At 38.9% G+C, this 71707-nt stretch overlaps 4 protein-coding genes and 1 long non-coding RNA gene across 16 annotated transcripts; 2 read left to right on the forward strand and 3 right to left on the reverse strand.

Annotated features, from left to right (window-relative positions):
- The first annotated feature begins 4078 nt into the window (after positions 1 to 4078).
- Positions 4079 to 7271, forward strand: LOC113345585. Of its 4 annotated transcripts, none has more exons than XR_003358203.1 (9): positions 4079 to 4208; positions 4619 to 4918; positions 5113 to 5415; positions 5575 to 5618; positions 5732 to 5780; positions 6027 to 6097; positions 6296 to 6373; positions 6529 to 6669; positions 6978 to 7271. It is a non-coding gene; the product is annotated as an uncharacterized LOC113345585 (long non-coding RNA). The 4 variants fall into 4 exon arrangements; XR_003358204.1 differs by having other exon boundaries at positions 6039 to 6097; XR_003358201.1 differs by having other exon boundaries at positions 5732 to 6097.
- Positions 7272 to 10870: 3599 nt separating this feature from the next.
- On the forward strand, positions 10871 to 15462 carry LOC113345425. Of its 5 annotated transcripts, none has more exons than XM_026589199.1 (6): positions 12964 to 13208; positions 13496 to 13671; positions 13924 to 14177; positions 14282 to 14493; positions 14667 to 14931; positions 15042 to 15462. In XM_026589199.1, the coding sequence occupies exons 2-6, from the start codon at positions 13590 to 13592 to the stop codon at positions 15339 to 15341; spliced, it is 1113 nt and encodes a 370-aa protein (XP_026444984.1). In that variant the 5' UTR covers positions 12964 to 13208; positions 13496 to 13589; the 3' UTR covers positions 15342 to 15462. The 5 variants fall into 5 exon arrangements, 4 of the variants coding, with proteins under 4 accessions (XP_026444984.1, XP_026444986.1, XP_026444983.1 ...); XM_026589201.1 differs by having other exon boundaries at positions 13505 to 13671; XM_026589198.1 differs by having other exon boundaries at positions 13551 to 13671.
- A 10295-nt stretch (positions 15463 to 25757) lies between these two features.
- On the reverse strand, positions 25758 to 29058 carry LOC113345589. Of its 2 annotated transcripts, none has more exons than XM_026589362.1 (3): positions 28937 to 29058; positions 26517 to 28462; positions 25758 to 26394 (listed from the first exon to the last, which is right to left on the reverse strand). In XM_026589362.1, the coding sequence occupies exons 2-3, from the start codon at positions 28414 to 28416 to the stop codon at positions 26078 to 26080; spliced, it is 2217 nt and encodes a 738-aa protein (XP_026445147.1). In that variant the 5' UTR covers positions 28417 to 28462; positions 28937 to 29058; the 3' UTR covers positions 25758 to 26077. The 2 variants fall into 2 exon arrangements, with proteins under 2 accessions (XP_026445147.1, XP_026445148.1); XM_026589363.1 differs by having other exon boundaries at positions 28878 to 29012.
- A 321-nt stretch (positions 29059 to 29379) lies between these two features.
- Positions 29380 to 33876, reverse strand: LOC113345312. 4 transcript variants are annotated; one of them, XM_026589100.1, is made up of 6 exons: positions 33772 to 33876; positions 31362 to 33313; positions 30905 to 31239; positions 30043 to 30368; positions 29845 to 29944; positions 29380 to 29742 (listed from the first exon to the last, which is right to left on the reverse strand). In XM_026589100.1, the coding sequence occupies exons 2-3, from the start codon at positions 33265 to 33267 to the stop codon at positions 30923 to 30925; spliced, it is 2223 nt and encodes a 740-aa protein (XP_026444885.1). In that variant the 5' UTR covers positions 33268 to 33313; positions 33772 to 33876; the 3' UTR covers positions 29380 to 29742; positions 29845 to 29944; positions 30043 to 30368; positions 30905 to 30922. The 4 variants fall into 4 exon arrangements, with proteins under 4 accessions (XP_026444885.1, XP_026444886.1, XP_026444883.1 ...); XM_026589101.1 differs by lacking the exon at positions 29845 to 29944; XM_026589098.1 differs by having other exon boundaries at positions 29380 to 29944.
- A 493-nt stretch (positions 33877 to 34369) lies between these two features.
- Positions 34370 to 38327, reverse strand: LOC113345130 (DEAD-box ATP-dependent RNA helicase 57-like). The gene is made up of 10 exons (XM_026588964.1): positions 37920 to 38327; positions 37730 to 37821; positions 37493 to 37589; positions 37232 to 37312; positions 36870 to 37102; positions 36302 to 36496; positions 35785 to 35875; positions 35529 to 35651; positions 35253 to 35403; positions 34370 to 34949 (listed from the first exon to the last, which is right to left on the reverse strand). Exons 1-10 carry the CDS (start codon positions 38247 to 38249, stop codon positions 34378 to 34380), a joined length of 1965 nt encoding a protein of 654 aa, XP_026444749.1. The 5' UTR covers positions 38250 to 38327; the 3' UTR covers positions 34370 to 34377.
- Positions 38328 to 71707: the final 33380 nt, after the last annotated feature.

Here is a 71707-nt window from a genome sequence, read left to right on the forward strand (position 1 = left end):
TTAAACGACTGCTTCTGCGGCTGTTCTGGATGGCTAAATTTTCTTTGTGTTCTTGAGTAACAACAACAGCAAAATTTTTCTTGGCAACTTAGAATTTATTCGATTCTAGCTCTATGTTTTTCCCTAATATCTCTATGTCCCCTTTACAACTCCCCAAAACCTCTTTTATACCCGACATGCACATGAAATCTCGGTAATAAGATCTCTTCAATCATATTTCCTTATTTTGCAGGTCACGAGAAATAATTCCTTGATTTAGCCCCTTCACACGTCAGTTTGCTTTATACACACTCCAACACGTTGTTTTCATGAAACAGATTGTGTATAACTCTTGCAAGGAAGACATCTTCTCTATTTTCTCGACAAACTTTCCACAAATAAACTCGAGAATATCTAGTCACTTTAATATGTATCCTTAATTTAATTTAGGGAGTTATGTAACGAGGATCGTGATTCTAAACACGGAGAGTAATGGGGCCATCAGTTAAATAATCAACCAATCAGTAGAATATGTGAAATATACACTCGTTAGAGGAGTGTGAACAAATTTGGACTCGTTTTCGTTCAGTCCACGATTCCAGCCAATTCTAATCGAATAAAACGCCCTTACCAGCCTTCTTTAGCCCAATTGAACATACCCAATCAATTTCAGAGATTTAGTCTTACTAAACACTTCGAACTCAAACCCTATTTATTTCCTTTAAAATTGATTTTCCCGCCAAATTTCCATTTGAATGGAGAAGAAGATAGGTGTCCTCCTATCCAATATGGGGTCCCTTTAGCAAGTAGAGTGTATTTAGTAATTTTGGGGTGTAAATAGAAAAATTCACGGGGGTTACTTTATCAACTCATGTGTATGCCTTTAACGCTTATCCGGGGTGCCTTTAACACTTTTTTGTGGTGCCTTTAGTAATTTTCCCTAGGGGTACAAATATCACTTTTTAATCAACTTTTTCTGCAAGAGTTTAATTCTCCCAAAACACCTACATACACATAAAACACCATAATAAGTACAGAACACTAACAATATATAGAATTAAGACAAATCAGACACAAAAATTTGTCTATCATAGCTCAGCACGTTAATGGCCATGTGTTTATCCTGGATTCATGAGTTTTTTTAGAGAACAGTCTTTTTCTCTTTGGAAATGACCTGATTTCCATATTTTTCATATTGGTATAAGTCTTTAAGATGTTTCTGCGATACACCTATAAACGATATGATTGACTCATTAAGGATTAATATCCATCCTTTTTTCTTACAAAATCACAACACTAAACAAAAATGAGAAGTTTTTACTTAGTGCGTCATAATCCTTTCCATAACTTGTTGGTACCACGTTGAACCCTGTTTATCTTTTTCAAAATATAGGTTGGGTTTCTTCTATAGGTGATCAACCTTCATTCACAGACTTTAGCCCCATTTTTTTTATACTTCATTGAAATCATTTTTTCTTCCCTATTTCAATTGTTAAATGCAATTACTCCTTTCTTGAGTAATTGTCTTACCGTTCAACGTCTAAGACTTGTATGTCTTGACTTTTCGTTATAAGTCTTGTTAGAGACATTATACATCATAACATGATTCATAATTAATCAAGACCGCTTGAGACGTTATCCATTTAACACACACACATTTCTTTATAAATTTTATATAATAAAGTTTCCTTTTTGGAGCAAAGGACCTTATCACAACACCTTTCACCTCATAAAATGAAGTCGTAGGCTCTTTAATTGTACATAATATCTCACAAATGCTAAGGCTAAGAAAAAAGTATATATATATATATATATATATATATATATATATATATATATATATATATATATATATATATATTAACAAGAATCAAATTTTCATTGAATGAACAAGAAAAGATGTCGAATGGTGAAATTATTACCAGTTTGATTCTAGAATCCACAGGATGTAATATGAGATGAAAAATACTAACAAATTGGATTGGAAGTAGATTTGAAAATCTTTTCAGCTATATCTCCTTTATACATCCATATATTACTTGTTTTATCACCATTATTATCATTCACTGAACAACAAAGTTCAAATTTCCTTCTTCTAGTACTACTACTTCATTAAGGGTTTTATTTATCTTCTATGAGTACTGAGTTTTAAGGATTGAGTTTGAGTCAATTGATACAAACCCATGTTTTTATTTTAAGAAGATTAAGTTTTTATTAATTGAATATGGGGATATAATAAGAAAGGTCTGAACTTTGATGACATTCATGAATGAATTGGGTTCTTCGCAAAAATGTGGAATAAGGGATTTTTGTAGAGAAGCTTTTGTCACGTGTACTTCACACGCTTATGTTCATTGGTTATCCTCAGGCTCAGACTATTTTTTTTTTTACCAAATCTACCAATTATATACACCCTCAATCTCAATTTCAAGTTTGCACGATTCTTAGGGCGGTTAAGAGAAAAGAAATTTTTTAGGTATTTCCCCCCCTATGAATAACTAATAGTAAAATTTGGAAAAGACATATCTCTCAAACTATGTAATGGATATTTGTAAACTTAATACCTTTGAAAAGCATTGTAAAACACGTAAGTAACGAATATAAATATATAATAAGATTTACAAATACAACCTTGTTTAATGATATGGGTCTTTGAAGGGACAAAAGTTTAAAATGACAACGTCATATTTGCCTGACATTGATAAGCACGAAAGTGCGACACATTTTCACCCATAAATACATTAGCTGGGACTCTTTTTATCACTAATAAACTTGTTTTAGTTGTTTTTCGAAGAATAAGCTCTTGTGGAGAGTTGGCTCAAAAAAAATGTTATTTGCACCCCGGAGGACACATGTTATTCAGGCTCTCAATGTTGGTTAAGGGACATCTCAATTACTAAGGGGCACCTCAATGAATAAGGGGCACCTTCTTACTATTTACACCTCATAAGGAAAGTGCTAAAGGGACACTCGTATAGGATTAGGGGGAGGTCATCTTTTCCATTTGAATTATATTTTTGGCGGGAAAATGTAGCAGCAACTATCCAGATTAGGGTTTGTGATTTGGACGAGATTTAATGAGATTCAATCGCTGATTCTCATGGATTAGACCTGTTATGGGTATACAATGCTGATATGGGTACTTGATTGGGCTGTATTTGCTTAGAATTTCGGTTTAAGCAAAACAGGGAAGGATGGTTTCTCCCGGGTTTTTAGTTTGAAACAGGGAATGATTTGAGAGAGATTTTATCGGTTTCTTTCGATGATTTAGATTAGTATGGTCCTGTTACAAAAAACAGGACGAGTATATGGGTTAGAATCGATCAACAAGGGCCGAATCATTGCTTTTGGATAAAACAGAGTAACACGAGTAACCCGAGCTTTCTATGTGTGATTAAGAGGTTTGCATGTGCCTGCTGCGAGTTTAACCACTTCCGGGATGATGAAATGAACGTGTTTGGAGTGTTTTGACATGAGAAAACAGCGTGAGAAGATAAATCAGGAACAAAAATATCTCGAGAATATTTTCATTTACTGCCGAGTAATGGAAGAATTTTTGGAGTGATTGAGCGAGATTTCTTGGTGTTGTTAGCTATATAAAGGCTTCTGGTGTATAATAGAGGGGTATCGAGTGATAGGGGAGAAGAATAGAGAGTTGCAGAGCAACTTCTATGCTGCTGCAGAGAAGAAGAAGACGAAGAACACAGACGACTCAGTAGGTTTGTCTTTTTAGAACCGTCGCCTTTTCTGTGCTTACACTCCACCAAATTCCCAGAATCGTAAAAGCAATTCGTAACGACTTATGGGTCGTACGAATTTCCCCTTACAAATGCCCGTTACAAAATTTCGTAACAGGTCGTAGCCGTTACTATTTTTTTTGAAACTCGTAACAGGGTTAAGCCGTTACGAATTTTTTATAGGCGTGCCGGTCACACGCTTGGTCATACTTGGGTCGTCACACCTAGAGTTTGTGTGTGTGCCATTCACACGCATATTATTGTGTTTCCACCCAAAATGAGTAACACTAGAGGATATTTCCTCCCACACGTAAGGGTTATCTCATACCTTAGTGAATCGAGATGTTTCATTTTTCATGTTTTTTTCTCTCTCTTTTCCGCTCCTGCCTCTCTTCTCTTCTCTTTTTTTTTCAATAGATTAGCCGAGAAACCATCACAGAAACCTCTCTTGTTTTCTCCATCATCTTCAATAATCTTTAATCATCGATCTATGTAAGTGTTCATCGTCATAGGCTTTTCGATTTTTAGGGTTCCATCTGTTTTTTTTTAGGGTCTCATTTTTTTTTTTTCTAATACGGTTTGCAATCTGTGAATATGTTAATATGATACGATTAGTTTCATATGTGAATCGATTTTAGTCATTCTTCTTCAATTAGATATAATTTGATTTGTTTTTATTCTTGCCAACTTAGAAGGTATATGTTTCAAAATATAAACTGATTTATATTAATTTCTATTTTAGTGTTTTTTGTTGGGTATTTGTTTCATGATTTTAGGATTTGATTTGATTTTAGAAACATTAAATCTGTATACTGTATTATCCATAAAATTGATTTGATTTTAGATAGCTTTCAATTTGTGATCTCATATAGAATTAACATATGTTCTTGATGGGGTTGAAGGTAAACTTGATTCTGACATGGAATTATGGATTGAGTTTGTCGCAATATTGGAATTAGAAGGCTACAGGAAGAAGAAGAAGAAAATGGAGGAGATGGTTAAGAACAAGAAGCTTCCGAGGAAGTCTGTTGTTTGCTGTGATGGTAGAAGGAAGGTAGCTGAAATGGGTGCTTGTTTGAGTATTTGCATCTGAGTTAGATGGTGAAATTGCAGAGATGGTTGCAGAGATGCAAGAGTTATATGTGGATGAAAAGACTGCGCGTTCAAGAGGTTTTGGGTTTGTTAACTTAAGGAACCAGCAGGTCAGTATGTTGTTATCTCTATTTGTTGATCTTCTAAATTGGGGTTCCATATTTAGTTATAGTATGATACAAAGTATCATATCAACAGGTAAGTAACGTTATTTCTTCCATATTATCTCTTAGATTTCTCTTGTGCTGAATCATTGAACAAGTATGTGCTTAGTAATTGACTGTGAAAGCTTTTATGTTTGCAGAGTTCACTCCTTGAATATGAATTCAGAGTCACAGAGCTATTTTAAAATCTACAAGACTCACAAAAGAGGAGAGAAGACTACTAAAGACCCCTTCTCCCTTGTTCTCTCCGCCTCTACCTTTTTGTTTCTCAAACTTGAAGATTTATTTGTTTCTCATCTTTCTTTCTCTGCTGATACTCTCTCTTGTTTTTGTTGTCTTTGGTGTTCAGGGTTCAGGTAAAATAGAGATGGTTACTGCTTGATGATGATGGTGCTGGAGTTATCAGTTTAACATTTGCTTTCTTAATACTGTTTTTCTTTCAGGTTATTCAGTCAAAATCTTCCTTCATTTACTACTCCATCCTTTCGTTTTTGATTTTATGACCGGTTTTTTATAATTAACTTAGTTTGTTTTAATTATTTATTTGCACTACTCTTTTGAATGAAACTAACTTTAGATCTCATATCTCTTTCTGAATCTAGGAGCAACAACTGGTTTTAGTTTCTCATCAAGGATTTTTGAAAAGGTAATTACTAATTTTAGCCCTCAACACTTCGAAAGAAACAAATTCTTGTCTTAGTTACCTCCAGTTTCTTCTGATATTCTTTCTTGTTTTTGTTGGTGTGTTGTTTCATGTAGTTTTGAATGATGCTAGACAGACACCAGGATTTTGCTTACTACACCGGAGGTCGGTTTCCAAGTCATTCACAAAAAATGTTTTCAATTACTCAACTATTCAGTCGGGTTCTTTTATGATTTTACGGGTTTTTATAAGTTCTTTTACTCAATATCAGCTCTCAACTCTTTTCATTTAATAGTTTCATGATTATTTGTGAAACCCTGCAACAAAACGGAATTCTTGTTACTCTTATGGAATTCATTCCACATTAAGTGTTTTTTATCCCTGAGTTACAATACTTTCTCTGTTTGTAAGCATTGTTTGCAGCAGCAAAGACCGTTGATCATTTAAAACTTGTTCGTAGTTGCACAATTACTTCCTGCTAGGTAGGATCAAAACAGTTGGTTGCATTCCTATTTATTACCCTATTTTATCTCTTTATGTTTGTTGAACTTTAAATTTTCTGAAACTTCCTTTATGTCACGAATCTACTTGAGCTTACATGGTTCTTTTTCAGTACGAGCCATTGCTACTGGCATCCATTTCACTGACCTCTTCTCTTCTCCACTGTTTTACATTTTCAGTTTGTAATGGTGTTTATCAACAATAGAACTACAATCTGGAGTCTAAAAACCTGTGTTTTCGTGTATGTGCAGGTTCAGGTTGGCATACATATTTCTGTTTAGCTTTTATTCCCGTCTTTTTAAGCTTTCGTACTGCCTTACTCATCCAAATGTCTTATATTATCAGCTGTCTTAACCTTGTTTTCCATTTTCACTATTTTACTTAAAGTCTTCATCTCTTCCTTTTTGTTCAGACCTTGAACAAGGCGTCATCTATAAAAGTAATTGTTGATTGATGATATCACGAGCCTTGGGGACCTGCCATCTCATAGAGGTAGATAATGCTAACAAGAAAATTCTCAGTGGAACCACTGGCTTCAAGCACTTCAATATAGGTAAATGGATCTTTATGTATTGTTGTAGGAGTTCAAGTTTTTCGACCTTACGTGTTGCCTAAAACTTGCAGTTTTTATTAAAGAAACCTACTGAAATAACTTTTAGGTTCAGTTAGTTTTAAGTGAAATAGCTTCTTTAGAATATCTGAAAACAGACATTTAGGATTTAAATTGCCATAGGAGCATTGTGTTGTTATCATGTCTTCAATTCACTTCAGTGCCTAGTATTCCAAGGGTTTTTTCCTTCCATTATATGCATGTTTGCACTTCTTTGATGACTTTCTGATACAAGTTATCGTTGTTTGCAGGAAGTAATTAGGTGTGGAGATGTTTTCGCGTGAAATTGTAGCTGCAATTAGGTATACAATTTCATAATTACAGATTATGTTCATAATCTTTGTAATAAACAGAATTTGTATTTCCTCATAGGAATTCATCTAGTCTTTCAACTAAATTGACTTAGGAATTCTCTAAAGTTTCAAAACAGATTGTATTCCTTAAAAATTTAGGTCAAAATTTCAGTTCTTTTGTTATATAAATCTGAGATGAATTGAATGAATGTGATATAAATAGATAGAAGAAATAGTTGTTGGGTGTGGTTATGAATGTATTGAAAGGTGTATGCAGGGCATTGAATTTTGAATTCTGGCTTATTTCCGGCAGAAAATGAACTGTCGATCAGCCTTGACCTGGTCAAATTTGGTCAATATTGACCAGGTCAATGTTGACTGGCAGTAGTTTTTTTGTTGTTACGAAAAACTTCGTAAAAGCTGTAAGCTGTTTCAAACTGCCACGTAATAATGGCTCTGGCGTGTTACTAATTTGCCACGTACTAACGGCTACGGCATGTTACGATCTCGTTGTTACAAAACAATCGTAATGGCCCTCAGCTGTTACCACGTGTCAACTAGTAAAGGCTGACACCTGTTACTAAGGCCGTTACAACAAAAATTCGTAACGGCTCCGCTGCCGTTAAAACAAATTGTAACACCCACTTTTGCAACAGGGAGAAGCCGTTACAACCCGTTTTAGTAATGATTCATTTCTGTTACTAATCTGAAAATTATCGACAGCTTTCTACGACAGTTTCCAAATATAGTTATGTGTAACAAGGGCATAAGTTGTAACGGTCATAAACCGTTCCAAATTCCCGGTTTATAGTATTTTCTCTTCTTTTCTTCATTGTAAGCACCATTTGATCTATAAAAAATATTTTGAGAGTATCTACATCATGAGTAGCTAGACCCCTACACTGGGTCGACGGAGGAATCCGCATTTTATACATGGGTGTTGATGGTGGTTTTTAGCTTAGGGTTAAAATCGTAAAACCTTGCATCTGATGTGACGTCACTCTGAAAGGAAGCGGAGCCATGAGTGTCAACTTCTTCACAAGCATATTTATTAAGCCGTTCAATATCTTTACATGAAATTTATCCAGACTGACGCATGTAGCAACAATACCAGATGCTCTGTAAATTTCGGCGCGTTGCTTATATTACTTATTAATATAAGACTCACTAGGTACCTTTCCTGTGCTATGTTCCTCGGCAAAACCCTTAATATCGGTATGGCATGACGAATTTGTGTTCGCTCGCAGCAGAGTAGCACGGATCTCCAAGTACCAAAGTTAAGGCCCTTGCACAAAATACTCGGTCAGAAAGCACACTGCACTCTGTAAATAAGGAATTTTGTGCCAGCACATAGAATTCAATCAATTTGGTGATAACTCACAAAACTCATGAACCTGACTAATTTAAAAAGTTAGGGTTTTTGCTCCCTGCGCAGTATAATAGACCCTGTCGGTCGAAATTATGCTTAAACTACTAAGCAATTAATCCGTCGTGGATTAGTAGGAGCAAGGTCCTACTCAAAATCGGAATACAAAGAATAACAGAGCCACGGGGTAGGAGCAACAATAAAAGGGAGTGTGGCCACGCCATAGGCTAGCCAGCGCCGCTTGGCCACGCCCCATGCTACTCAACCGGCCCTTATTCCTTTATCGACCAATCAGGTCGCATTAAACCGGCCACGCGCACCAAAAGGGTAGCCACGCCCATGCTTGGTCGGCCCCTACTTTCAGTGACCAATCAGGTTGCTCTAAACCTGCCACGGCCTAAAAAGAGGTGGAAATTGTGTCAAGAGGTCGCCATACTAAGTTGGCTTTCCAAAACCGTGCCAACATTCCAACGACATGCCAAAACAAGCATGCCAGGCGCACATGCCAAACGGCATGCCAAACGCACATGCCAAACCCGCCACTTACCGCGACAGCATGAACTTGCCAACCCACTCTCCGTGCGTGACCATCTTCACAACGGACTTCAATTTGTGAATTTGTCTCAAGTTAAAATTTCTGGTGTCTGTGTTATTTCTTTTCCGCATTATATTTTCTATATAACTAAAATATCACAGGTTATGCGTAAGTCTTATCAATTGTAAATCCAACCTTTGGTTGTTGATTGAATTGATTGACACTTGGATATTGGTTTTTGATACCGTCCAAGTTGTTTCTTATAATAATCAGGCTCACAGATTTCTATCTGTTTGATATACTAATTACATTAAGAAACAGAGATATAACTCTTGGATATATTTCTTAATTGAGCTCACTTTATTAGTTGGTGCTCTCAGAATTATGTTAGATTTAGTCCATACTGATTGCCTAAACGAAATACCGGGTATGGTTGTCAGACCCCCGCTTTTTCACTTCGTAGTCTAATTCCTTAATACTATGATCATACTATTATGATCATGTCACACCACTAGTGTATAATATACAATATATACAGTTCATAAAGCTTCGCAGTTATGTTTTCGATATAGCACGACTTGAAAGATACGTTAGGAATGAAACAATTCAAGTCAGTATTATTAACCTCAAGTGGAAAGATGATGTCGTCGTTGTAGTTCGTTACTTCTACACATTCTTTAGGTCTTCGGAGTAATACTTGTATGTCTCAACATTCCTAGACTTTCTAGTCTAACCTAAACGAATTTGACTCTAGTATTTAATCAAGCGACTCTAGATGAGTTTTGATACTAAAATATGACAACCAAACTTGACATACCAACACTTAGTGAGTTCAACCGAGCTATGCTCTAACAAACTGTACTAGTTTAGGGTGAAGAATCTACCTCTACATAGCTACAACTCAAACTGCAGTAAGCGCAATGTTTGTTAAAGTAAAGGAGAACAAAGAGAAGCCCATTTATTTCATCAACAAGAATCTAACAACACTTGAATCCAGATATGCTCAGTTTGAGAAAGTCATCTTTGCCATCTGTTTCTTATGTCGAGCTGAGACCTTATTTAATATCATCCTAAGCATCCAGTTGAGATTGTCCTCTCAAAAGAGAAAAAAATTGGGAGAATAACTAGGTGAAGAGTTCATTCGAATCAGTTTGATATAAGATACATACCTAGAAAAGCAATCAAAGCTCAAGCTGTAGCAAATTTCTTAGTTGCATTCCCAGTTGAGGATCCAAATTTCGATCTGAAATCCTGTGAAGACCAACTTGAAATATTACCTGAACCTGAAATATTACCCATTTGCGATGACTCATCATTAAGTACACCTTCACAAATATAGAAGAAAAAAAAAGAAAGGAAGAAAGAAAGAAAGAAAGAAAGAAAGAAAAAAGCAAATTAAATATAACAGAGGTCAGGCTAAGCACTATGGTGAGCGATTTCGCTTCGCTATAGCTTAATTGTAGCGAAATCCAACTATTATGGTCATCCGTGTAGCTTAAATGTAGAGCCCTTAGATACATTTCAAAATTGACAACATCTGATGAGCTTTGCAGCTTAGAGAAATCAGATGGAGACTGAGTATCCGTTTGCTTTTTCACTTTATGGACACTGAGTTACCGTGTAATATTCAACAGACTATACGTTTCTGGTTTTCATTATTTTACGCTAATATTTTTCTTTTCCACTTTCTTTTTCTTTTTTACTTTTACCCCTCTTTTTTCACTACACATAATATGGCCAGGAATAACAGGTTGGCTTTAGACCCATTTCCCTTAACTCTAAAATTTTAAATAAGCAGGAAAATCCCTCGCCATGATGCTCGTGGTATCAAAAAGTGCCGATTTTTTTCCTTTCTTTGCCCAGATACCCGGGCCTAGATGCTGGAATATGAAAGGTTTAATAATAAAAAAAAAGGATTATGCAAATATTCAGTGGCTGTCATTGCTTTAGCTTCTGTGGCGTCTGGAACCATGCTTGCCAAATTGATGGCAAACTTGCAAAGATATCACTCTATAAACTATAATGCTTCTGCAGCTAACACAAGAGCTTAAATTAGATTTTATTCTGTATCCATGACAACAATTACAACATCAGTTCCTATACAATTCTCAAGTACTACTACTGCAACTCTTTCACTGTTAGAGAAATGCAAAAGCATGCCAGTTCTGCATCAAATTCACGCATCCGTCATCAAATCTGGCCTTACTTCTCATACATTTCTTATGAGTAAACTCATTTCCATCTGTTCGAATTCCCGCTCTCCCAGTGACATGAATTACGCATTGTCGATCTTCAACAGCGTTGAGGAACCCAACTTCTTCATCTTTTTCACCTTAATAAGGGCTTTTGCTGACACTCCAAATTCATTACAGTCTATTCTGTTTTACTCCAAAATGTTGACTACTCTGGAGGAATTCCATGGTCTGGAGTTCTCAATCCCGTCTGTTCTGAAAGCTTGTGGTAGGTCTTGTGCTTTTGAAGAAGGCAGGCAAATTCATGGCCAAATTATGAAAACTGACTTTCAATGTGACCCATTTGTGTCAAATTCAATGCTTCGCATGTATTTTGATCTCAAAGATATTCGTTCAGCTAGACGGTTGTTTGACACAATGCCTCACAGAGATGTGTATTCATGGAATTCAATGATTGCTGGTTATTTGAAAGCTGGAGAAATTGGTTTAGCTAGTGAGATGTTCAGGGAAATGCCGGAAAGGGACTTGGTTTCCTGGAATTCAATGATTGATGGGCTTGTTAAACATGGGAAATGCCAGCTTGCTCGAGAAATTTTTGAGATGATGAAACACAAGAATGTGGTTTCTTGGACATGTATGATATCGGGTTACATGCTTAACCATCGTCCTAAGGAAGCGTTGGATCTTTTTCGGAAAATGTTGAGTTCAGGAATTGAACCTGATCCAGCTGCCATTGTTAGTGTTCTTTCTGCCATTGCAGACTTGGGTTTTGTCGAAGAAGGTAAATGGATTCACTCTTTTGTTTGTAGAAGTAAGTTTCTTAGCATAGATTCAGGTGTTATTGGATCAGCACTTATAGACATGTATTCGAAATGCGGGTACATTGACAATGCGCGGGATATCTTCAAGTCCATCTCACATAGAAGAAATATAGGGGATTGGAATTCTATGCTCTCTGGTCTAGCAATTCATGGACTTGGTAAAGAAGCTTTAGAAATCCTCCATGACATGGAAAGGATGGAAATTGAACCCGACGATATCACATTTTTAGCAGTCTTAAGAGCTTGTAGCCATGGAGGGTTAGTTCAAGAGGGTCAAATGTGTTTCAAGACCACGTGCGAAAAGTATAAAGCAGTTCCAAAAATACAGCACTACGGGTGTATGATCGACCTGTACGGAAGAGCTGGACATTTGGAGGATGCACTAAAGATATTGCAAGAAATGCCCTTTGAACCAGATGTTTTGGCATGGAAAGCTATTCTTAGTTCTTGTTTGAAGCATGGGCAAATTGAGCAAGGCAGATTTGCCGCCCTCCGCGCTATAGAGTTGGCTCCAAAAGACTCAAGTAGTTACATTCTCCTATCCAATATTTATGCCAAGATTGGTAGATGGGACGATGTTGCTAAAATCAGGTCGTTGATGAAGGAGCGAGGAATCAAAAAGGTTCCTGGTTGCAGTTCAATTCTGATGAATGGTGAAATCCATGAATTTTTTGTCGGCAAGGAGATTGATTCAGATGTTGTCAAAAAGCTAGAGGAGATGGTTTTCCGGTTAAACTGGGAAGGTTACAGACCTGATTTGAACCAAGTTCTTGTTGATGTGGAGGAGAAAGACAAGGAGAGCTTATTGAGTTTCCACAGCGAAAAAATGGCTCTAGCATTTGGTCTTATAAATGTTAGTAAAGGAGCTCCGATACATATAGTGAAAAACTTAAGGGTTTGTTCTGATTGTCATTCTTTTTTCAAACTAGTATCTAAGGTTTACAACCGTCAAATAATATTGAGAGACCAGAATCGTCTTCACCATTTTAGTGATGGTTCATGCTCTTGTAATGACTACTGGTGACTTCAGATCGTTCAGTAAAATCCCGACTTTCTTCGAAAGGTACTCTCTTTTCCATTAAAAACTTGTTTCTTGTCATATTGGTTATGCATGACCTTACAGGTGAGATTGAAGAGAGAAGTAGCTCAAAATGACAAGAAACAAGAAGCCGTTAAAGATGCTTATTCGGAGTCTGAACAAGGTTCCGAGTCTTACAAAAGTTGGATGAGCTAACATGCAACAAACAAACCCACCTGCTCCACTCCTAAATTATGGTATTAATTTTGATCTAATTCAACACTTCAACATGTTATGTTTAAATATTGAGATTTCTTATTAACTTAAAGTTTCAATTTATTTTTCTCAATGTTTAATTAGACTCTTTAGACTCTAATTAAACAATAATGTTTATATATCCTTACTGGCCCCATGATCAGTTGATTCGAATACTGAACCAACTACTACATCTCTACAGTATTATTATTATCTTGAAATTTCTGGTTAGAATGGAATAAATGCAGTTGATTCGTCTTTAAGACTTTCTCCAACCTCTCTTTTTAAGTAATCTCAGACCTACCCAGAGAGCCAAAGCGACTATAACGTCAAGTCTTTTTCAGAATTCTTGTATAAGTAGAGGTGAAGTGTGGGTTTCACAAATGGCGGGAGTAAGCAGGAAAAAAATATCTGCAAGGTCTCATACCAGAAAATCAAAGCAGCACCCATTCCAAGTTTCATCAGGTGAACTTTCGTTTTCTTTTGTATTCATCATCGTCAGTGGTTGCTTGCTTTTTTAACCATTCTGAACTTTTGATTTCTGTCCTTGCTCAATTTCTCTTGTTATTAGAATTAGTTTCAGTTATCTGTTTTTGTTTGGGTTTGAGTTTATTGTAACAAAATGCTTTCTAGTTTGTGAAAGTTCAGAGTTTGACAAAAGTTCATTTATCTACTAAAATTGATGTTTTTGGTTGGAATTTGGTATCATCTGTTCAGGAATGTTTCGGACGATATCGCTAGTTTTGTTGATGGGATTTACGGCATGGGTTTATCAAACAGTTCAGCCTCCACCACCCAAGATTGTTGGTTCTCCGGGTGGTCCACCTGTTACAGCATCAAGAGTAAAGCTCGGTGATGGAAGATATTTAGCTTACAAAGAACATGGGGTGTCGAAAGATCAAGCGAAATATAAGATTATCTACATTCATGGGTTCGATTCCTGCAGACTTGATTACATGCCCTTATCTCAAGTACTACTCTCTTCTCTTACAGCTACTTCATGGACTTGTCCATTTCTCTGTCTCTTGGATTTATATCTTCTAGTTTATGGTTAATTTAATGGTGGCTTTTACAGGAACTGGCTAAAGAACTAGGCATCTATATGGTGTCTTTTGATAGAGCTGGGTATTGCGAGAGTGATCCAAATCCAAAACGAACTGAGAAAAGTACAGCTTTGGATGTTGAACAGCTTGCTGATCAATTGGGCCTTGGTTCCAAGTTTTATGTAATTGGATTCTCTATGGGAGGTCAGGCAACTTGGGGTTGCCTTAAGTATATCCCTCATCGGTATGATCTCTCAAAGTTATAGTTTTAAGGTTGATGAACATATGGGTGTTTTCATATCTTCTTTTTATTGCCGTTTTCATTGTTTTCGACCTGTATCTGTATTAGCTACACAGTTTATGTTTCTTGGTCTAGTTGGAAACCAATCTCAATTAAGAATTTTAAATTTCTAACAGATTATCAGGAGCGGCGCTACTTGCCCCTGTTGTCAATTACTGGTGGGCAGGCTTTCCAGCTAATGTATCAAAAGAAGCCTACAATGAACAACTTGTACAGGACCGATGGGCACTTCGAGTAGTTCATTACGCCCCATTACTGACGTACTGGTGGAACACACAGAAATGGTTTCCTCCTTCTAGTGCAGTTGCCCACAATCCTGCTATTTTTTCTCGCCAGGATAAAGAACTCATGCCCAAGTTGGCGGAGTGGGTAAAACATGCGGTACTTCGCTTATTCCGTGGGCTGAAACCTCTTCATTTGTCTGGCATGCTAATTTTCTGTTATAACTTAAAAGTGCCTACAATTAATTTACTTTCCTGTTATTTCACTAGGCACAAATAAGGCAGCAAGGTGATTTTGAGTCTCTCCATCGTGATTTGATGGTCGGTTTCGGAAGTTGCGAGTTTGATCCTATGAGTGATATTGAGAACCCTTTTCAGAACAACAAGGGTAGTGTTCACGTCTGGCAAGGAGATGAAGATTTGCTTGTGCCTGCTTCCCTTCAACGATACGTTGCAGGAAAGCTTCCATGGGTTCATTACCACGAGCTTACGGGTGCAGGGCATATGTTCCCTTTTGGTGATGGTATGAGTGATGCCATCTTGAAGGCACTCTTGCTTGGAGAGAAGTAGAGCTGTTGAAATCATGGCACTTCTTATTCTGGTTTAATGTAACAAACACTCTCTCAACCTTTGGAAGAAATTTTCCAGTTTTAAATAATTTTTTCAAGTTGCAGTCTTAGTTTTTGCCCCATATCTGTGCCACTGATTTTGATTTCTTAGTTTGGTTCTGGTGCTATATGTAGAGTGAATGTAAATGCTAAAGTAAGCAGGTACACCCTGTTCAGTGAATTTCTTGATTTGCCTCCAATCCCAACTTAAACTTCCAACTGTCTACTTTTTGGACTTCAACATTCAAAGAACAAGTGCAATTGGGTTTATATAAGTTGAAAAGAGACAAATCTTCTAGAAGTTGAGAAATATCAAGAAGTAACCAACTATTATAATAGAGGGAGGATCCATGGACACTCTTAGATAGACAAGGTCAGACAAAATTTGTACCATTTTCTCCGCAAAACCTAAACGACAACAAATTTAAGTATAATTTTTGATGATATGTTCCTCTTATAAGACTCTACATTCCTACAGAAAATGAACGTATTTCGAGATATCAAACCTCACCATCTATCGATCTTAATTTCAACCGTTAACTTTGAACGGCTGATATTCAAAAGGGTAGATGGTCGTTTCATACATCTGGAATTGTGTTTATTTTTTGTATGAATGTAGAGTCTTAAGAAGAACATATCATCAAAATATTACATTTAAATTCATTGTCGTTCGGATTTAGCGGATAAAATGACACAAATCTTGTCTGACTTTGTTCATCTAAGAATGTCCATGAATTCTAGCTCATTATTATTATATACGTGTGATATGACAAATCCTTCATCTCCCCCTACCCCAACTGACAAGATAAAAGTTTAGCAATAAACAATATTATATATAACTAACTATGACAGATTCCTTCATCTTCCCCTACCTAACTGAAGTATAAAAGTCTTCGAAAAGTTTTTGCCAAATATGGGCTATGACTCTTGGAATCCGGTAAAAAATGTTGTGTTGGATGAAATGAACATTTAAAAATTTTGACAGTTATGCCCTTCATTTTTAATTTTCTTTTTTTTTTTCCTTTCATTCCTTTTTCTTTCCTATGAACCTTTTTTTTTTCAAATTAAAACGGCAATAGCTTGATGCAACCGTTAGTTAAGTTAAATACAACCCTTTATTGATGCATAATTTTTTAACCAAACTTATTGGTAATAGACACCCACCTTAATCATCATACACACCTTAAATAAGACAAACATTCATGGTGGTCCGAATTGATTACGGATTATACCATCTTTTCTCTCTACTTCTCGTATAGAAATCGGGGTATCTTTGCAACATTTTGCTCTTTTTCGCCGCAATCTACATGTAATTGGTATCTTTATTTGTATTTGAGTTTTAATTTTTTGTATTTTAATGTTCTTATCTTGTAAACAATCGTGTAATTACCTTTTTGGATTGAAAGAAATGCGATTTGATGGTTCATCAAAAAAAGTAAAAATCACAGCCCAAACTAATTTAGTTCTACTTTTTCTCTAGTCTTTTTTATTTCCTGTCTCTTTGATCACACAGTTCAAGTTTAAGCATTATCAATTCGAATACGTTTATTGCTTTGATATATATTTCTTTTGTTCTAATATCTTTGACTATGATGGACATTTGAATTTGAAGCTTTAGAATCCTGCATTTGGTGACTATGGTGTTTGATTTCCAATGGGTTTTGTAAGAATATTTCTACACATAGAAATATCCTCTTGGGCCATGTAATAACTTGGTTAATTATGAATATTGCTAAATATGTCGGTTATAATTTTGGGATCCTTTCATATTCCCTCTTCCTTGATGGACGGTCGAGATTGAATGTTAATTATAAATCCTATGAACCTTGGTCCTCCTTCTACCTATAAAAGGAACTCAGTAACCATCAGTATTGTTTCAAGAATTTTGATTATTCATTATACAAAAGGTCAAGAAGGAGAAACTAAGAGTTTCTCAAGGTATTCTGATATATGGTTGTTCTTGCCAGACATCTTGGATTCAATCAAATAGCATCTTCAGGTACCCTTCCTAACACAACTATGCTTATGATGTGATTATCATGTTTGTTCAAAAATTCTTTACGTATAAAATAAATCTTATAGTTGGCATCAAGAGCTTGGTTTAGAACTCCATGATGATTGTATGCAATTGTTGTGTTGATTTGAATCCATCACCATGTTTGTTTTGATTTTTAATAATCATATTTATGTCCATATACCATGAATCACTAACAAATAATAATATTAATAATAAAAAGAAGAAATCATGAATAAATTTGAATGTTTTGTCTTACTTGATTGGTATTTCGGATTTTCTTCCTTTTGTTGTTTATGCAAATCAATCATGCGGCTATATTTGTTAAAAGTTTAGATCCTGTTAACTATGATATGCGTTCAGCTATAATTTTTTGATATGATTCTATGCAAAAAAAAAGTTCTTTTCTTTTTGATTTATATAACATATATTAAAAGATGTATGGTTGATTTGTTTTGATTGAAAAAAACATGATCTCGCATGATTGTTACTTAACATAATATAACATGATGATGTTAGTAATAGGAGACCTAAACATAATCTTCAACAGTGAAGAAAAAGAAGGAGGTTTGCCTTTTAATAGGAAAAAAGTGGAACCTATCTTAAATCTAATCCAAAGAACAGGGTTGGAAGATTTAGGATATAAAGGAAATATATTCACTTGGAATAACAAAAGAGAAGGCTCAGCTAACATTAAGCAGAGGCTTGATAGAGGTATGGCCAATGCAGAATGGAATATTGAATTCCAGGAAGCATCCCCCCAAAATTTAGTAGCTATTGGCTCGGATCATAGACCTATTTGTCTTTCAATAAGCTCAAATCAGGTACTCCTCAGACCAACTTTCAAGTTCTATGATACTTGGCTAAAAGAAAACTCCTTCTTACAAGTCATACAAAACTTGGAAACCTGAAATAACAGTAAACCCAGCTAGAGATATCTTAAATAATATTACAGTTCTAGGAGAAAATTTGGGAAATTGGAAAAGAGATGTGTTTGGAAAGCCAAACAAAAAAATTAAGAATCTTCTAAAGATAACCTAGAAGCTAGGAACCATGAAGACTCAAACACTAGACAAATAAGCAAGAAAATGTTAAAACTGGAATCTTTGTATGACACTCAAGAGGAAATAGCTAGACAACAATCTAGAAATAACACCATTTCCCTAGGAGAAAGAAAGACAAAATTCTTTCATGTAACAACTCTGAAAAGAAGGAAGAGGAATAACATTGATTGTATCCAGGATTGTCAAAATAACGTAGTCTCTTCGAGAAATGAAATAGAAGTAGTTTTAACTTCCTATTTTTCTGAGCTCTTTAAGGAAGCTTCTTTGAACTCTGAAACTGAAATTTTTTCACACATAAAGCCTAGCATATCCATAGAAGAAAATGCTAAACTAACAGAAACACCTTCTCCAGAGGAAATTTGGAACGTAGTGAAAAAACTTAAATCCAATAAGGCGCCAGGGCCAGATGGATTTCCTGTCAGTTTTTTTAAACACAATTGGGAAAAAGTTGGTCCTCAATTAGTGGCAGTGATCCAAGATTTTTTTTTTAAAAAGAAAATAAAAACCGATTTAAACAAAACTTTCTTATTTCTCATTCCAAAAATAAAAAACCAAAAAAATCCAGCTGACTTAAAACCAATAGGATTATGTAATACTCTTTATAAGGTCATTGCTAAGTTAATGGCAAATAGGTTTAAGAAAACACTAGAAAAAATCAGTTCACCTCTTGAATCTGCTTTCCTCTCATCTAGGCAGATCTCCGACAACATTATTGTTGCTCATGAAGTAAAACACTCAATGAAAAAAAAGCAAGAAGAAAACTGGGAACATTGGCCTGAAAATCGATATGTCGAAAGCATTCGATAGGGTTAACTGGAGCTTTCTGATAAAAACTTTAACTGCCTTTGGTTTTTCAAAAGATTGGTGTGAGTTTATTTTTCAATGTCTTTCTACTTCCTCAATTGCGGTTCTTCTTAATAGCTTTCCCTGTCAAGAGTTTAATCCACAAGAGGAATTAGACGAGGGGACCCTCTGTCCCCTTATCTGTTCATCTTATGCATGGAGGTTCTCTCTATACTGCTTTGTCATCTGGAAACGGTTAAAAAGGTGCAAGGAATAAAACTAACTCCTAAATCTTCACCTATATCTCATCTATTTTTCGCGGATGATCTCCTTTTGTTTACTAAGGCAGATTTAGGAAGTTGTAAAAATCTATTGGATGCTATCAACTCCTTTAGTAGAGCCTCCGGACAAGTCATTAATTTCTCTAAACCGGGATTGTTTTTCTGCAAAAAGGTACACAATAAACATCAAGGGATTATGTCTAGACTATTGAAAATAAAAAAAAATCAACATCAAAGATACTCACTTAGGGGTACCATTATCTATAGATAAATCAAAACTAAAGGCTTTTGATAGTATCATTGAGAAGATGGAACAAAGAATCAAGAGTTGGTTAGGAAATTTTTTATCTCAACCTAGGAAGATAGTTCTCAACAAGTCTTTGCTATCCAGTGTGCTCATCTTTATTATAAGTTGTTTTGTGTTGCCAAAGAAAATAACCAAGAGAATAAATGACATTCAACGAGACTTCTGGTGGGGGGAAAATTCTAATCCCAAAGGTATATATATTAAAGCCTTTGATTTCCTTTGCAAACCAATAAGCCAGGGAGGGTTAGATTTTAAAGAAGCAAATAAGATGAATCAAGCAATGATTAGCAGAATTGCTTGGAGACTTGTAAGTCATCCTGATGACTTATGGGCACAAATTTTAAAAAGGAAGTATTTCAAAAAAAAAAAACAGGAGCATTTCACTCTAAAAAGAAATCACAAGCTTCTTGGGTGTGGAAATGCATACTACAGGGTATACAACACATCAAAAAATACAGCTTTTGGGAAGTTGGGGATGGAACATCCATAAATATATGGGAGGATAAATGGTTACCAAATAGGGAAGAGAGCCTGGCGAACTCAATCTCCAATGGTAACCCAAATATAACACTTGTATCTCAGTTGATTGACTGTGAAACAAAGAAGTGGGATGTATCACTGTTAAACTCTATGTTTGACACAGTTATGGTCAATGAAATTCTTAATATTAGGTTATTCTTAGCTGATACAGGAACATTAAAAAGGGATAAAATTAGATGGTTGCTCACCACTAATGGAGAATTTACTTTGAAATCACTATATGCAAAGCTACAAAATTTGATAGACCCAACAACAAAAGCAACAAGAAAATTTTGGAAACAACTATGGAGCATGAACACATCTCAAAGTATAAAGATTTTTATATGGAAGTGCTTACAAGATACTTTACCCACTAAACAAAAGCTGGGTTTTCAAGATGAGGAGAGGAAATGTGTTTTCTGTTAATAGATTGAAGAAACAACTTTCCATTTATTTTTTGAATGTGCGTTTGCAAAAAGTGTTTGGCAGCTTCATCCATTGCATTCTCAGGGAGTAACTTCTAACCACTCTTCTAATCATTCTTGTTTCCTAGACATGTATAATGAATGGATAAAAGGAGATCTGAACTCCATACCTATGGCATTGGCAGCTACCAAATGTTGGTTTATTTGGAAAGAATGGTGTCTCAGAGTGTTTGAGAACAAATGCAGGGCACCAGAAAAACTAGCTCTAGATATTCAAAGACACTATGAATATTGGCATCCTTTGACTCTCTCATCAGTCTCACCAGTTTCTTTACATAATAGCATTAGAATACAATCTAAGCCTTACTGGGATTTCTCAATAAGAAATTTCTTTAGATTGAATTGTGATGCTTCATGGATTTCTTCTAATATTGATGCAGGGTATGTTTTTATTATGCGCAACTGGACAGGTACCTTCAGGGCAGCAGGAATGGGCAGCTGCAGGACTGAATCTACAGAAGAAGCGGAAGTTGTAGCTTTGCTACAGACTACCCAATGGGCCATCACACATAACCTGCAAATCTGGCAATTGAAAGAGACAATTAAAATACTATCAAGTATTTACAAGGCACACAGACCTCAATCAAATGGAAATGCTTGACAATATTATATGAAGTTAAGAAGTTGGCAGAGAACCTAATCTCTTTTGGGGGATTTCACCTAGCAGATCGAAAAGCAAACAAAGCAGCAGACTTGCTGGCTAAAAAAGGGAGAAACTCACCACAACATCTTACTAGTTTTAATGAAGTTCCTATGTTTTTAATCCCAATAATAGCTTTTGACACTATCAAAGCTCATGAGATGTGTAATATGAACTCAAATTATGTACCCTTTCTTGAAGAAGCTAATCACACAGATTCAGTCATCGGACGGACAACTCTTCCAGAGTTGATTCCACATGAGTCTGAATCTATAGATTAGTTTATTTGCAGTAATATATCTTGTTATTTTCAAAACAAAAAAACTTGTCTTCTTTCTTTCATTGCTAGCACAAATTAGAAGAGAATATGGCTGCTTTCTACCTTAAGAATGTTAACCATATCATCAAACATCCAATATAATAGAGTGAACGAGATTGTTTCAGAAATATGTTGTCTTTAATTTGTTGCTATGTTGGTTATTGATACTTTCTTTATAACTATTGTGCACAACTTTTGAATCTTCTGGTCTCACCAGGTCAATTCTTAGTTTTTTATATATCTTCAGAGTTCCATGTATTGTGGCTGTCTGATTCAGAAACATAGAATTTGGGCAGTCCGTAAGTGGCCGAATAAGATTCTGTATACTAGTAGTTTTCACTTGAATGACACTCCACAAATTCCCTTCCAGCGAGGAAGCTTCTCATGGATGCACTAGACGAATTCGCTACTAACATAAACTTCCTCCTTACTAGTTAAGCACTAAACTGCACTATCGCGCACAAAAATTATAGTAAGAATAACGATCGTCTTTCTTTAAGTTCCAATATGATAACCGCATGTCATATTAGTTACATTGTCAATAACCATTTTTCTTTTCTTTGGCTGGAAACAAACTAGTTGCATGACAAAACAAAGAAATACAGAGACTTGGAAGAGATTCTCCTCCGCAGGATGTATCAGAAAATATAGAAACGCTCTTTTGTCCCTGATGGAATCTATAAGTAGCCTACCAAAATCAGCTGTAATTTCTCTTTAGCCCAAGTCATAACTATGACTCCCAATGTTTGAAGCTTCTTCCATAAACAAAAAAAAGGGGTACCAGAAACTTCTATCGACCTCTTGCCATCATTCTATTTGTGATTGAAATGAAGCAACAGAAAACCACCATGTTTCAAACCTGGAAAGAGGGAAACCCAGCTGCCATCAAATCAAAGGCATCAGTTAGCAATGTCATACGATCAGGGGTGAGTCTGTGAGAATAGCAACTTGCACAACATCTGGATAATTCAGAAACCAATATGTCAGAGATCAACAACTTGTCTACATGAGTCATAATTGGGTCCTCCTCCTACTCATTAGACCAAGTGAAAAGAAAATCTCTGAAGTGAAAGACCAACCAGACCAAAATTGTTGATAAAAGAGGTGAAATCACCCATCCATGAAGCTATAACAGCATTACCACCTCGCTTCTCTGCTTGGGTATACCACATCAAAGTTGTTAGCAATTAGCCAAGGAAGAGGACATCTGGACCCAATATGATTCAGCTCACGCCAAAGATCTGGTCACCTCACGGGACCATTAGGACCATTGACAATAGAAGGAAACCAGGCGAATATGTCACCATACTTTCCACAAACAAACAATACCACTTGAAGCACCAGTTGAAGGGGAAGGAAGTTCCAGTTGTAGACTCTGAGATCTTCAAATATCCATAATTTCAGAAGGATGAGAGGCAATACAGGGGTATGGCTCATTGCAGTTTTGAGGTTTTCAAAAGCAACAGTAGCATATTGGTTCTAAATAAAAGAGTTCTTCTTGAGGAGGTCAGTGAGAGGTCTACTAATTGCTCCATAATTTTTGACAAACTTTATGTAATAACCAGTAAGGCCAAGAAAGCCTCTCAACTCCCTTAGAGTGGATGGTGCTGGCCATGGTTGCATAAAAGCAATTTTACTTGGATCAGTACAAGCACCTTCAGCTGTAATGATGTGGCCAAAATATTCTAGGGAGGATTGACCAAAACATTTAGAAAGTTTTGCATACAGCTGATGTTGTCTCAGTAGTGAGAATGTAAACTTGAGATGCTCTATATGGTCAGACATTGTCTTGCTATAGATCAGAATGTCATCAAAAAAGACCAAAATAAATTTCCTCAGAGCTGGCTGAAATTCCTCATTCATTAAAGATTGAAATGTAGCTGGTGTATTAGTGAGACCAAATGGCATTACTTTGAACTCATAATGGCCCTGATGAGTTCTGAAAGCAGTCTTGAAAATGTCTGAGAGATGTACTCTGATTTGATGGTATCAAGCTCTCAAAAAATTTCTTGTGAAGATAGTATCTCCATGTAGTTCATCCAATAATTCTTCAATAATGGGTATGGGGAATTTGTCTTTTACTGTGATGCTATTCAGTTTTCTATAGTCAACACAAAACCTCCATATGTTGTCTTTATTTTTTGACCAGAAGGATTGGTGATGCAAATGGGCTATGGCTAGGTTGAATGATCTCAGGATTGAGCATTTCTTTGACCAATTGCTCTACTACATCTTTTTGGATATATGGGCATTTATAAGCTCTTTGATTCACAGATATTGAGTTTGGTTGTAAGGGAATTTTATGGTCCAAACTCCTCTGAGGGGGTAGCTGAGTTGGTTCTTCAAAAATATCATCAAACTCCTGAAGTAAGGGAAGTATTTCAGGGGTTGTGGGCTGGTGTGGGGTAGAAGAAATGGAGTAGAAGTGGCCTACCAAGCCATGAGAAGTGTTGTCCAAAATTTTGTTGGCTGCATCATTGCTCATCATGGAGAAAGAACATTTTGGTTGTGTACCTTGGAGTGTAATTTTCTTGTTCAGGTACTTGAAAGAAATACACAGCTTAGAGAAGTTAAAAATTATATCACCTAAAGTTCTTAGGCAGTCTGCTCCCAGCACAATGTCACATCCCCCTAGTGGAAGTACCCTGAGATTTTCCACAAATTGGTGGCTCTGCATGGTCCAAGTAACTTGTGGGCAAATCCCCTTGCTTAAAGTTTTTTCTCCATTGGAAACTGTGACTACCATGGGATCAGTTGCTTGCATTTGGCATTGTAGTGAACTTGCTAAAGCACTATCAATGAAACGGGTGGTGCTGCCAGAGTCAATTAGAATGGAAACTGATGTATCCTTGAGAATACCAGGGATTCTAATTGTGTCACCAGTAGCAGTGCCTGTAAGAGCATGTAAAGAAATTTTCACATCAGATTGAATTGGAGACTCAGTAGTCTCCTCAAAAACTTCATTTTCTTCCTCAGTTTCTGGAGCATCATTAGTGTCCATGTGTAGCATGAAAAGCTTTTGTTTGCCCTTACAATAATGCCCTGTCTTATACACCTCATCACAATTATAACATAGCCCTTGAGCTCTCCTTCACAATTATAAAAAAAAATTGATAAAATTTTGGATGGATAAAACGGCTCTGATACCAATTGTTGTGATAACACAACAGATTAACAATCATGAAGAATGAAAATGTAATTAAATTGAAGGATAAATCTCAAATCCGTGAGGATTGAGCCAAATCTGTGTTCATGAATGCAACCAAAGGTTTTGAGTTTCATTAAATTTCAGAGAAGAGGAAAAAAAGTCTCTCTTACACATTAAGTACCCAATCATTAATCCTAACCCCGCCCAACGGATGAGGGACGCGTGGTCCAAATCAGACGGTCAATCAACTACCAATTAACTAGCAACAGAGATAACTAAATACACCCACAGAGATTACTAATGGCAGCCAAAAAGGACAGCCCCTAACTGTCACACTGTGACAGAGTTCTCCTTCTTAGATTCCTACAAGTAAATGAGGTTAGCACGAGAAGCTTCAACAATATATTTAACCATGGTTCTGTTGATCGGACACCTAATCCCCTGACATTCCAAGTTATGATACTAGGCTTTATTCGGAAATTTTTTTCCCTCTTGGCTTAGAAGCTAAAGCAGCGGCACGGCAGCACCAGTTGGAATAATTACTGGAATTCTCTGCAAGACAACAACAAAAACCAAAGAAACACTGTGGCTGAACATAAATCTCTTTCATCATCTCTCGTGAGATTGTGATACTTTCGTACTTCAATTGTTTGCTCCTAAACTCTTCCAGAAAAACAAAGGAGAATTACAAAGTTTAAATAAAATGCCAACATCTTTCTCTGATATAATTCTGTTCATATAGCCTCACGCAGACAAACAAGTTAATAGCAAGTTTCTTGTATACATTCAAGTGGTAGTTTGTAACATGGATAAACATATCATCGTTCATAATCACAATATATATAAGATAATGCAGATGCTGAGATAATACAATATGAGTGAAAAGGAAACTAACTCGATTCAGACTTTTTTCAAAGAGAAAAATTCAAACTGAAACCGAGACTTAGAAAATTAATGCAGATGCTGCAATATCGTATACAAAAGGTAAGCCAAGGAGTGGCATCTCCTGAAGTGACTCATCAGCCACAACTTTTTTAAATTCTGTTTCTTGTTATATATTCAGAGTTTCAGACTATGTATATGCATTACGACAAGCTTTGCCTACAAAAGATTCATATACCTTAATCTAATCACCATGTTATTCAGCCACTGATTCTTTCACGTCTCCTCCACGAACCCATTCAACCACTGGATGATCCATCTCTTCAAGAAATATATCTCTGTAATCTGTCTTTGAAACAGATACAGCATTTTGCAACCGGAGATTATGATGAACAAATGTGAGGTCATTCAACCGTTTTTGCTCAACGCAATTCCTTCCGTTCATATGTAGCTGCTCAGGTAGACTCCTTTTCAGACCATATCTCAAGGCACCAGTACACGTCTGACTTAAAATTCTTATAGCAAAAGTTTGCAATTCAGGGCATTCACCTCCATACAAGGACCACCATTTCTCTACATGCAGAGAAGCAATTGCAATTCAAATATCCGATCCCTTTACATATCTAGGGATCTAAGACTAAGGGAAAAAGAAAACTGAACCCACAATAAGAAACAAGAGTCGGGAAAAGTCTAACCTGGAGAAATCGTCATTCTTTGATCAATAGCATCCCCATCGCCAAAAGTACCCCTAGTCTGCATATAGTCATCCAACTGTAATAATGTTAAATATCGAGCACGTTTATCCTCTACCATTTGCTCAATGCAGTGCGAAAGCCCGTCCTTAATCTCAGCATCATCATTGAAATCCACACAGTAAAAGAGACTCGGATTTAAAATGTAGGCAGCCGAATGGATAGGTTTATGGAGTTGGTTATTCCAAATCGCATCAATAACTGTCCAGAAAGGCTGATATTTGGTTTCATTGTCATTAAACTCCTCTTTTATTTGCTCCTTTACTTGTTTCATTGTTTCATATATGTATCCCAACTGGGGTTTACTGTCTCCTCCACTAATTAGATGCAGAGCACGTATGAGTGGAATACTTCCCTTCAAAAGCATCTGGGCTTCAGTCCAGAAAGATGACTCTCCAGAGACTAAATCAACCACTTGCATTCCATCAACTGTTGAAGCTAAGGTTGACTTCTTCCATTCTAATGAACTGAACATGTTCTTCAAATTCATCTTTTGAGACTCAATTCTCTCCAACATTAGAAATGGCGTCAGCGAGCTAATCCTCCTGGAACTGACTATATCCAGCCCAAAAGTGTGTTTCCTCGTAAGCTTCAGAACTATCTCATGACTGCAAATGAACTTGATAATATCTTTTGCCTTGCCAAGCACACCTCTCCAAGGGTTCAACATTGCTATCTTATCCAAGATGAGGCCTATGCAGTGAGATGCACAAACAGTCCAGGATATAGTCCCGTATTTCTCTGTTAACTTTTTGCCCGCAACGCCAACTGAGCCAAGAGTAGTATATGAGACAATTTGAACCACATTCTGAACTCCAACCTCCTCAATAACTCCAATTAATAATGCGATCATGGCATCCACATCTCCTACAATATCTGACACATCGGCAGACTTCATAAATATGGGACCCTTTGGGCTATCAACCACAAAATTAATAAAATCTCTCCCTTTCCCGTCGGTCCACCCATCCAACAATATGCTACATCCAGTGCTTCCCCATGAATGCAGAATTTCTCGGACATGCTCTTCTGATGCTTTCAGTTCTTCCTGCAGAATCCACCCCTTGAGGTCATCACAACTGGGCACCTTATACACCACAGATCCACATCCAATAAGAGCACGTATCATTTTCTGGAAATAAGGCGAGTTTGCAGCACTAAAGTCTATACCGTTTTCGAAAAAGAATCTGCCAATACACCTCTGGAGCTGCCTGGATGAGCTATCTTGAGCTACTTTTGCAATCTTCCCTGCATTTAACTGTTTGTGGTCAATCAAACTCTGTGTATTCTCATCTTTCTCTTTCAATCCAGACTCAATTATAGCGCAGTGCTTCCTCTTCTTTGACAAACTAGGTTGACTGGACTCATGAAGTTCGCCATTTTGCTTAAGGGGGTTGTTAGAGCTGGCGTCCGCATCTGCTTGCTTTCTTCTCATTATCCCGTTTCTCATTCGCGCCCTCACTTTCTCTGGAACTTCATCACAGGGTAGTACATTTTCACGTATTCCAGCCAAGTGGTTCTTAAGACGATGACAAGTAGTTACCTCCTTTCCACAGTAATTGCACTTAACTCGCTTTTTTTTCTTATCAACAAGAGTACAGTGGTTTTTAGAGCTAGTGTTCTCAACTGCTTTCTTTCTTCTCATTATCTCGTTTTTCATTTGCGCCCTCACTTCCGCTGGAACTTCATCACAGGGTAGTACTTTCTCACGTATTCCTGCCAAGTGGTTCTGAAGACGACAACGACGAGTTATCTCCTTTCCACAGTAATTGCACCTGAATCGCCTTTTCTCCCTATCAACAACTGTACAGTGATCGTCTATAACCACTGTGAGCGTCGCCATTCGCCTAAACTGGGATGTCCTGCTGCCAAACTTTTTATTCCAGCCCCTGCATCAATATATGAGGTACATCACCGTAAAACTCATTCACAATCTGAAATAACAATAAATTCAAGTACTGTAATGGAAATTTGAATGTCGGAAAATCGCTGATGTAAACCAATTGAGACCACCATAATCCAAAAAGAAAAAAAGGGTATAAAGGATATACTACTAGTTACAAAACTTACCACTGCTCCAACATCAAATGTGCATGCAATTGAAGAAAAAAAAAACAACACTAACAGTGATTTACCATTACAGGCTATACCTAGTAAAAAGTAGTGCAGTGCAAATAGACCAAGATCTATGAGGGAATTGTGAGAAAAGTGTAAGAAAAAATAAACAAAATCCCACTACTATTTTCTGATCACACAACCCCCATTTCTCAAAATCGAATGTAGCAAAGGAATGTTTTAACATACTTATTTTACCACAACTACTCCATGAGAAAACAAGCAAAACAGAGTAAGTGATCTCTTACTTGACAGTAACCAAGCTTTTGACGGTGTGGATCTGTGGATGCCAAGGAAGAAGAAGGGGGAAGTACAGCAGCAGTCCAGAGTCTCTTGTCTTCTAGATTCCGTTTTTATCCCCCCCAAAAACTTCCCCACGACGTGTACTGGCCACGTCATGGGGAAAATAGGGTTCAAAACGGGGGACTCTAGTCAACGTAACTATCATGCCCATGCCCACAAGACCGGTCGAAGACTAAGTTGACCGGTCAACCGGGAAGTGTGATACAGACTTTTAACCTAACCTGATGATATCAGTATTTTGATGGGTTTGTCGCACAAATTTTGTTTTAGTAGCTCCGGTGATTGCGTTTTGGGTATGTGAGAAACCAGTGACACTGAAGTTGATCAAATAAAATTTAGTATCTCTGTTTATAGAGGGAATTACAATGCAGAAAGATGAAACAAAGTCTGAGAAAAGATATCAATTTCATTGAATATGTAAAAGTTAGTTACAAACATCTGTTTCTTTTTCCGAGCATGGGCAAGCCTATTATCTCACCTTCTTCGATTTTCGGCTTTGTTGAGGAGAGTCTCCGGCCAGAATGCGTTTCTTGCTCCTGAGCTTAATTGGATCGCTACTTGGAAGCTGTTTCTTCTTCTTTTTCGTCCTTTGGCTTGGCTGTAATAGACTTCTGACTTGGACGAGGCTTAGTAAGTGGATACATCAGGGATGGGTCTCAGCACAGCAACTTGCACAACATCTGGATAATTCAGAAACCAATCTGGCAGAGATCAACAACCTGTCTCCATGAGTCATAATTGGGTCCTCCGCCTGCTCATTAGACCAGGTGAAAAGCAAATGAAAGACCAACCAGACCAAAATTGTTGATAAAAGAGGAGAAAACACCCATACATGAACTTGTAACAGCATTACCACCTCGCTTCTCTGCTTGGGTATACCACATTACAGTTGCTAGCAATTGGCCAAGGAAGAGTACATCTGGACCCGATGTAATTCAGCTCATGCCAAAGATCTGGTCTCATCACAGGATCATTAGGACCAGATACAAAGGAAAGATTTGTCCCTCTTGTTCCCGACCTTCATAGAGAGAGAGAGAGAGAGAGAAAATACCTTGGCGCATATCTGAAACTTTGAAGTCCCCAGGCTCTCCACAATCAAACAATACCACTAGAAGCACCAATAGAGAGGTAGGGAAGTTCCAATTGCAGGCTCGAGACCGACAAATATCCATAATTTCAGAATTGGAGGAATTCTCCTTCTTATATTTCCTGCAAGCAAATGAGGTTAGTACGAGAAGCATAAACAATATATTAAACCACGGTTCTGTTGATCGGGGCCCCAAGCTCCTGCACATTCCAGGATATCTAGAATCAGCACCTGTTGGAACACTTTTTCACTCTTGGTTTAGAAACAACATCAGCACCTGCTGGAATTCTCTGCAAGACAACAACAAACACTGTGGCTGAATATTAATCTCTTTTGCCATCTCTCATGAGATTGTGATACTTTCATGCTTCAATTGCTTGCTCATAAACTTTTATAGAAAAAGAAAGGAGAATTACACAGTTAAAATGAAAAACCAACATGTTTCTCTCATATAATTCTGTCCATCTAGCCTCACACGAAAGAACAAGTTAATAGTAAGTTTCTTGTATACATTCAAGTGGTAGTTTGTAACATGGATACACATGTCATCGTTCAATCACAATATATATAAGATAAGAGAGTGAAAAGTAAACCAACTCAATTCAAACTTCTTTCAAAGAGAAAAATTCAAACTGATACCAAGACTTAGAAAAGTAATGCAGATGCTGCAATATCATATACAAAAGGTAAGCCAAGGAGTGGCATCTCCTGAAGTGACTCATCCGCCACAAGTTTTTTAAATTCTGTTCCTTGTTATATATTCAGAGTTTCAGACTAACTATGTATATGCATTACGACAAGCTTTACCTACAAAAGATTCATATACCTTAATCTAATCACCATGTTATTCAGCCACTGATTCTTTCACGTCTCCTCCACGAACCCATTCAACCACTGGATGATCCATCTCTTCAAGAAATATATCTCTGTAATCTGTCTTTGAAACAGATACAGCATTTTGCAACCGGAGATTATGATGAACAAATGTGAGGTCATTCAACCGTTTTTGCTCAACGCAATTCCTTCCGTTCATATGTAGCTGCTCAGGTAGACTCCTTTTCAGACCATATCTCAAGGCACCAGTACACGTCTGACTTAAAATTCTTATAGCAAAAGTTTGCAATTCAGGGCATTCACCTCCATACAAGGACCACCATTTCTCTACATGCAGAGAAGCAATTGCAATTCAAATATCCGATCCCTTTACATATCTAGGGATCTAAGACTAAGGGAAAAAGAAAACTGAACCCACAATAAGAAACAAGAGTCGGGAAAAGTCTAACCTGGAGAAATCGTCATTCTTTGATCAATAGCATCCCCATCGCCAAAAGTACCCCTAGTCTGCATATAGTCATCCAACTGTAATAATGTTAAATATCGAGCACGTTTATCCTCTACCATTTGCTCAATGCAGTGCGAAAGCCCGTCCTTAATCTCAGCATCATCATTGAAATCCACACAGTAAAAGAGACTCGGATTTAAAATGTAGGCAGCCGAATGGATAGGTTTATGGAGTTGGTTATTCCAAATCGCATCAATAACTGTCCAGAAAGGCTGATATTTGGTTTCATTGTCATTAAACTCCTCTTTTATTTGCTCCTTTACTTGTTTCATTGTTTCATATATGTATCCCAACTGGGGTTTACTGTCTCCTCCACTAATTAGATGCAGAGCACGTATGAGTGGAATACTTCCCTTCAAAAGCATCTGGGCTTCAGTCCAGAAAGATGACTCTCCAGAGACTAAATCAACCACTTGCATTCCATCAACTGTTGAAGCTAAGGTTGACTTCTTCCATTCTAATGAACTGAACATGTTCTTCAAATTCATCTTTTGAGACTCAATTCTCTCCAACATTAGAAATGGCGTCAGCGAGCTAATCCTCCTGGAACTGACTATATCCAGCCCAAAAGTGTGTTTCCTCGTAAGCTTCAGAACTATCTCATGACTGCAAATGAACTTGATAATATCTTTTGCCTTGCCAAGCACACCTCTCCAAGGGTTCAACATTGCTATCTTATCCAAGATGAGGCCTATGCAGTGAGATGCACAAACAGTCCAGGATATAGTCCCGTATTTCTCTGTTAACTTTTTGCCCGCAACGTCAACTGAACCAAGAGTAGTATATGAGACAATTTGAACCACATTCTGAACTCCAACCTCCTCAATAACTCCAACTAATAATGCGATCATGGCATCCACATCTCCTAAAGTATCTGACACATCGGCAGACTTCATAAATATGGGACCCTTTGGGCTATCAACCACAAAATTAATAAAATCTCTCCCTTTCCCGTCGGTCCACCCATCCAACAATATACTACATCCAGTACTTCCCCATGAATGCACAATTTCTTGCACATGCTCTTGTGATGCTTTCAGTTCTTCCTGTAGAATCCATCCCTTGAGGTCATCACAACTGGGCACCTTATACACCACGGATCCACATCCCATAAGAGCATGTACCATTTTCTGGAAATAGGGCGAGTTTGGAGCACTAAAGTCTATACCGTTTTCGAAAAACAATCTGCCAATGCACCTTTGGATCTGCCTGGATGAGCTGTCTTCAGCTACTTTCTCAATCTTCCCTGCATTTAACTGTTTGTGGTCAATCAAACTCTGTGCCATCTCATCTTTCTTTTTTAATCCAGACTCAATTGTAGCGCAGTGCTTCCTCTTCTTTGACAAACTTGGTTGACTGGATTCATGAAGGTCGCCGTTTTGCTTACAGGGGTCGTTAGAGCTGGTGTTCGCATCTGCGTTCCTTCTTTTCATTATCTCGTTTTTCATTCGTGCCTTCACTTTCTCTGGAACTTCATCACAAGGTATTACATTTTCACGTATTCCTGCCAAGTGGTACTTAAGACGATGACCATCAGTTACCTCCTTTCCACAGTAATTGCACTTAACTCGCTTTTTTTTCTTATCAACAAGAGTGCAGTGGTCTTTAGAGATGGTGTTCGCATCTGCTTTCTTTCTTCTCATTATGTCGTTTTTCATATGCGCCTTCACCTCCTCTGGAACTTCATCACACGGTAGTACATTTCCACGTATTCCTGCCAAGTGTTTCTTAAGACGAGAACGACAATGTGTCTCCTTTCCACAGTAATTGCACCTAACTCTAACTCGCTTTTTTTTCCTAGCAACAACTGTACAGTGGTTGTTTGTAACCACTGGGGGCGTCGCCATTCGCTTGAACTGGAATGTCCTGCTGCCAAACTTATTATTCCAGCCCCTGCATTAATATATGGGGTCTGTCACCATAAAATTCATTCACAATCTAAAATAAAAATTGCAAGCACTGTAGCGGAAATTTGTAGTCAAGAAATTCGGAAAATCGCTGATGAAAAACGAATTGAGACCACCATAATCCAAAAAGAAAAAAAGGGTTAAGGATACACTTAGTTACTGATACTACTACATCAAATGAGCATGCAATTCAAAGAAAAAAAACAGCAATAAATTGTTCATATAAGGATCCTAACAGTGATTTACCATTACCATTACAGGGTATACCTAGTAAAAAGCAGTGCAGTGCATGTAGACAAGATCTGATGACAGAAACCCCATTACTCAAAATCGAATGTAGCAAACAATATATTATAGTAAGTTCAAAGGGATGTTAATTTTGTTTTAACATAGTACTTATTTTACTAAAAAAAAGGAACAGAAAAACAAGCAAAAATGACTTACTTTATTTACAGTGACCTAGCTTTAACTGTGTGGATCTGTGGATGCCAAGGAAGAGGAAGAAGAGACCAACTTGAAGTATGTTTCTGTAGTTGATCATGAAAAAAGGAACAGAAAAAAGGAGAAGTGCAGCAGTTCAAAACTTCCCCAAGGACGTGTCATGGCTATTCAACCAGGACCCATTCACCGCTTCTAAATGGAGGGTTAAGATTGGTGCCACCTCATTGGGGAAGAAAGTGGGGAATAACTCACGAGACCAGTTGAAGACTGGGTTGACCGGTTAGTTTTCAGAAGCCTAAAATGGGAAGCTTGAAGATTTTATAAATGTCCTGGTTTGGCCAGGATTATGGTGCTTGCGCCAAGGGTGCTTCAGGGAAAAGGAGCGTTGAGCTCGATAAAATTTAACTTCGTTTATTGAGGAAACCACAACGCAGTACACAGAACATATAATAATTAACAGTAAAGAAGTCTCTAAAACATGTCTAATAAACAAGAGGGAAGATAAAACAGTCTGAGAAAAGATATCATAAAACTTGAACAAGTCAATTTCAATGAATATGTAAGTTAGTTACAAACATCTGTTTCTTTTTCTGAGCCTGGGCAAGCCTATTATTTCACCTTCTTGGATTTTCGGCTTTGTTGAGGAGAGTCTTCAGTCAGACTGCGTTTCTTGCTCCTGAGCTTTGGGGAGGCTTTTTCTTTGGTGACTTTTGACTTAGTTGTAATGGAATCACTACTTGGAAGCTGTTTCTTCTTCTTTTTCGGTTTGTCAGAAGCTTCTGCTAGTCCTTCGTCTTTTGGCTTGGCTGTAATAGACTTCTTACTTGGACGAGGTTTCTTAATGCGCTTAGGCGAGCCTTCTTCTTCTTTCTCTCCTTTGTCTTTGCCTTTTGACTTGGTTCTAATAGACTTCTTACTCGAACGAGGTTTCTTCTTGCGTTTCAGCAATTCCTCTCTCTCTCTTTCTTTCTCTTCTTTTTCTTCGTCTTTCGGCTTGGTTGAAATAGAATCTCTTCTTGGACGATGTTTCCTCCTCCTCAGCTTGTCTAAGTTCATAATCCACGGGGGAACCTCACAACCTGAGGCTGCCATCACATTTGCTATATTTCGCAAAAATGGTATATCAGCCTCTGTGAATAAAGTAATAGCTTCTCCAGCCCGTCCAGCTCTGCCAGTCCGACCTATAATCAACAGATTCAGATCAATAGTCATACGTCAGAAACCCACTGACCCAGCACAGAAAGTATGATCAAACAAAAACGTGGACAAGGATGAATAAAGAAACTTGTCAACAGGTTATCTAAACATTCAAAGAGTACAAAATGTATGATGCTCCAACAATATGAAATGACTTTTCAAACTTTTTTCTTACAGTCCCTCGCTGTTGACAATGTCCACCTTTGAGACTCCCTAATTGGAACTTTATACGACAATAAATATGTGCAATGCAGCTAGAAACAACATGTTGTACTCAGGTGACATACCTATCCGGTGTATATATCCTGAAGCAGTTTCAGGAAAATCATAATTAATGACACAATTGACGCCCTTGAAGTCCATACCACGAGAAATAACATCAGTAGCAATTAAAACCCATGTTTTTCCGGCTCTGAAGTTATCTACTGCATCGTCTCGCTGCACAAAAGCAAAAGAAGATAAGTTTTCATCACATTTATATATGTTTAAGGTAAACGGACATTTACCATTTTAAACTAAAAAGAGAATCTTGTGAAATTCAAAAGGCAATGGATGAGATTCACCTCTGTTTGGGTCAGATCTGCATGTATACAATCGACCCTAATATTATCAAATGCTAGCTCCCTATAGAGCTCCTTCGCCCGTTCCTTGCTTTGGACAAACACTAGTACAGGTGGGTTCAAACTCTACAGACACATTTCACATGAACTTAGAATTAGTTTGAGAGTGATCTAATTAAATCACTAATGCATGTCATAACTAAGCAAACAGTATGCAAAGAGAAACAAAAAGTAAATAAAATACTAAATACAGTTATACCTCCGCGAAACTTTGCCGAACAGCGAGCAACTTCCCTTCTTCAGATCCAGTGAAAACCAGTTTCTGTTTAATCAATTCTGATGCAGAATTCCTATTCGAAGAAGCAGACACTTTAGCGTAAAGTCCTAATTTTGAAAGTACTTTTCAATGTTCCCCACAAAAACGAATTTCGCTTTATAAGAATCCAACAATATTCACCAAAAGGTGACCTGCAGACGTCTTACACCTACTAAATGGCCTAAATATCTGATCATCATTTAAGATGTAGCAAATTTTGCCAGAAAAAATTCCAAATGATCTCCAGTCCACAGTGTGATTTATATGGGAGTATTTAGAATACAAGAAAACAAGATCCAGCCAAGCTACATCATCAATGTATTATACATTTCTACTATGCCGTCAAATGCTGATGATGCCTTCTAGAATATTACCTCTCTAAGTCATATTGGATTGCTAACAACGAAATTCTCAGTCGTTTAAACCAAACTCAAATAAAATGGTTGCATCTAATACTTACTTCCTTCCAACAATAACTCGAACTGCGTCGTGCATGATCGATCGGGCTAGATCTTCCACAGAATCAGGTAAAGTGGCACTGAATAATGATCGTATTATGGAAGGATTTGAGCATTCTTTGACCACCAAATCAATTTGCTTAACAAATCCAAGCTCGAATAGCTTGTCAGACTCATCCAGGACAAGGTACGCTACTCTGCACAAATCAAAACAGGTCACTGATCAATTTCATAAGTGTGGGACTGCTATTTCTTTGCATGCTACAGCATGCTAGCTTGTTTCATTCATAAACAAGGGAAGTAACTTGAGGATAAACATAGCACTATTTTTCCAGAGTAATTAAGTTATAAACTCCTCACGACCTATAATTAAGCTTGTTATAATAAACTCTCGTACGTGTAATTCTAATGTCCTGGATCAGAAACATTGGTACACTACTCGTGATATAGACATGAATATGCCATATTCGTGTCTTCTTAGCTACTTATGAGGACGCAGCAGATGCTTGACTATTTTCATCATACTACATAGTCATCAGTCACACAAAAATAAATAGATACAAACAATACCTGCTTAGATTAAGCTTTCTTTTCCGGATAGCAAACTGTAAGCGACGAGGTGTAGACACAAGAATGTCACAGTGCATTTTTTTAAAGTCACCATTTGTCACAAGTTCTCTGGTCATCAACTTCACATAAAATCCCTTTCCTTTAGCCAACTTCCTGCACTCTCTGGTTGTCTGAGCAGCTAATTCTCGCGTTGGGCAAATAATTACAGCTTGCACTCCATCCACTGATCCAGGCTGGTCATATGGAGATGATTAAGAGATTCATGAATCAAGTAATCAACCTAAACGAATCTAAAGAAGATGAATGATGAATGGCAGTAAAAATACAACATTTCAAGAATAACAAAGAAAACCCTGCAATACCTCAAGTTTCACAAGCATAGGCAATAGGAAAGCCAAGGTCTTGCCAGATCCTGTAGCAGCACAAGCAAAGCACTCTCGACCCTACATACAAGGCACAAGGAAAATAGAACTTCAGAAAAATCGAAACACCAACACAAACGGTCATCAAGTAAAATTAGACCTTGTGTATTAGTATAACCTTTCTTTTTAAACAAAATTCAACTACAACTAGACAAACAAGCAACTACGAAAATCATAAAGAAAGCAAATAGAAGAGCATACAGATAGGAGGACTGGAATAGCCTGCCTTTGGATTGGTGTTGGCTCTTTAAACCCAAGTTCTGTTAAATTGTTTAACAAATATGGTTCACAGTTATACCTGTAGACAGAACCAATTGTAAGCATCAAAACCTCATTCTTACAAATGGGACAATACAATTAACAAAAACCCTTAATCTCAGCAATAACTTCTAAACTCGTAGTCTCATATCCGCAAATACAGCAAAACATGTTAATTACCTCGAGCTCAACTCTTTGAAACTCTGAAGTGGCGACGGAACATTATGCCCAGAAATATGAATCCCATGCTTCTTACGAAACAATGCATCACGCTGAAAATTTCACAAACAGAAAAAAAAAAAATTAATTCATTTATCCCTAATCAAATCAAATGTGAACAAAACATATAAAAAAGGAGCTAAATTATAACCTCAATTTGTCTATTGATTTCCTTTTTCTCTTCAGTGATAACATCTTGTATCTTCTTCTTCTTCTTTTTCTCATCAACATCAACAACAGAATCAGATGTTTTGAATACACTAAAACCTTCAACATTTACTTCAGTCTTTCCCTTTCGTTTCCTTTTCTTTCCACCAGAAACAGCCACTGTTTCTGGTTTGGGTTCTGGTTCTGGTTCTACTTCTTCTTCCTTTTCGACCACCGTCTCATTAGATTTACCACTGAATCTAGCAAAATCATCAGCAAATTTCTTTCGATTGAAATGAAGACCAGAGAACAAAAACGATGTAGGATTTTCCATGATTCTCAGATTGCACCCTAGTTCGTCGTTTCTTCCTCTAATATTGAAATTATCAGAACTCAAAACCCTAGTTCTCTCGTAAGGGTTTAAACGGCTATGATTCAGAACGAGTTTGTAATGATACCTTGTACATGGGCTTGGGGCCCATTTGGAGAAAGGTTAATTCACAAAAAAAAAAAAAAAAAAATTTTGAAGCATGTAATTAATAATAAAAAAAAAGGAAATTAGTTTATAGTTTGTCGTGGGTACCAAATACCACGAAATCGTGAAATAGAATTTGACTAATAAAAGATGGGATTGCCTGGTCCCCTATTTTGGTTGACAAACTCCCTATTTGACTTCCATCTGCCGCATGATTGGCTAACCCGTCTGCCGCTTGATTTCCTTCCCTATAGTTGTGATGAATTGCAGCTTGCGGGATCTGTCGAAATCTGATTTTAATTTATTCAATCATCCCTGATATGTGACAAGGTGGGGGTGTAGATGAAGTGGTGAAACGCAGAAGGTTTTCTGAGTCGGTTCGAAAGATAACTCTTGGCCATTGCCTTTCTGTTGTTGTTCTTGATGCCAATAGCAAAGCCCAAGTTTTTGCAGTTAATGCAGTCGTAATTCCTATTGGCTGAGCTAGAGCCATTATAGTTCGTGCATCATAATCTCTACATATGAACTCTGTCCCCGCAAATCCTGGGTGACCTCTATGTTAATCTTAATCCAGTTTATGTTCGGAATGGACCATCCTACCGATATTGTTGATATCCTTTTATCCCTCATTGGGTCGTTAAGTATCGGTGCATCTCTTGGTATAATTAGTGGTGAAGAGTGAAAAGGCGAGGGTACCCAAATATATCTCAAGCTAAAACTTTTCCTACCTATAAGTTCTTTCTCCGAAAGTGATTGTCTATGGACTGAGTCGAGACAATGCAACTAATCGGTTCACACTTCGTGTGATTGTCTGTGGATACGAGATCGAGACAATACAATAACGAAGTATGTTTACTTGTGTTGATGGTGGTTTTTAGCTTAGGGTTAAAATCGTAAAACCTTACATACGACATGATGTCACTACGACCACCACTAGCGCATTTATTGAATCACTCAAATGTCCATGTAAGAATTACCAGGGTACCTTTTTTTTTACATGTGTCATGTTCCACGGCAGAACCCTTAGTATTGACCGACATCATCTTCGTACATACCAAACCCTAATTCTCACACCACCGTGCCAATGGCATACCATGTCAGCCACGTCTCCGGCCAAGGCATGCCAACCATGCCAGCCGCACCACCGTGCCAATGGCAAACCATGTTAGCCACGTCTCCGCGCCAAGGCATGCCAACCATGCCAGCCGCACCACCATGTCATCCACGTCTCCGCGCCAAGGCATGCCAACCATGTCAGCCGCGCCTCCGTGCCAATGGCAAACCATGCCAGCCACGTCTCCGCGCCAAGGCATGCCGACCATGCCAGCCGCCCCACCGTGCCAATGGAAAACCATGCCAGCCGCACCACCGTGCCAACGGAAAACCATGCAAGCCACGTCTCCGCGCCAAGGCATGCCAACCATGCCAGCCACGTCTACGCGCCAAGGCATGCCAACCATGCCAGCCGCGCCTCCGTGCCAATTACAAACCATGCCGGCTACGTCTCCGCGCCAAGGCATTCCAACCATGCCAGCCACGTCTCAGCGCCAAGGCATGCCAACCATGCCAGCCACGTCTCCGCGCCAAGGCATTCCAACCATGCCAGTCGCGCCACCGTGCCAATGGCAAACCATGCCAGCCACGTCTCCGCGCCAAGGCGTGCCAACCATGCCATTCGCGCCACCGTGCCAATGGAAAACCATTCCAGCTACGTCTCCATGCCAAAGTCATGTCGGCCCTACTACATGTCGATGGCTTCCAAAACGAAGGGTTGCAACAATCAACGGCCACCCTTCCATCTAAGATGCAAATCTTAGCCGTTCAAGGTCGCCAGCTAACCCGTGGTAACCTTTGGCCCAACGTCAAGCCCTAATTTTGGCAGCGCCCAAACTATGCCAAAACCCTAGTTTTTGGCCGCGCCTAAACTATGCCAAAATCCTAGCTTGGCCACGCCTAAATCATGCCACGACCGGCATTTCCTTTACGGCTGCCAAAACGAAGGGTTGCAACAATCAACGGCCACCCTTCCATCTAAGATGCAAATATTAGCCGTCTAAGGTAGCAAGCTAACGCGTGGTAACCTTTGGCCCAATGCCAAGACCCAATTTTAACCATAGTTTTTGGTCGCGCCTAAACTATGCCAAAATCCTAGCTTGGCCACGCCTAAACCATGCCACATGTGCCAATGGCATGCCGTGCAACCTTTTCGCGCCAAGGCATGCCAACCATGCCGCATGTGCCAACGGCATGCCGCGCCACATCTCCGCACCCAAAGCATACCAACCATGCCGGCGCTCCACATGTGCCAATGGAATGCCAGCCACATCTCCGCGCCAAGGCATGCCAACCATGCCAGACACACCGATGTGCCAAAGCCATGTCGTTGGCTGCCAAAATGAAGGGTTGTGATGTAATTTTGTAGTGGTAAGTAAAGTGTTCGTTTCTCGGACTTGTTGAGACTGATTTCAGATTTAAAAAATGTCGAGAGATTACTGAGACTCAGGATTCCACCAAACCTCATATCATGTGGTTCAAAAATCAATTCTTAGACAATTATAACTCTTGTTTATTGACTCTAATTCTTTGCCAGGGTAGATTTTAAAAATATTAACTGTAAATCACTAGCATGATGCATCAAAAGCACTTAGACCAAGCATACATAATCATACGACTTCACAACTAATTAAGAAAAATCATAAAATGATTAAATTAATGAAAAAAGTCATAAAAAGAATTAAATATAATTACCAAACGCATGAAATATGGCTTTTTCCGTCATCCCAGTGTTGGGGTTTAGCTCCTCATATTAATCACTTGCTAAAAATACATGTTTGTTGCTCAAAAGTTGATTAAAAGAGTGAAAGGTGTAAAGCAGCTGATTTGCAACAGCGTAAAAGTGTTACAGATCTCTGGTACAAAGAGGAACAATGATTAACTGTTGTATATAAACGTTACTGCTCTTATGTTGTTGAACAACGATATTGTTCTGCGACTATTTTTCGTGCGTTGTATGTTCTTCGTGTTCTTGAGATGTGCAACAGCAGCAGCAGCAGAAACAGAGTTTGATAAAACTCTGATTTCTTCTTCTCTGGCCCTCCTCAGGTCCCCAAACTCTATACACCCCTTCTATATGACTCAAACAATCTATTTATATCAAAAATGGCGATTAAGTCTCTCCCAAATCTTCCAAAATCTCTTCCCCACTCTTCATGGCAAAGTTGCGGCAATTTCTTGTTTTAGAATTTCTACGCGTTTCTGAGCTTTCCTTTTTATTCTAAACTCTTCTTTAGATAAATACAAGTCTTTGGGAAGGTTCATAGCACTTTAATCTCTCTAAAATTCCCTAAAACAGGTCACACATGTGACTTTCCATATATTTCTGTTGTGATAAAAAATCGTCGATTGAGCCCAGTCTAATCGATTTCAACACCCATATCAGATTCCTAGACCCATAAGGAGTCTATCCTATGAAAATCAGAGGTTTAATCGACCTCAAACTCCTCCAAATCACGATTTCCAAAACTGCCAGAGATATTTTTATTGGAAATGGGTGCTGAGAACAAATCTGTGTGCTGTGGACAAATTTGGGTTACACATAACCTTGGGTGCTCCTTATCCAATTCTGGGGTCCGTTTAGCAACTGTCCTCCGGGGGTGCTTCGAGCAACTTTTCGAGCCAATTTCGCCGCAAAAGCTTATTTCTCCAAAAACACCTACAAAGACATAAAATAACCAAATAAGCACAAAATCGAGCACTAACAATATATACAATTGGGATCAAAATAGACACATAAATGCGTCTATCAAATACCCCCAAACTTATTATTTTCTAGTACTCGAGAAAATAAAATAAAATAAAATCCTAACTCACTGTTGCATGCATCGTCGATTGCATTTAGCGTATGCAATAAGCCTTTAAACCCCTAGGTGGCTCTAGTGGCCGAGTTATAGTCTCGGGAGGGCTTACAAGAGATATACCCACAAAACCTTTATACTCCAGACCCTAACTATCTACGCAGAACCTTGGAAGGCACTAAAGAATCTCCTTGGTTGGCATACTTATTGACTACAGGAAGAAGTACCCTGATGCGAAATTCCAATTGTTGTACATGAGTTTACACTCAAGCATACTAAAATTCATATAAAGTGATAGAGCTATACTCAGATAGTTTCTGGACATCATAACCGGAGTCAACCAATCACATGGATAGATTAAGAAGATGGATGTAGAGAAAAACATAGATGGTTTTGATGTTGACTAAGGTGAACGGTGTTTCCCATATCTGTCTGAAGGCCACTGCCAAGATGAACCTATCCTAATGGACTGAGATACGTGTCTGACTAATATCAACACAACTGGCATATACAAGGGGACCAGTGGTCTATAAACCTAACTCTAGGTCAACACAACTGGCATATACAAGTGTACCAGTGGTCGACTTTATTGAATTTATTCCGGATGGTCTAATGGTCTGGTCTCAATTTCTCTTTTTCTTTTTCTTCTTTTTTTTTTCCAACTTTTTAGTATCTCAATCACTCTATTTCATCCTAGCAATGGTAACAACTTGAATCGTGTGCCCCACCAAATCACTTAAAAAAAATAAAAACAGAAGGATTATGATTCAACGAGAAATGGCGAAACTACCATGTTTTTTTTTAATTCTAACACCTGAGCTCTGTGCTTTTATGAATAGACTCTTTAGATGTTTCCATCTAATCAGATTGGTTCCTCAACTCCTGCAACCAAGATGTTCCCATCCACTTAGATTGGTTAGTGCCATCCTTAATAAGCATAAATTTCTAGGCTCCGGAGTTTAATAATGCAACTAAAAAGTTTCTCCCATACCCACAAACTTAAATCTAACATTCTCCTCAATGTTCCAAAGATGAAATTAAAAGCATGAACAAGGAGAAACGGTTACCATTTGAAGCAAAAGAGATAAGGAAAGATATTACCGTGTCGCATGAATATTGGGTTACCTCCCAAGAAGTGCTAAGTTTAATGTCTTCAGCCAGACTAAGAAAGGATTAGTCACCTTATAAAATCATAAAGTAATAGCTGAAATATCTGTAGGTCATCAAAACCAAATAGAGCTATCACAAGTAAAAGGAATCTGCAACATGCCAAGAAAATGAACAAATAAAGCACACCCTTGTCTAGTTTCCTGTTTAAGACAACTACATGTAGTTGTGGTTCAGGTTCAGGATTTATAACTGGGTCCAAATAAAATATTTTCATGGGTTGCATTTCCTCATAGGTTATATCCAAATGTTCAGGTTCTAGAGTCTGGAAAAACTCAAATAAAAACTTAGAAGCACATAATAATAACCTGAATAATTGAGGATCCTCTAAGTCAATCAGATTTGACTTACACAGCTGACCATAATGAGAGTGGTGATCTTCCTTAAACAAGTATGTCGACCCTAATCTCCTAAAGTAATTAGGTTTAGTCTCCAAACTTAATATTCGACACATTTGAAAATCAAACATTCCCACATTTGGAAGAAAAATATTTGGTGGGAAAACAAAGTCAATCTGGGTATCATAGCCTGGGTAAACCACATCAACCATAGGATGGGTTTCTAATAACTGAAATTTCTTGTGGACATCACTAGGTTCAGTAAAACGTGTATGAAGATAATCTTGTAAAATGGTTGAGGCACATATGTCAAGTTCCAAGTGAGGGACATTTCTAAGAGTTAAATCACATGGAGAATGATAATCACCCCCAAACTTAGAGTTTTCAGTGTCTCTAGGAAGACTAGTCACAACTTCCCTAATTTCAAGGTCATCTAATTCATGAAAATGGTCAATTGATTCTTCTAAGTTAGATACATCCTCACTCATCTCGACGAGTTCATTTTCTTTTTCTAAGTCTATTGTTTCTAAATCGCTAGACTCAAAATATGCTCGTTCCTCTAAACCATTATTAGCTTTGTAATCAAAAGGAAATACTACATCGTCTAAAACGGGGGTATCTCTAGTCAAATCCTCGTCCTTTTTAATAGGTGAATAATTATTAAAATTATTTAGATTTTAACTAGAAATAATATTATTATTAAGCTCAGTTGGAGTAGCAAATTCCTGATCACTATGCCTATTTATTTCAAATTCTTCATCAACACTATCCTCATCATAATCATTATAATAACATGAAAATGGTTGAACCTCATTTAAACAACAAGTAGTGTTACCAATTATATCCTCGTCATCTTGATTATGCAAATAACTATCCTCATTTTCAAGGGTACTATTGGAAACACTATATTGGAAATTAAGACTATCTTGAGCAGTTCTTTCCTGGGCCTCTAACAACATTTTCTGAGTCGACTCACATGACTTCTTGATTTTATCTAGGAAAGAAGGTTCACACGTTGCGTTGCTTTTATTCATAACTAAGTTATTCATCTCAGCTGAACTATGTGTCAACTCAAGTAACTTTTGTGTCGACTTAGCTAATTTACATGCGGACTCTAGTAGAGAAGAGTCGTACGACCGGTGGGCGTATGGATAGTAATTGGGCTCACCATGGAATGGACCATAACCTTCAAAAGGATGATTTTCCCAAACACTATTCACACTATGGTCAAAGTAGTAACGTCCATTTTGAAACTCAGTCGGATATTCGTTGTATTGGTTATTGTAATACCAGTTCGGCATTCTATTGCAGAGGTGTGAGTTGTCACACAAAATAAAACCCACTGAAAGGGGATTCGTGGATGGATAGAGTCTTACCTCTCGTACCAGACGGGCGATGAACCGTTGAAGTCGACTCAGGCCACCGACTCTCATGTCAGTGTACGAACCCGAGGGGCCGAGACAGTATCGTAACTGTCGTCCTTCCCTGCAAACAGTTTATATTTAATTTTAACCCTTCCTTAGGGTTTAAAAATAAAAATGTCCAAGTCCAAAAATAAAAATAAAAATGTCCAAAAAGGAAAAGAAAAATTACAAAAACAAAACCCTATTTACAGTTTCTAAAAAAAAAAACTATATACAAAATCTTCTTCTTCACTCCTTTCATATTCCTCTTTTCTTTCCTTCCCTGGCGATGCTTTCCTTTTATAACACTTTTTCTTTCCTTGTAGCTTCGCTCCAAATCTGAAAAGAATCGAAAAATACCAAAACGCGTAAAAAAGAACAAAAATAAAAAAAATAAAAAGAAACCTAAAACAAATCTAAATACAAGTCCGCGTCGGCGGCGCCAATAATTGATGTAATTTTGTAGTGGTAAGTAAAGTGTTCGTTTCTCGGACTTGTTGAGACTGATTTCAGATGTAAAAATAGAAAACAATAAAAATAAAGAAAATATATACACAAGGTTTGTCACAATGTCGAGAGATTACTGAGACTCAGGATTCCACCAAACCTCATATCATGTGGTTCAAAAATCAATTCTTAGACAATTATAGTTCTTGTTTATTGACTCTAATTCTTTGCCAGGGTAGATTTTAGAAAGATTAACTGTAAATCACTAGCATGATGCATCAAAAGCACTTAGACCAAGCATACATCAACGTACGACTTCACAACTAATTAAGAAAAATCATAAAATGATTAAATTAATGCAAAAAGTCATAAAAAGAATTAAATATAATTACCACACGCATGAAATATGGCTTTTTACATCATCCCAGTGTTGGGGTTTAGCTCCTCATATTAATCACTTGCTCAAAATACATGTTTGTTGCTCAAAAGTTGATTAAAAAAGTGAAAGGTGTAACTCAGCTGATTTGCAACAGCGTAAAAGTGTTACAGATCTCTGGTACAAAGAGGAACAATGATTAACTGTTGTATATAAACGTTACTGCTCTTCTTCTGTTGAACAACGATACTGTTCTGCGACTGTTTTTCGTGCGTTTTATGTTCTTAGTATTCTTGAGCTGTGCAGCAGCAGCAGAAACAGAGTTTGATAAAACTCTGATTTCTTCTTCTCTGGCCCTCCTCAGGTCCCCAAACTCTAGACACCTCTTCTATATGACCCAAACAATCTATTTATATCAAAAATACCGATTAAGTCTCTCCCAAATCTTCCAAAATCTCTTACCCTCTCTTCACGGCAAAGTTGCGGCAATTTCTTGTTTTAGAATTTCTACGCGTTTCTGAGCTTTCCTTTTTATTCTAAACTCTTCCTTAGATAGATACAAATCTTTGGGAAGGTTCATAGCACTTTAATATCTCTAAAATTCCCTAAAACAGGTCACACATGTGACTTTCCATATATTTCTGTTGTGATAAAAATTCGTCGATTGAGCCCAGTCTAATCGATTTCAACACCCATATCAGATTCCTAGACCCAGAAGGAGTTTATCCTATGAAAATCAGAGGTTTAATCGACCTCAAACTCCTCCAAATCACGATTGCCAAAACTTCCATAGATATTTTTATTGGAAATGGGTGCTGAGGAGAAATCTGGGTGCTGTGGACAAATTTGGGTTACACATAACCTTGGGTGCTCCTTAGCCAATTCTAGGGTCCGTTTAGCAACTGTCCTCCGGGGGTGCTTCGAGCAACCTTTCGAGCCAATTTCGCTGCAAAAGCTTATTTCTCCAAAAACACCTACAAAGACATAAAATAACCAAATAAGCACAAAATCGAGCACTAACAATATATACAATTGGGATCAAAATAGACACATAAATGCATCTATCAGGTTGCGACAATCAACGGCCACCCTTCCATTCAAGATACAGATCTTATCCGTCCAGGGTCACCAGCTAACGCGTGGCGACCTTTGGCCCAACGCCAAACCCTAATTTTGGCCGCGCCCAAACTATGCCAAAACCCTAGTTCTTGGCCGCGCCTAAACTATGCCAAAATCCAAGCTTGGCCACGCCTAACCATGTCAAAACCATGCGGCCATGCTTTCATGCCGCTGGCTACCAAACGAAGGGTTGCAATAATCAATGGTTACCTTTCCTCACAAGATGCAAATCTCGACCGTCGAGGGTCACCACCGAGCCGGCAAGTCTCTCGAGCTCAACTTGCCACAACATGCTACATGTTTTCCACGAAAACACTTGAGACAACACATGTCACAAACTGGGGGATGCTCATTAGGGTATTGGTTTGGAGGTTTACAGCGTACGGCGTACACTACGCCCGTTACAAGACAGTGTCATAAGAATGAGATGGTTAGTAAATACAGGGAGTAACGATGAAACACTTTCCTTCATTATGGAACATCAATTCCAGGCGTTACCAGTTACCACCTCCTCCCATTTACTCATCCGTTTCCATTTCTTACGAGATCAGAGTACGTTTCACTTCGACTTGTATAAATAGGTCTTACCTATTCCCACCGAACAACAAGTTTTGGTCAGGAGCATACAACACTCAGAAACCACTTGTTAGCTTTCCCATATGTTAGCTTACGCTTTCTGATACAAGTCCAAACAACTACTCTTCTAGAATCAACTATTCTGGTCTCAACACTCTCTTCGCTTCCCTCCCCAAAACCAACCCTTCTCCTTCACTTTGTGATCGAAGCAAGTATGGAATGGCCATTTCTTGGTTTATGCCGGATTTTTACAGATTGATCTCTCGAATCTATAGTACTCCCTTGCAGTACATTGTTTTGGGTTTAGACTCGTTCCTCACTCACAACACAAGAAATTACCGAAACCAGCGGAATCTGTTTTCACCCTCAAACAATTGGCGAGCATAGTGGGAGATTGATCTTTCGGTTACAATGTCAATTTCAATCCTCGATCTTATACTTCGACCCAGACATCAGGGCGGTAGAAGCAAACGATCCACTCATGGATCGACGACTCAGTTATCAGATGGCCCGGTTACCAGTCATGACACGACAAGGGATGACTGGGGACTTCTCGGAGGTTAGAAGCAAACGATCTGCCCAGGAATCGACAACTCGGTTATCAGGTGACTCAGGGACGGCTGGGGACTTTCCACCATCACGGCGGCGCATCCCACAAAAATAGGAATTGCACCCGGAAGATCCATTTTTTGTTAGGAGATCCGAAAAACCGAGTAAGTCTTGCTAGACAAAATACATGGTCCACTACTTCAAATCTTCACGGGGGAGATAAAAACCGATAGCCATATTGTTCCCATGTTTCATTTCATGCTTTCTACTGTCGCACAACATTTACAATTCCATGAATTTCCTGGGGTACTCATGCTACTTATAGTCATAACCAAAAAACATAATTATTCTAAAACAGTTCATTCCAAATAATAATCCAAAACCTACATAGATAACAGTTATCTATCAATTCAAATCAAACCATAAACCAGGCGCTTTTTTTTACTTAAAAAAAAAAGGAAAACCCTAACGCTCGGTTCTTTGTGGAATCTGTCACCTACCCGCACGTACCTATTTTGCATAATAATGATCACCCATCACTATTCATGAGGTATCCGACGTTACTACGGTGATATTCGAAGAGGAATTATTTATGATGAATTATTTCTACAAGTTTATGGAAGGCATACCTATGTCTAGGGTTTGCACCAACACAAGAAAAACAAGAAAACAAATTGAAAGAGAAACGCTGGAGTACATACCTGGAATATGCTTTCCCACTTTATTGCTACCGCGCCACGCCAAGCCGACGTCGTGCCAAGCCAGCACCGTGCCAAGCCAACAGTCCGCGCCACGCTAAGCCATCGTCCATGCCAAGCCAGCGCCGTGCCAAGCCAACAGTCTGCGCCACGCCAAGCGAGCGTCCATGCCAAGCCAGCGCCCATTCCAAGCCGATCCAACGCTAACAACTTGCATCTTACAAGCGCAAGCAGCTTGCATCCTTCCAGCGTTGCTCTTGAATGCTCAGTAGAAGGAAATCATCAACCCCACCTGAGTCCACAAAGACTCTCTTCCTGTCAGGAGATGCATGATTTATGGGGACTTCGCCCACAAAATCGTGCAGTCTATGATGAAACATTTATGAGAGATTCTATATTTTCCTAAGGCACAACGTCAAGACATATTTGCAGTCTCAACCGCGTTGCGTCAGGAAAGCAGCTATTTCCATCCAGGAAGACGTTCCCAAACCCCCACCTCTCTTAGAAAGCACGATAGATGGAACTGGGGACTCCTAACCACTGTTCGCTTGAAGGGTGTCCAGTTTGACAGCACACTGATTGACGCATCCTCTCCTCTTCAACGTCCTCCAGCGGCGGCTCCGCTTCAACGTTCACTTCAGCAGCCGCTCCGCTTTAACGTTCACTCTAGTAGCCGCTCCGCTTCAGCATTCTCTCTGTAAGATGATCCAGGATCTGAAGCCGAAGCTTCAGCGTTTGGCTTCTTAAGCTTCAACATCCTCTCCAAGAGACGAAGTCGCTTCAACGCGCTTCCTCCTTCCAAGGATCGTACCGTAGCCGCCACTCTTTCCTGCAAAGGGTCGTACCACCATGCTCCCCATGTCAAGGATCATGATCGCATCCAGCCAATCTTCGTAGTCATGACAGCCTTTTGATCCATCCCGCCAAAACTCATGATCGTGGACAGTTTGCTCGCTTAAGCATCCAGCCAATCCTTTTACTTCCATGGATGCCCATACAATTCCAGCCAACCTACTTTGTTACCATGACAATGTAGTCTCTTCTGATTACATCTGCTACCAAGAACTGTTGCCACTCATTTGTTGATACCATCCAGAGCTTCACCACAGCAGCAATCGCTACAAAAATGAAAACATGTAAACCATACTTGGGACTGAGGATATACACAGAATCCCTTCACTGTCAAAGCTCAGAAGACACAGTCAACCAAAAGGCCATAGCCACAACAACGTCATCTACTCTTCGAGGGTGCAGCGCAAGAATATCATCACCTCTATGTCTAGAAGACGCCTTCAACACTTTACGAGACCGCGGAGGATCCCAAGCCTGCTTAGAGGAAAACAATTCAGAAACTAAAGAAAAATGCGACTGGGGACTGCTCATCTCAGTCCATCCCGACGACCATCAAATACTCATGAGATAACTCCAGAGACGCGGATAAAACATTTTCTTGAAGAAACAGAGGGATCCATGATAAACAACATAACTCTCTCATTCCTACCTCTTCGCTATCCAGAATATTTCGTCCATGTGATATCATGAGCATCCCAGTGTCACATCCAGAAGAGTACAATAAGCTTGTATCAAATCCCATGGGCATGGATTCAAGGTGATGCAATGAAATTTGGCTATACTTGGGGACTACCAGCATGGGAAGCTTTCACCCCCCTCACCTTGATTATTTATGATTTCAACATCATCACTGCCAAATTTTTACGAGCCGCAGGAATTTCTCAACATAAAGCCGTACATATACATCGAATACTCCAAAAGCACGCCATGAAGATACATTCACATGTTCGGCCATGCCATTGGATCTAACAAAAATATAACTGGGGACTGCTCACCGTATCCCATTCCATACGGTAGCCCAAGATTCCGAAGCTGGTTCGAAGGATGTCTCTTGTAAGAAAGCCCTTGAAGATTCGATAGCAGCACATCAGCAACAGAATGTCTCCCAACTCATCTATTTTATCATGTGGCTTTGGAAGATTTATACTATACAATCATCCACAACCTATCATCATCGCGATCAGAAGGTCCAGACACCGAACAACCTAAAGTCAAGGATGGACCGACAACGCAACCACAATCTCCAAGATTAGCCCTGACATGATCGTTGCCGAGCATATATTTCATCCATCCATCCCAAGAATGCAATGGAGTTTAGTAAATTTTGGAATCCACTGGAGAAACAATGCAGACGAAAGCACGGACCTAGACGAGCAGTAGAAACGGAAGAGGGTCGATACCTCTTTTCATGCAGACGGAGTTTCTAGAGTTTGAACAGAATAAAGATTCCTTCTTGCTCCATGAACGGGTATAGATGACTGGGCGCGACTATGCCACCTCGGGCCCGCAACATCCCTCCTGAATTTTACTGTCGGTCTGTTTTCACCTACCTAATGAGCTTAAAACCTAAATATTCCCTCTTACGGAGATAGGAAGTTCTTTTCCGGTCAGACGGAGTGGCGGAACGTCAAAATCCGAGTTCGTACGAGAATTCTACAACGATTTTAGTAAGGAGCGCTAATTAGGGTTTTGGCAGGCCAGGAAATGTGTATAAAAATGATGCGATGGAACGGGCCTACAGTAATACCGCAAGTGCACGGTCGTCAGTTGTAGCTCGTGCAAGTACGGGTCGATCCACAGAGATTGGGTGTGTTTCGGAAAAGTGTCTTAGCTAATTGGGTTCCTAGATTTGCTTTAGGCTTAGAAGCCCTTTGGAAGTATTGGGCTTAATGTACTATTGGGTTTGAATGCCCTTTGAATGGATTGGGCTTAGTGGGTTTGTAAACATAAAATGAACTGAGCTTGGGCTCAGTTGTCTTTAAAGTGCAAATGGGCTTTGGTTTTGGGAAACTGGTTTGAGCCTTGGGCTCAACAGTTCAATTTGATTTGGGCTTGGTTTTTGAAAGTTGGGCTCTGTTTCAGTGAGCTGATTTGAGCTTTGGGCTCAGCAGTTCAACTATGAGTTGGGCTTAACAGAGAACTAGGCTTTGGCCTTGGTCTTACAGTTGGTCTAGACCTTGGGCTTCTGTTTTAGTAAAGAATCTGGGCCTTTGGGAGTGATTTGGACTTGGCTTGGCAACTGCATGGGAAATGCACAACAGGAGCAGGTGCACAGCAGGGATTGCAGCAGCAGCTTCAGCAGCAGCACTAGCAGGGGAAGCAACAGCAGGAGCAAGGGCTGCAGCAGTTGCAGGGCAGGAGAGGAAGCAAAGCAGCACAAGTGCTGCAGTAGAAGAGAAAGGCAGCTGCAGCTTGACAGCAGCAGTTGCAGAAATGCAGCAGCAGCAAAGTGACAGAAAAAGAACTGCACAGCAGCACAAGAGCTGCAGCAGCAATTGTAGCAAATAGAAGAAATGCAGCAGGAGCAAAAGTAAGCAGTGAAAATGCAAAACAGAAAATGCATGTAAACCAAACAAATGAAAGAAAAACAATACTAACAGTTGAAGATGGATGGCAAACTAGGGCATTGATTCCACCTCTTAACCTAGACTAAGTTGGATATTCCAATTGCAACCAAAATGTCCTCCCAAGGTACTAGTTATCTGATTAAAGCATAACTAGTCTGAGGTTTGGACCATAAGCAATTCACATGGGTTGCTGCACTTTCAGTCACAGGGGTATCCTAACTACAGAGTATGCCTGACATACAATGTGAGAGCAAAGTGATGAAAAGCAAAAATTGTAATCTCCTACACAGTGGCTTTAAGGTTTCATCTTCACCCTAGTGGTGAATTAGAACATGCTAACAAACATCAAACAGATACACACAACAACATCATACACATCACAATAAAAAACATATGCAAATGGTTAACAGTGCAATGTAACAGGAGCAAGATAATAACAGTAACAATTGAAATTAAGCTAACCCAAATTGGGTGGAAACTTGGCTAGTCCAAGAACAAGTTTTTCATCTCCTACACATTGCCTATTTATACCCAAATTAACAAATTAGGGTTTCACACACATTTTTCCCAAAGTATCAATACACAGTACAATTTAGGGATAAATTATTACCCAAAATTTGGCCTCCAAACTCCAAAAATTGCTCGACCCATGCTCTGAATCGTCCTTATGATGCTCTTCCTGCTCCTATTGTCCCCTAATTTCTAGCTATTTTACTCACCCCAAAACCTAGGGTTTCAGAGGTTGTGAGATGAAGAAAATAGCTAGGCTAGGGTGTTGTCGGGTGTTGGAGATGGTGGTGGCAGTGATGGAACTGGTGGTGGTGAAGGAAGCTCGAGGTCTGGTGGTGGCAGTGGGTTGCAGGCGATGGTGGTGGCAGGACATGGTGTTGCAGAGCCTGTGAAGGAGAAGGTGATGGCAGAGGTGGTCGATGGGTTTGAGGAGAAGGATCTGTTTGGTTGGGTGTAGGTTCTCGACTGCTTGAGTGTGAGGCGGGCCCATCGTATTTCGATGTCTTGCGATGCTTAGCCGTGGGGTGTGGAGATGGTAGGTAGATCGGACGGCTAAGGAAGAGGCAGCTTGTAGCGACCGTAGGATGTAAAATACAACGAAGTCAACGGTGCTAGATTGAGTTAGGTGTTGTAGTGTTAGGCGGAATCATCGGGAGTTGATGCACAGGCATAGGAGCGACCGTTGGATTCAACTACCATCTAATCTGAAGGCTTGGAATTTCAGCGCTGTGGTGCTCGGCAGAAACATCAGATTTTGATGCTCTATGAAGGAGCGACCGTCGGATGCTCCTGAGAACTGATCTGATGGCTGAGAACGGAGGCGCTTTTGTGTGTAGAAAATGAGGTTGTGCGCACCATTCTTTGCGGTTTCCTTGCGTAATTTCTCCCGGCTTTTCACTACTTTTCTGCTCTTTTCGCTCCACGTCTCATCCGAACTTTATTTATTACCTAAAAATGCAAAATTAATTAATAAAAATATTTATTCTTGAAAACAATGAAAATACAGAATATGGGATAAAATGTAGAATTAATGCGCAAAAGATGAGTTAAATGCCAACAAAATAAATAAATATACTATTTGGCACTCATCAAATACCCCCAAACCTGAATTTTACTTGTCCTCAAGTAAAACAAACTAAGGAAATCCTAACTATACCACTGTCGCTGGTCTCTCGATGCATTTAGCGTATGCACTAAGCCTTTTAAACCACTAAGTGTCCCTAGTGGACGAGTTGAAGTCTCGTGAAGGTTTACCAGAGGTGTGCCTACAAAACCTAAGGACAAAATATAAGCTCATATTCCATCAAACGTGACATGTGCAAAACAGTTAAGCTCACAGCAAAATGGAGATGTCAATCTAGCTATCGAAGGCACAATCCTAGCACTGATAACAAATAAAGACATGTGATAAGAGTGTAAAGTGTATCTACACATGTGTAAAGAAAGATCTGAAGTATGACTACTAATCACCAAGAGATAGTTTCTCAGGCTAAGAACTGAGGTCGAAATCTAGCTAGCTGTCCGGACTTTACGAGAATTGTGAATGAGTTGGAGGTATTTCACAATTACTCGCGTTGTACATCAATGGCATACACCCTCCTTGCTTATTACAATGAAACACAAAAGACTCTTTACATGACTCTTATTTACATTGACTATCTCTTTTATTTTTGGAACAAGAGATGATGGAATTGATAAATACTTGAATTTTTTTTTTTTTTTTTGTATTTTTTTTTTTTTTTTTTTTTTTTTTTTCTGAATATATACATCGTTTTTTTTTTTTTTTTTTTTTTTTTTTTTTTCACAAGGAAACACTTTTGATACATAACAAGAAGAAACAAAAAATTACATGACACTTTGCAAGAGGTAGCCCTTTTTGATGCACCCAGTTAAATTCGATGGTTGTCTTTCTTAATGTAACCTCCACCTTCTATCCCAACCAACCAAAGAACAAGCTAGTCAAGTTTCGTTCAGTATTCTAAAGTGATTGGCAATCGTAACTTCCTATCCAACACCTTGAAGATCGAGGCCATACATGTATTGGTAGATCGTGCGCGTGCAAATTTCTTATCACTATGTGAATTGTGCTAGAATCAGGGTGCCTAAATATCTAGACTAAGACTCCTAATAATAATACATATTTGCACAAGAGTCAACATTTCAAGGTAAATGAGCTCCATTTTTTATGATTTTTTCATTTTTTAATTTTTTTGAATTTTGAGTTTTTTAATTTTTTTGGAATTTTTCACTTTTTTCAAAAAGAAGAAGGAGTTCGTTTTTAATTATAGCATATTATCGTGGTATCTACTCTATACCCCCAAACCTAAACTAAACATTGTCCTCAATGTTTCAAAATATGGAAAGAATTAAAATGCAACATATGGAAAGGGACATGCTGAGTAGAGTAAAAGGAGAGAGAATACCCGATTTCGGCGAAAGCAGAATTAAAACTCCGTTTATTCAAGGCAAAAATCCAACATATTTCAGCCGAGATCATATTGGATTAGAAAAATATATACAAAATGAACAAAATGGTTTTTAAAATTTATCTACTGGATTATATACAAAAATATTCACCATACACTAACAATCTAAAGAGTTGAGGATCAACCCAAAAGACGAAGTGTAGACATTTCAACAGCTTCACACAATAATAATAGGAAAGAAACGCAAGTGAAACTGTGAAACAAAATGAGCTACCCCCAAACCTGGATTTTACAGAAGATATAGTTTTGAAAACAAAATCGCGCAGTTTCGGGGGTTCATCATGCAAAGGTCTAGCTCGAAATGAACTGTGCTAGGGACGGGCACACATGCTAATTCCAACTGTGGTTCCTCAAATGTATTATATTTGGAAGCAAAATAGTCCAAGAGGACTTGGGAAGCACACAGTTCCAAACCTAGGTTAGGAATTTTCAGAAAAATTGGTTTTACAATATTGGTACAAACCAAATCTAGGTTGGGTGGAAGGCCATCAGATTGTGACTTAGGTAGAAGAATAGGCATATCATTATCAATCAAATCAAAATCTTCTAACTCATCTACACATGTCACATCATGCTCACAATCATCATCACATTGGCAGTTCACACTTAGAATCATCAACATCATCAACAAATTTATTCTCATGCATCGGCAAATCAGGAGAAATATCACAATGTGACCTAGGTAGAGAATCAGACACATCAAATATATTTTCATGCATATTAGTGTCTACAGAAGATTCAACTATTCCTATGTCATGCTCATCTTCACAGAATAATTGTACGAATCCCATGTCAATATCAAAATCATATGAATTACCATGAGTATAGAAAAAACAACATTCATGAAGGTCGAGGGCGAGAAGCCATATGTTATTGAACCAACAGGTTCCACAATATTTTCATGTTCTTCTAACACATCATCATAATCATCATAATCATCATCATGGTAGCATGCATATTGGTCCTCATTAAAAGTGGTGGTGTCGTAGTCGATTCATGTTCCTCTAAATTAGGTTCATATTCAACATCATTTATGAATGGGACTAGACACTTCATTAGGGACAACATACATTTCCTCATGAATTTCCTCCTTTTGTAGGTGAAGCAAAATCTGATCTAAATATGCCTGAATTCGTGATGTAGATCTATCGAAGTTTTGCTCACTAAGTCTGAAAGCTTCTGTGGTGGAGTCTAAATTCATGGGAGTACAAAATTCTTCATGTTCAAATTGTGGTGAATGGTACATGTATGCATGGTCATTAGGGTCTACAAAATATTGATCGCAACCCTCAAAGGATTGATTATGGTCCCAATGACTACCATTCTCACAATTCATGGGCATTTCATACTTGGATTTTCTCTGATTGCCTAAAATTATGCAAAATATGACAATCTCAACAGGGTGGTCTAAACTACCACATGCGGGACATGCATAGATTTCAGGTTGCCTAAGAAAATTAGATGTGACAGATTCCTCATGTGATTGCATTTCTAAAGCTGCGATTCGAGCTTCTAATTGATCCACAAGTGATGATTGTGTGAGTGAGGCACTAGCAAAATGTTCATTTTCACGTTGTGGCGAACGATGCATGTGTGAATAGTCATTAGGGTTCATGTATTGAGGCTCGGGACTTTGAAAATGTCCATAATAATTCCTATGACTATTGACATCATGGTCTATGGGAGGTGCATAACGTGAAGTTTGTCCACACGCAAGTTCTCTAAGGGATTTGTTGTATTCCCCAACTGTAGAAAAAGATCTATACATGATTGGGCTCAAAGGCTAAGTAAAGAGTTTACAAAGCCAAAATTGGTTTTTAAAGGGTTTGGATTTTTGGGAAAAATTTGGTTTTGGTGGGAGACATTTGGCAAGTTTGGTTTTAATGGGATATTTTAGAAAAAATTTGGTTGTTAAAATTGGGAGCAAAAGAATTTTTTAAAGTAAAAGTAAAATTTGGTTTTTGAATGGGAGCAAGCCCACGTGCAAGCCTCTAAGGAAATGGAAGGAAGGCTGCGGCCCACAATCGGTTATCAGCGGTTTAAACCCAGAGTCCAAATACAAGTCCAATGGAAAAATTTAAACAAGCCCACACAAAATAAATACAAGCCCACAAATTAAACAACAAGCCCACACATAAATTATTACAAACCCAAAATAGAAAATAAAAAGCCCAAAAAATTGGGTTAATTATTACAAGCCCACAATAAAAATTGGAAGCCCACAGGTTGGGTTCTCTCAATTGAATGGGTTTAGGCTTACCTTTTTAGCACAGCCCAGCTGCTCTGATATTGTTGCAAAAACCCAGTTGGGTTTTGGTTCTTTTCCTTAGTGGCGTCCCAGCAGAGGAAAAACAGGTTCAGAATCAGCAGGTCCAATAGCAAATGAAATGAAGCAGATGCAGATGCAAATGCTATGAAATGAAATGCAAAATAGCTAAGAAAAACACAGATAAAACACAGCACCAATCCCCGGCAGCGGCGCCAAAAACTTGGCAGGCCAGGAAATGTGTATAAAAATGATGCGATGGAACGGGCCTACAGTAATACCGCAAGTGCACGGTCGTCAGTTGTAGCTCGTGCAAGTACGGGTCGATCCACAGAGATTGGGTGTGTTTCGGAAAAGTGTCTTAGCTAATTGGGTTCCTAGATTTGCTTTAGGCTTAGAAGCCCTTTGGAAGTATTGGGCTTAATGTACTATTGGGTTTGAATGCCCTTTGAATGGATTGGGCTTAGTGGGTTTGTAAACATAAAATGAACTGAGCTTGGGCTCAGTTGTCTTTAAAGTGCAAATGGGCTTTGGTTTTGGGAAACTGGTTTGAGCCTTGGGCTCAACAGTTCAATTTGATTTGGGCTTGGTTTTTGAAAGTTGGGCTCTGTTTCAGTGAGCTGATTTGAGCTTTGGGCTCAGCAGTTCAACTATGAGTTGGGCTTAACAGAGAACTAGGCTTTGGCCTTGGTCTTACAGTTGGTCTAGACCTTGGGCTTCTGTTTTAGTAAAGAATCTGGGCCTTTGGGAGTGATTTGGACTTGGCTTGGCAACTGCATGGGAAATGCACAACAGGAGCAGGTGCACAGCAGGGATTGCAGCAGCAGCTTCAGCAGCAGCACTAGCAGGGGAAGCAACAGCAGGCAAGGGCTGCAGCAGTTGCAGGGCAGGAGAGGAAGCAAAGCAGCACAAGTGCTGCAGTAGAAGAGAAAGGCAGCTGCAGCTTGACAGCAGCAGTTGCAGAAATGCAGCAGCAGCAAAAGTGACAGAAAAAGAACTGCACAGCAGCACAAGAGCTGCAGCAGCAATTGTAGCAAATAGAAGAAATGCAGCAGGAGCAAAAGTAAGCAGTGAAAATGCAAAACAGAAAATGCATGTAAACCAAACAAATGAAAGAAAACAATACTAACAGTTGAAGATGGATGGCAAACTAGGGCATTGATTCCACCTCTTAACCTAGACTAAGTTGGATATTCCAATTGCAACCAAAATGTCCTCCCAAGGTACTAGTTATCTGATTAAAGCATAACTAGTCTGAGGTTTGGACCATAAGCAATTCACATGGGTTGCTGCACTTTCAGTCACAGGGGTATCCTAACTACAGAGTATGCCTGACATACAATGTGAGAGCAAAGTGATGAAAAGCAAAAATTGTAATCTCCTACACAGTGGCTTTAAGGTTTCATCTTCACCCTAGTGGTGAATTAGAACATGCTAACAAACATCAAACAGATACACACAACAACATCATACACATCACAATAAAAAACATATGCAAATGGTTAACAGTGCAATGTAACAGGAGCAAGATAATAACAGTAACAATTGAAATTAAGCTAACCCAAATTGGGTGGAAACTTGGCTAGTCCAAGAACAAGTTTTTCATCTCCTACACATTGCCTATTTATACCCAAATTAACAAATTAGGGTTTCACACACATTTTTCCCAAAAGTATCAATACACAGTACAATTTAGGGATAAATTATTACCCAAAATTTGGCCTCCAAACTCCAAAAATTGCTCGACCCATGCTCTGAATCGTCCTTATGATGCTCTTCCTGCTCCTATTGTCCCCTAATTTCTAGCTATTTTACTCACCCCAAAACCTAGGGTTTCAGAGGTTGTGAGATGAAGAAAATAGCTAGGCTAGGGTGTTGTCGGGTGTTGGAGATGGTGGTGGCAGTGATGGAACTGGTGGTGGTGAAGGAAGCTCGAGGTCTGGTGGTGGCAGTGGGTTGCAGGCGATGGTGGTGGCAGGACATGGTGTTGCAGAGCCTGTGAAGGAGAAGGTGATGGCAGAGGTGGTCGATGGGTTTGAGGAGAAGGATCTGTTTGGTTGGGTGTAGGTTCTCGACTGCTTGAGTGTGAGGCGGGCCCATCGTATTTCGATGTCTTGCGATGCTTAGCCGTGGGGTGTGGAGATGGTAGGTAGATCGGACGGCTAAGGAAGAGGCAGCTTGTAGCGACCGTAGGATGTAAAATACAACGAAGTCAACGGTGCTAGATTGAGTTAGGTGTTGTAGTGTTAGGCGGAATCATCGGGAGTTGATGCACAGGCATAGGAGCGACCGTTGGATTCAACTACCATCTAATCTGAAGGCTTGGAATTTCAGCGCTGTGGTGCTCGGCAGAAACATCAGATTTTGATGCTCTATGAAGGAGCGACCGTCGGATGCTCCTGAGAACTGATCTGATGGCTGAGAACGGAGGCGCTTTTGTGTGTAGAAAATGAGGTTGTGCGCACCATTCTTTGCGGTTTCCTTGCGTAATTTCTCCCGGCTTTTCACTACTTTTCTGCTCTTTTCGCTCCACGTCTCATCCGAACTTTATTTATTACCTAAAAATGCAAAATTAATTAATAAAAATATTTATTCTTGAAAACAATGAAAATACAGAATATGGGATAAAATGTAGAATTAATGCGCAAAAGATGAGTTAAATGCCAACAAAAATATATATAAATATGCACTATTTAGCACTCATCAGGTTTCGGCATCCCAAACCCTGATTTCGGCAAAGTTGCCAGGCGTCATCACCACCGTTTGGTGGTCGAAGATCCAGCACCATCACCTCCATTTGATAGACGAAGTTCCAGCGTCATCACCATTTCCTCAATTCCAAGTAGACCAATGATGACGGCTCCATCCCAAGCCGACCAATGCTGACGGCTCCATTCCAAGCCGACCAATGCTGACGACTCCATTCTAAGCCGACCAACGCCAACGCTCCATTTCACTCCTCTATGCTAGCGGCTCCCTTCCAAGCTGATGCCAACAGTCTGCATCTCAACCAGCAACCGCCTCTACCATTTCATGGTCTAGCCAGCAACAACACGAGTATAATTTACACAAGGCCGCCAACACAAGAATCACGAATTCTCCTTACCTCTCGAAAAAGGTTAGTCGGATCTTCCCGACCATCTTTTCATGACTTTCCATTTCGTTTTTGTCCTTGCGCGTCACCATCTTATGATTACCTCGCAACAATGCTCCTGTTCCGAGCTAAGCAGGGGACTTAATGTTGATGGTGGTTTTTAGCTTAGGGTTAAAATCGTAAAACCTTACATCCGACATGACGTCAGTACGACCACCACTAGCGCATTTATTGAATCACTCAACATGCCTATCTAAGAATTACCAGGGTACCTTTTTTTTACATGTGTCATGTTCCACGGCAAAACCCTTAGTATTGACCGACATTATCTTCGTACATACCAAACCCTAATTCTCACACCACGGTGCCAATGGAATACCATGCCAGCCACGTCTCCGCGCCAAGGCATGCCAACCATGCCAGCCGCACCACCGTGCCAATGGAAAACCATGCCATCCACGTCTCCGCGCCAAGGCATGCCAGCCGCACCACCGTGCCAATGGCAAACCATGTCAGCCACGTCTCCGCGCCAAGGCATGCCAACCATGCCAGCCGCACCATCGTGCCAATGGAAAACCATGCCATCCACGTCTCCGCGCCAAGGCATGCCAACCATGCCAGCCGCACCATCGTGCCAATGGCAGACCATGCCAGCCACGTCTCCGCGCCAAGGCGTGCCAACCATGCCAGCCGCACCACCGTGCCAATGGCAAACCATGCCAGACACGTCTCTGTGCCAAGGCATGCCAACCATGCCAGCCACGTCTCCGCGCCAAGGCATGCCAACCATGCCACCACCACCGTGCCAATGGCAAACCATGCCAGCCACGTCTCCGCGCCAAGGAATCCCAACCATGCCAGCCGCACCACCGTGCCAATGGAAAACCATGCCAGCCACGTCTCCGCGCCAAGGCATGCCAACCATGCCAGCCGAACCACCGTGCCCATGGCAAACCATGCCAGCCACATCTTCGCGCCAAGGCATGCCAGCCGCGCTACCGTGCCAATGGAAAACCATGTCAGCCACGTCTCTGCGCCAAGGCATGCAACCATGCCAGCCACGTCTCCGCGCCAAGGCATGCCAACCATGCCAGCCGCGCCACCTTGCCCATGGCAAACCATGCCAGCCACGTCTCCGCGCCAAGGCATGCCAACCATGCCAGTCGCGCCACCGTGCCAATGGAAAACCATGCCATCCACGTCTCCGCGCCAAGGCATGCCAACCATGCCAGCCGCGCCACCGTGCCAATAGAAAACCATGTCAGCTACGTCTCCATGCCAAATCCATGTCGTCCCTACTACATGCCGCTGGCTGCCAAACGAAGGGTTGCAACAATCAACGGCCACCCTTCCATATAAAATGCAAATCTTAGTCGTTCAAGGTCTCCAGCTAACGCGTGGTAACCTTTGGCCCAACGTCAAGCCCTAATTTTGGCCGCACCCAAACAATTCCAAGACCCTAGTTTTTGGCCGCGCCTAAACTATGCCAAAATCCTAGCTTGGCCACGCCTAAATCATGCCATGACCGGCCCTTCCTTCACAGCTGCCAAAACGAAGGGTTGCAAAAATCAACGACCACCCTTTCATCTAAGATGCAAATTTTAGCCGTCCAAGGTCGCCATCTAACGCGTGGTAACCTTTATCCCAACGCCAAGCCCCAATTTTGGCCACACCCAAACTATGCCAAAACCCTAGTTTTTGGCCGCGCCTAAACTATGCCAAAATCTTAGCTTGGCCACGCCTAAACCATGCCACATGTGCCAATGGCATGCCATGCAACCTTTCCGCGCCAAGGCATACCAACCATGACGCATGTGCCAATGGCATGCCGCGCCACATCTCCGCGCCCAAAGCATACTAACCATGTCGGCGCTCCACATGTGCCAATGGCATGCCATCCACATCTCCGCGCCAAGGCATGCCAACCATGACAGCCGCACCGCTGTGCATAAGCCATGCCAGCCTTTCTCCATGCCATTGGCTGCCAAAACGAAGAGTTGAGAGAATCAACGACCACCCTTCCATTCAAGATGCAGATCTTAGCCATCCAAGGTCACCAGCTAACGCGTGGCGACCTTTGGCCCAACGCCAAACCCTAATTTTGGCCGCGCCCAAACTATGCCAAAACCCTAGTTCTTGGCCGCGCCTAAACTATGCCAAAATCCAAGATTGGCCACGCCTAACCATGTCAAATCCATGTCGGCCATGCTTTCATGCCGCTGGTTACCAAACGAAGGGTTGCAATAATCAACGGCTACCTTTCCTCTCAAGATGCAAATCTCGACCGTCGAGGGTCACCATCGAGCCGGCAAGTCTCCCAAGCTCAACTTGCCACAACATGCTACATGTTTTCCACGAAAACACTCGAGACATCAACACATGTCGCAAACTGGGGGATTCTCATTAGGGTATTGGTTTGGAGGTTTTCAGCGTGCAGCGTACACTACGCCCGTTACAAGAGAGTGTCATAAGAATGAGGCGGTTAGTAAATACAGGGAGTAATGGTGAAACGCTTTCCTTCATTATGGAACATCAATTCCAGGCGTTACCAGTTACCACCTCCTCCCATTTACTCATTCGTTTCCATTTCTTACGAGATAAGAGTACGTTTCACTTCGACTTGTATAAATAGGTCTTACCTTTTACCACCGAACAACAAGTTTTAGTCAGGAGCATACAACACTCAGAAATCACCTGTTAGTTTTCCCATCTGTTAGCTTACATTTTCTGATACTAGTCAAAACAACTACTCTTCCAGAATCAACTATTCTGGTCTCAACACTCTCTTCGCTTCCCTCCCAAAACCAACTCTTCTCCTTCACTTTGTGACTGAAGCAAGTCTGGACGGACATTTCTTGGTTTGGGCCGGATTTGTACAGATTGATCTCTCGAATCTAAAGTACTCCCTTGCAGTATATTGTTTAGGGTTTAGAATCGTTTCTCACCCACAACACACTAAATAAACGAAACCAGCGGAAACTGTTTTCACCCTCAAACAACTTGATAAAAAGGTTCGGAGTTAACCAAACACAATAGGATTGCTTATCAAGTAAATAGGAATTAACGTTGGTGTAATTTACTTTAATTATAATAAAACAATTATAATGTGGAAATATAAAGTAAATGAAACAGGAAGATTTTGTTAACGAGGAAACCGCAAATGCAGAAAAACCTTGGGACCTTGTCCAGAATTGAATACTCTCAGGATTAAGCCGCTACGCAAAATTAAACCAACTTCGTATAGTTGAGACCAAGCAACTAAACCTATAGTTCACCTAGTTCCGTCTGTATTCCCACGCCTCCAACTTATTAATAAGTAAAATACTTGGAACAATTCCTTTGGTTCGTATCCCAATAGTAAAGGAACAACAAATCTGTTTGGTATCAACTCTATTCAACCAAGTGATGTGAGTCGGACAAAGGATCTTCTGTTTATCTTAACATAAACTCCTTCGTCAGGTTCTTAGATCTATCTTATGTTCAATCACCAAAGGTAATTGTTAAGATTTTGCAATCAATACTTTTAATCACAAAGAATTGTATTGATTCCGATCTACACAACTAATCAATCTAATCTACCACAAGGATAAACCGATTATAGTTGGATCCTATTATACCGAAACAAGTATTGTGTACACCAAAGATTATGAACCTCAAATCAGAAATCTTCAACATCTTCTTTGTGTTCAAATCTTCTTAGATCTTCAATAAACACCTGCACACAACAACTTGAATCTCTTGTGATCAATCACGCACAGAACGGAGTCTGTTAACAGTGGATTATCACAAGATCATCTTTAGCACTAAAAACAGTCTAAAGATTCATGTCGAAACCTCGATCTAGTTTGAGTGAATCTTATATCAGAAGAGAAGATTCTCAAGCATAAACAAACTAGGTGCAATCAAAGTTCGACCACCGTTAGTCAATCAAATCAATCGAAAACACAAGATAAACTACAATTATCTAGTTTCCCACCAACGGTACTCGTAGAGATTCTCAATCCGAAAGAAGACTTTAAACTGAGCGGTTGTAAGAGATTTCTCCTAAGTAGGTTACTCTCCTCTCCGAATAGGCGGCTACACCAGTAACAATACAACCGAGGAAGTTTGCTGTCACGAAGGATTAGTTTGCTAGAAATGCAAACTTCAAGTATTTATGGACAAGGAAGTTTGGACACCAAGGAATTTCCAAAACCGAATATATTCTCAAAGATACTCAATAATTTCCAAATTCGGTTTCCATAATTCCTGGAAATGCTCTGTCCAAAATAATGACCGAAAATCTCTTTGGAAAATCTCAACTAGTAAGTGCACATTATTAATTCTCGTTTTCCTAAAATAAAATTAACAACCTTAATCAAAAGATTCTTAACTTATTTATATTTCGATCCTGGGATTTTTTTTCCTGTAGCTATTAAGGAATAACTTTGAACAATAAAAGATAAACATTATTGTACGTGTTCAAAGTATGTCGACATCCTTACTTTGTAAGTCCTCTTTCATACTACAACCTTGAAACCGATTTTCCACACTTCCAAACAAGTTTAGAATTGGTTCATCTGACTTTCAAGAACTATGTGATTGATCAAGAACACTCAATCACAAATCATGGGTTTAACGGTTCTACCAAACAAGTTTCGGTTCTACCTCCATGTGAGTATTTCCAAAATTCGGTTGACTAGGTACTAGGATCGGTTCCCCACATATATATGGTATCTAACTTATATGTGTTGCACATGTCCATAGGATCGGTTCCCCTTTCTGCTACAAACTTGTTGCACCTCATACAAGGATCGATTCCCCTTTGTGATGTGTTGTACCTCTTCATTGGATCGGTTCCCCTTTACCCATATTCGGTTCAACAAATCACAAACTCGATCATACCATCTCAGGTGATTACTTAAGATCGGTTTCACTAATAAAATTCATACCAACACATAAGTCAGCCATTTGTGAATAAATTTACCAAGAACACAAACAAGTCGTGAGCGGTTATACTAAATCACACATATTGGATGTTCACAAGATATGCAATGAATAACAATCCCCAATAACGCCTGGTGATTTCCTTTTCGATTCATAAACAAGTTTATGAACTTACTTCCTTAAAACACATGTAAAAACATTGTTTCCTAGGATGAAATCCTCACCTCATACCCATACATAATCACGATAGCATTTAAACGATTATGTCGATGTCTTATCTACAAAGTTTAATGGTTAAGCAATAAACTTCATATTGTATTCCTTAATACTATGTCTATCTAGAGTGTTCATGCTTCGTTGTTTCGTTTTCAATATGCACGACTTGAAAGATATGTTAGGGAATGAAACAGTTCAAGTCAAATATCACTAACCTCATGTGGAAGGATGATGTTGTCGTTGTAGCTTCTTACTTCTTCACTTCCTCAAGTCTTCTCAATACTTGTAATGTCTCGTATCCTAATACTTTCAAGCTAACCTATACGAAGTTGACTCTAGTACATAATCAAGCGACTCTTAAAATGAGTTTTGATTCACTAAAATATGACAACCAAACTTGACATACCAACGCTTGGTGGGTTCAACCGAGCTATGCTCTAACAAAGAGTGTAGTGACCCATAGAATTTTTTGTTGCAGTTTCTTGGCATATGCTAGTATTTCTTCTGAAGTTGTTTGCTTTTGTTGGTATATTAGGTTATTCCTAGTTAGCCATAAGGTCCATAATAGAAAACATAAATAGAAGATTACAAATGTTGACGCAGGTTGTTGAAGGATTTCGGAAATGGTTGTCTGACGCGTTAAGGTCAAAGTGTAAGGGGGGTTGGAATTAGGTGAAATCGATAGTTGGGTGAATAAGGTGTTCCAGGTGGTAGTTGTTGTTGCCAATTCTGGGTCAGTGTTGCATCTGGGGCATATGTATGAGTTGGTCAGATGGATGTGATATAAGAGTGAAAAGGTTGGTAATCCTTCATTGATGGCTTTCCACAAGAAAATCCGAATTTTTGGTGGACATGGTAAAGTCCATAGGAATTTGGTAGGTGGTAAAAGGGTGTGAGTTGGTTGACCATGGGTTAGACATTTGTATCTCGATGAGGTAGTATAGTTTCCAGATTTTGAGTGTGGCCAGATAATTTTATCTTGGGGGCTATTTTGGGGGAGATGGATGTTCATGGTTTTTTGGATTATATGGTTGGGGAGGGTGTTAACTTTTCATGATTCCAGGAGTGGGAAATTAGGTCGATGATATCTGCTATCATTCAGATTGGGTAGCATTGTGATGGGTCTAGATTTGTTGAGTGTGGAATCCAATTGGCTTCTATCAGAGTTGATAATCTATCTCCAATACGATGGAAAATCAAATTCTGCATGGTAGGGACAATTGAAGCCAATTGTCTCCATTGAGGACTGGAGGAGGATGGTATGGAATTAATGCACTGGAGAATTGGTTTTTGATCGAGATATTTTTCACTGAAGAGACTTCCGTGGATAGAATTAGGTTATTCATGTAAATTCCAGATTCTCTTCATGGGTAGTGCCTTATTATGATCGCTGCTCTTTCTTATTCCTAATCCTCCTTCGGATATTGGTTTTGTTACTTTATCCCAACCTATAGGGTGAAGTTTTTTAATTGCTGAGTCATGTCCCCATAAAAAAATTCTGGTGATATGATCTATTTGTTTATGAACATTGTTGGGTAGATTTTGTGTTCGCATAATGTGGTTTGAGGTGGGAATTAGAGAGGTTTTGATGAGAGTGAGTCTTCCGGCTGGAGTTAGGCATTTTGTCATCCATCCTTTAGCTTTTCGGGCTAGTCTTTGTAGGAGGGGGGGTAAAGGTTTTATTAGAAGCTTTGCCATGTTTGAACTGGACTCCTAGGTAGGTTGGAGGTTTTGAAGTAGTCGTCATATTAAAGAATTGTTGAAGTTCGTTTACCTTGATCGGGTCTAGTCTTGGTTGGTGGATGATTATTGATTTGGAAGTGTTAACTATCTGTCCCGCAGATGTGCTATAGGAGTGGAGCAGGGTTTTAAGGTATTGGTTACTCTGGTTGGACGCTTTATATGTGATCAGTAAATCATTTGCGTACATTAAATGAATAATGGGTGGTGCTTTTTTTGAGATGTTAAGTCCCCGAACTAACTTTTGGTTTTGAAGATTTCCTGGATTTGTAGATAGGATTTCCGCACAAATGATGAAAATATAGGAAGATAGTTGATCTCCTTATCTGATACATATGGTTAGAGTGATGTAGCCATGGGGTATACCATTTATGTTGATTGAGTAACTCACAATCGTCTCTCACGTCTCAACGGACTCTATAAGAAAGTCGGGAAAAAAGTGATAGATATATAAGTTATTATCAATTTTTATTTGTTCTTTTTGAAGTTAATTAATTTGTATTTAATTTTTCCTTCTTTTTTTTTATTTCAGATTTTGTAGGTATTTTAGGGTTGTATCCTATCACAAAATAAGAGAAATAAAAACTTAATTTACTGCTTGGCAATTCTTGGCGTTAGCGGACTCAAAGGTATGGGAGAACTCGTCCTAAAATTGAGTGTTGCGACAGACTGAGGTCGATACTAGGAGAACGAATCTCAAGCACGAGCGCAACTTCAAGATTACAATATAATCATGTATGAGACCTGAAGACTAATAGCACGAAACGTGCAAGACCTCAGTTTTGGAGCGAGAAGAGAAGACAAGACCTGAAGTTATTAGAAGCCAATACCTCGAGATCAATAATTCAGAAAGAGAACCGAGTTGAGGTCGAGGAGGTTACTTTGCAAGGAAGCAAAATCTAAGTGGATTGCAACGTCATATCCACGAAGACGCGAATGGTCCCTCACTAGAGATACTTTTAGCATGATATCCAGACATGTATTATATATAGCCAGAGAGGCTAATTTTGTAAACTAAGACATTGTACTCAGACTAACTTGTTGTTTTTTTTTTATGCAAAACGAGGGGATTTTATTGATTAGAAATATAAGAAACAGTATGTCATATCCTTCAATATTGTACTAACAATAAAACTTGGAGGATATGCATTCCAAGTCTGAGAAATGCTATGAACTCTAGCATGTTTTTCCACTCTCTCAGCAGGCTTGTTTATTCTCCTATTAATACATTTGCATATCCAAGTTGGATGTAATGCTAGATTATGTTTTATATCTTGTATCATAGTATGATTTTCCCATGCAACATGTTGGATTTCTCCATTGACTGCATTGATCACCAGTTTTGTGTCCATCTCAAAGTATGTGAATTGTATATGCTGCATCGCGTGTATAAGTCCTCTTCATTCTTCTGCCTCGGCATTTACGAGTCCATTGGCATAGTTTCATCCTGCTTGGATAAAATCCCCTGCAAAAGATCGACAGATTAGTCCCCAACCTGAATAACAGACCGAGTTTATGATTTTAAAAGATGCATCACAATAAAACGAGTATGGACTAGGTGGTGGTAACCATCTAGTAATTTTCTCTTGCACATTGTTAGTAACAGAGACATGTTGAACTTGCATGTGTTTTCCTATAGAGGTATTTAGAGTCTGGATCAGTTTGATAACTTCCACCGGGTTTGGATTTATGTCATCAAAGACACATTTGCATCGTGCCTTCCATACTTCCCAGGCTGTGTTGGCCATTGTCACAGTCCAATCATTGAGTAGATTATTAAAGTCATTAATGAACCAACTTTGTATTCATTCAAACACTATGCATTAGCATTAGGCATGCTTCTTCTAGTGAATGGTGTTGTAGACCATATTTCTCTCGCAAAGGGACAATCCCAAAGAATACGATGCATCTTAAATGCTGACACATCATATAAAGTGGGAGAAAATCCGAAAACCAATTTTATTACATAACTTTTTATCTCTTTTATTTTTTTAACTTCCTACTTTTTCTCAAAAAATAGAGCGGTTTAGGGGATTTGGAGGGGACATGTATTTTAGTTAGATATGTATCAAAAAATAAAGAGGGGCCACATACAAAATGTATGTTTCCAGACCACATCGTAGTCGGGGCGCAGAGAATATGCTTAGTAGTTTCAATGCCTTGTTTGCACGTCTTGCACTGCCCACCACTATAGTTCATTACTATTGCTTCTTTCATTTGATGGATGGTGCCAACCATACATTTCCATAGGAAATGTTTGATTCTCGGTAAAGTTGGGATGCTCCATATGTTTTTCCAAACCTGTGCAGCTGCTTCATCAATGACAGTATCCCCATTTTTTAACGCAACAAGCTTGTTGTAGGCTGATTTAACTGTAAAATCGCCATTTCTTGTCAGAGTCCGGTAGAGTTTGTCTTCTCCTCTTTATGGTAATCTCATTTGAATGATTAACAGACTAACTTGTTGGTCGATAAGAATTTGCTCTTTCTGTGTAAAGGTATCCATTTTTTTTTGGTTTGTGTGTGTGAATAAGATATTTCATTAACAGACAGAGACTCTAAAGGATTCAGAGTTACAAAATGAGTAGAACCATATAATATGGAGGTTTGGCGAGCCATCCTAATATTAGAATTATCTACTGATAAGTTGTGTTGAATACAAGTTGGAGGGTTAACCAATCTAAAACTGAATTTAAAGTCTTGGCAAATTTAGATAGAGTATCAACAGCCATATTTCCTAATCTAGGAACAAAAAGAAAACCCAAAAAGTTGGTGCATTGCCTTGCTATCCTATTTGCTTCATCCAAAATAGCTTTGTTGCGCCAAGAAATATGTGAACTCTTTCCTTGAACATAGTTGAATAAGCTTTCACAATATCCTTTTATGCTGAAATCCTTGAGCTTCTTCTCCTTATCCCAAACTGTTGCATGTAAAACTCCTATAGCTTTTGCTTCTTGTGGGTATGAACCTGTTGAGGGTCCTGTTATTCCTCTTGAAAATGTGCCTGCGTCATTCCTTGTAATTAAAGAAAAACTAGATGGGAGAATTTTTGAGACCCATGTTGCATCCACATTAATTTTTAAGGTATTTATTTGGGAGCCACCCAAATAGGATTAGATGTCTTCTTAGTAGTCATCATGTTCTTATTAGGTGTACAATTCCTTTTAGACCAAAAGGATAAATGTCTCTGAATTTCTAAGGCCAGACTCAATAAAGTTTTAGATTTATCTTAAAAATCTCTATTGTACCTTTCTTTCCAGATGAACCACATCTTCGTAAGATTAACTGTATTGAAATTTTTTGTCTAGGGTTATTGAACCAATTTTTTCATAAGTCGATGATCTTACTGGTATTATTTATATTCAAAGAAATTGGATATGGTGTTGAATTCCAAACCTCTTTAGCATAAGGGCAATGAAAAAAAAAGATGCTCAGTAGTTTCAATTTCTACTCCACACATAGTGCAAGCTCGATCTATGTCTTTTACCTTTCCAAAAAGCTTAACATTTGTAGGAAGAGCATTTTGTAAACCTTTTCATAGAAATAATTTATTCGTTGAGAGACATCTAGTTTCCACAACGATTTCTAAAAAGATGCATGCAAAGATAAGCTAACAATATCAGTTCTTGTTTCATCCAATTTATCATACAAGGATTTTACTGTGTATTCTCCAAAATTTGTGAAGGTCCGTCTAAGTTGATCATGTTTTTGTGTGTTATCCGAAAAAAGAAATATTCTTAATTTTAGATGCAATATCTTCAGAAAAGGTTGAGTTAATTAGAGAAATATCCCATGCGTAAGAATCAGGGTCCATCAGATCTGTGACCAAAGTGAGATGAGTATTAGTTGAATCACATAGAGTATCTAAGTTATCAGTTAACCAAGGAAACCATTTATCATGCCAGATATTGATGTTCTGTCCATTCCATATTTCCCATATATTAAATTTTTGAATTAGTTCCAACCTTGACTAATACATTTCAAATCCAGTAGCATTTGGCTGGAGGTTTTGTTCTAAGGGGAGATTTGGATCTTAAGTATTTAGACCCCATAATTTTTGCCCATAAGGCATCTGGTTCTTTAATTAATTTACAGGAAACTTTTGCTAGCAATAATATATTAAATTTGCGAGCA

Source organism: Papaver somniferum, unplaced genomic scaffold, assembly GCF_003573695.1.
Source record: "Papaver somniferum cultivar HN1 unplaced genomic scaffold, ASM357369v1 unplaced-scaffold_81, whole genome shotgun sequence".
Taxonomy (NCBI): Eukaryota; Viridiplantae; Streptophyta; class Magnoliopsida; order Ranunculales; family Papaveraceae; genus Papaver; species Papaver somniferum.

Coding starts and splice junctions, on each gene's coding strand:
- LOC113345425 (XM_026589198.1), top strand. Junction 13,672..13,923: donor CCCATTCCAAGTTTCATCAG/GTGAACTTTCGT, acceptor TCATCTGTTCAG/GAATGTTTCGGACGATATCG. Junction 14,932..15,041: donor CGGAGTGGGTAAAACATGCG/GTACTTCGCTTA, acceptor TTATTTCACTAG/GCACAAATAAGGCAGCAAGG.
- LOC113345589 (XM_026589362.1), bottom strand. CDS start 28,416: ATGGCGACGCTCACAGTGGTTATAGACGATCACTGTACAGTTGTTGAT. Junction 26,395..26,516: donor AAGAATGACGATTTCTCCAG/GTTAGACTTTTC, acceptor CTCTGCATGTAG/AGAAATGGTGGTCCTTGTAT.
- LOC113345312 (XM_026589101.1), bottom strand. CDS start 33,267: ATGGCGACGCCCCCAGTGGTTACAAACAACCACTGTACAGTTGTTGCT. Junction 31,240..31,361: donor AAGAATGACGATTTCTCCAG/GTTAGACTTTTC, acceptor CTCTGCATGTAG/AGAAATGGTGGTCCTTGTAT.
- LOC113345130 (XM_026588964.1), bottom strand. CDS start 38,249: ATGGAAAATCCTACATCGTTTTTGTTCTCTGGTCTTCATTTCAATCGA. Junction 37,590..37,729: donor TTCAAAGAGTTGAGCTCGAG/GTAATTAACATG, acceptor TTCTGTCTACAG/GTATAACTGTGAACCATATT. Junction 35,876..36,301: donor CGAGTTATTGTTGGAAGGAA/GTAAGTATTAGA, acceptor TTCTTCGAATAG/GAATTCTGCATCAGAATTGA.